Source organism: Pleurodeles waltl, chromosome 4_1 (genome assembly GCF_031143425.1).
Source record: "Pleurodeles waltl isolate 20211129_DDA chromosome 4_1, aPleWal1.hap1.20221129, whole genome shotgun sequence".
NCBI classification, from domain to species: domain Eukaryota; kingdom Metazoa; phylum Chordata; class Amphibia; order Caudata; family Salamandridae; genus Pleurodeles; species Pleurodeles waltl.
In genome coordinates, this window is record NC_090442.1 from 122,689,281 (window position 1) to 122,761,369 (window position 72,089).

Consider the following 72,089-nt stretch of genomic DNA (forward strand, 5'->3'; position numbering starts at 1 on the left):
CATTTTTAATATATTCAAAGTAGGTGGTCCCACTCAAAACCGCTGCAATACCAACACATTCCTATTTTCAAATAACATGAACTCTTGAGCAGTATAATACAAAGGTCAATGTCCTCACAAAAACATTTTCAGCCATTGATTTTTTTTCAAGTGATTGAAAGTCTGCAACAATGCAATCTACAAAGAAGGAAGGAGAGGCTCTATAGACAGCGGATCTGCATCACTGATCTAAGGGAGGAGGATGTCATTGCAATTTACATACTGAAGAAACATAGACAACTCGATTACAAGTGAAGTGAATTTCTGAATTGCATTTGATGGCATCTTGATCATTCTAAAACACTTGAGCCAGGATAGCTGGTATTACCCAGGGTACACATTCATCCTTTTCACCAGTTGCCCTAAATGCCATCATCAAACTAACACCTCTATATCTTAATTATCCAAATACTTTTGAACACATTCATCTAACACAACATTTTCATCAGATTGCCTATTTTACATGTCCTGGGAGCAATGGTCTCATATCAAATTAGCGCCACCATCTGCAACTGCACACATGTATAAGAACTAGAAGCACAATTACTTTATCCATTTTGAAGCAATTGTGAATTTTAAATACATGTTCACAAGTACTCTATCAAAGTATCCGGGAGATGCTCATGGTTCTTACATCTTTAGGCACTTTGCAGGTCAAGTCAAGTTGATAATCTTTCCTAGATCAACATTTTCTATGTTCAAAAGGATAACACTTTTTACACAGGTTATAGCATTTCTTAACTGTATTTCTCACTTCTGTCACATAAGTGTGAAAGAGAAATAACACAGATATTTTCATTGCTCCATCTAACACTGCTAGTTATTGTAAGGGTAGCATACAACTGTTTACCTCTACTCCCTAGATACCAAAGGGTTATTGGGAAACAAAATTAATCCATGATCAAAACAATTTTAAGAAACTGCTAAAACACTTAAATATTTCATTACTAGTGTTATAGAAAAGTGAATGTATTTTATTAGCTTGCCAATATGCATACATAGTATAAATACGTATATGTACGTATAAATAGTGGCTTTCAAAATCTTTAACAGGGAATACATAGTACTTGGCAAATAAACAAGGCATGATCAAAGTCCTTAATTCGCTTGGAGCATACATTACATGACCATTCATTTTTGCTAATTTTCCCCTGGGCTCTTATAATGCATGTTAAAGGTATACAATGTCAGCCATGTATTTATATAAAAAATTATTAATAGTGAGGAACAGCACACACAAATAGCATGCATGATATAATATAGAAGCATCACAAATTGTCCTACTAACAATAAACAGTATCAAGTACAAAAAATCAGCACAGCTTTCAATTTTTATAAGGTTCATGGTTCACTAGTTATGAAAGGCCAAAATAATTTAATCCCAGAAATGTGTTTGTGATGCAATTTTATCCATTAGTGTACTGAAAACTACAAGTCACAGATTTGTCAGCTAAAATGTTACTATTGATGCCTAGGCCTTCTAAAGTTTGCATCCATGACTCAGATTAAGTTAAAGGTCACAGATACCACATGCTGGGACCACTCTCTAAACACTCACATCAAGCTTTATGACAAAGTATACAGTACATGTACTTACCATCTCTCTGATGGTCATGCTCCTCCACCATGGCGGGTCGACCTAGCTGTCTATAGGACCCCCGGCACACTGGGGGCATATGCAAACCCTGTAAATGGCAATGAAAGAACACACCCAAGGACTCCTTGGCCTTTACCCTGTCCAGCTTTGTAGGTCCTCCCTGCGTTCTCTGCACATTTGTCCCCATCGGTTGTACTCATCCACTGCACTATAGCAAGTGGCAATGTCCCACCAGAATTGAGCACATTTTGTATTTCTAAACTGGGTGTCAGGGCTCTCATCAAGCTGAGGATACTTCCAATCACCCCCTCAATAATTATGTGTAAGTTGATATTGGGGGGTGCCTTCTCATCTAAACCCTAAGAAATCTCTGGGCAAGGTAAACATACTGGACAGCATTATGGAGGATGAATCTACTCTGAGGAGAGGATGACACAGAATGACTTCGTAATGACTAGCTTCTTTTTAATGTTTAAAATGTCATGTATGTGTAGCTAACTGGTTGAATTTTAAATGGAAGGGAAAGGGCTGCCAGGTAGTCAAGCATACCTTACTTAATCTTGCTTTACGTTTGAGTTTGGAGCCTAGATGTTTGAGCCTGTGGTCTCCCCACATTAATATGAACACATATAGGTGAAAGTGTAACAACAAATAATGGAATTTATCACTATATGTTGTCATCAATTTGGACAAAGAAAAGGTCATACCAAGTGTATGTTTAGGACGGAGTATGTCTGCATATGCTGTTTATGCGTTTGACACATTGAAATACATTTTGTAAGGATTCCCTATGCACTGATAATGTAAACTAGTAGTCACTTTTATACACACATACATGTATGCATTAAAGTGTGTCTTTGAAACTCCTCTCACCTCATTTATACAATATGAATATGAGCTTAGCAGCTGTAATAATGTTACAAAAAATTAAATTGCTGAGCTATCTAATTTGCCTTATTTACAACTCTGTGTACTTTACCCCAGCAATCCATTGTAAACTTGCTTGTGTTCTCCTTTTAAACATTTTGCATTGCCACCCTCACAAAGTAAATATTTATTTTGCCTATAAGTACCTAACATATGGTTCAAAATGTATGTGGTGGCTTGATTCTATATGGCGCTAGTAGACTGCAGCACCTTTTGTTCCATCTACTACTCTGTTAGTGCTAATTTGGCTTCATGTCTTCCATTGTAGCCCGACTCAAGTTGAGTTAAAACTGATATTTTAGGGCACAACATTTCCATTCTTTAAGGGACAAAGTTTTACTTTAAACTGATAAAAACTCACTACTATGTAGGTGCCTACCACCTCATAAACACCTTTATTTGATTTTAATTTATTTTATAAAGCACAACCAATGGAAAGCATCCAGGTTGGGTTTAAAATGAACTAGTTGTGTTGTATAGTAACTCAAACAATGCTATGTTGTGCAATGCACTGCATGCTAAACTATGTGTCGGGGCAGAGGTTCCATGGGTGGGGCGTAGGTTTCCAATGGAAACACCAATGTATTTTGCGAATCCCTAAGTCCAATAGATTGTACAGATGGATTTGGCTTAAAATTCTATGGCTACTTGAGGCAGGTGCAATGAGGAGAAATGTCTTCATTGTTCATCTTTGTCCCTCTTTGCTTGTCTGCTGCCATATACAACACAAATATAAAGTGGTAAGAAGCTTAAAGCATCATTGTTTTACTGGAAGGGACACCTGGCAATGCAAAAGCTATACTAAGGCCAATTTAGAAAAAAGAGCAGCAGTTAATAAATAAAATGACACCACAACAAATGAACTCCAATCAGTAAAAAAAGCCTCTATATACTTTTAAGAGAAAAATATTGCCTATAAATCAAAGCACCAAGGGGGCATCTAGACAAGGACAACACCAAAAGTTATGACTGACCGCCATGGAGAGCAGTTCAGATACATAAGGGGGGTTGGGTTCAGTGTCGGCTTTCCTTTAGTCTCATTAGAAATTTCAAATAAAAGTTCAGCTGGACAAGGCAGTTGGTTGGGCCTGAGGAGGAAGTATTGCTGTCAGGGAGCCACTGGATGAAGTAGCGGTGCAGATTTATATGTCTGGCCTTTGTCACTTTTTTTAACTCACAAATTTCCATCAGAATGAAGCTAAAGGATATTAAAGATGAGGGCTCAATGAGGCCTGATACCCTTTCTGAGCGGGGCCGCTGAACAGGAGAAGAACATAGTGGGAGCTACCAGAATGTTTGGTTAACCGGCGATGCAAGTAGGTACCGGTCTCCTGTCAGTTCTCAGGCCACATTTTGGTGGAAAAATCTCCAAAGCCTAAAATGTTGGGTTAGATAGGGATAGACTGGCAATGCACCTTTAACACTTCTTCCAATGATACAGGACAGGTGTCTCGCTCAGGAGGCGTAGAGTTATCCCAGAATTATCCTCATAACATTGACTGTCCACTTTGCTGCAATTGCTGCAGAAAACATGGGCGGATGTATGGGAATTTCCATGTACCAGCCACGAGTTGACCCCATTGATACAAAGTAAGGGAAGGCGGTGCATTGAGCACATTTGCTTCACCTTGGGTTCCTTCTGGTTGGATATTAGGACCAATTTGAACACTTAGCATTGGCGTACAAAGGTAATACAAACATAGTGCTATGCCTTAGTAAATGTAGGCCTGAAGCCAAAAGCACAAACAAAATTCATGCCCTGTATCAATAAACATATTTATAAAAATGAACAGTCCCAAAAAAAGTTAGCCTACCATATAAAAAATATATTAAAAAACTTACCAACTTGTCCATCAACTTCAAATCATATATGGTACACCAGGTCTACCTCTCAGGACACCAGGCCTTCAGGTGGCACTGTTCTGTCTATGTTGCACACATCCATTAAGTGAACCCACCCCCAATTTTGAAGTCTCATCTGTAGCGGATACCCCTATCCCACATGACCTCCAGCAACCACCACATTGCTTTACCAACTTGCTATGCTGTGCACTACATGAAAGGAAAAGGGTGAGAATTCCCTGCATTTAACACAATACAGTGCATTCTGGTCCTTTTCTTGCACTGGCACCCTTTTGGATTCTTAGCGCCAACACATGCACCCTTGCACTGTGGTGCAAGGGTGCTTGCGTTGCAGACAGAATTGTTTTTGTGATGGAAGGGTAACCTTCCTGCACAAATACCATCCACGCAGGCATTTTCCTCTTTCTAAGTCTTCTGCAAAATTTAGCACACCTCGAAAGAGGAAACAACGAGGAGAAATACAAATGTTTTTCTTAGTTTTACCTTTCCTGTGTAAGTGTAGCATTTTGATGTATTCCCAGATTTACCAGTATTGGTAAATCTGGGAATGTGCTGAAATCCATGTGTTGATGCATAGGAACACCCACACTCCACCCATGGATGCCTCCTGAGGGCAGAGTAATGCATCACAGTTATTTGCTCTGCATTGTGTTACTCCAGTTTATCAAGCCACATAGGGCCACAAAAGGTGGCCTTATGTGACTTGATAAATCTTACTTTAATTTTGTGTTGCCTTTGCACACCGCTTGCATGATTCAAGGGTGACACAACACATTGATAAATATGCCCCTAACTTGTTTACTTTTACCATTATATCAAACCCTAAAACTAACTTGAATGATAAAAACGTCTCTTCAAACTATCTAAACAAAAACTAAACAAAGAGAAACAGATAACACACAAAAACACTCACAATGCTAAAATGGCTAAAAGATAATCATTAACACTATTAACACGCTAACAGGCATAATTACAAGAAACAAGTACTCAAAATTCCTCCCAAACTGTCAAACACTTTCCTCACCACCAAAACACATCCTCACACTAAAACTGAAACCTCCAAAGAAAAATATGATTGAGCCCTTTGCATCTTTTCCGAGTAGCGGTATGACATTTTGCTAAGTATTGCATGACTTTTCCTATGAAAACCTACGCAAAACGTAGGTGCATGACAAATCATGCAATTTTGGTCACAGATCATCATGCAAATGTAAACTCACACAATCCAAGAATCTTTTATTTACCAAGCTATTTCAACATGTTTATATATATTACCCATGTTAGCCTATATGTATAAAAACTGGACTATTTTAATATATTTTAGCAAATAAATTATAAAACTATAATTTGAACATTATGTGTTATGGTAAAAAAGATTTAACAAATTGATTTAAACAACACAACTACATAATGGAATTTCCAGTTATATTTGAAAATAAATGATCTATTGATTCCAGAAACACAATTTCAACACAATTTCAACATTAAACAAAAATAATTTCAAATGAGGTCAGCCAAAGGTTCCCTTGTAGTTTAATTATTTGTCCTGGGTTCAAATGGGATCATATTGAAACGTTCAAGTCTAGTAACACGTCTGAAACAGCAGGTATAGTTGTTTTTTTTCTTGATCCTCAGGTCACAATAGTTCTGAAAAAAAGTACGTTGGTGTGCCACTTTTATAACTTTTGAGGGGTGACTCACAGCCTGTACACAATGCACTAAACTAAACGAAACTAAAGTTACATTTTTGTCTGACTCTCCTATCTGCTTTTGATAGAAGAGTCTGCCTTATGGAGAAATGAGTTCTTGGTCACAGACAAACTGGACTTCTGTCACGGGAACCTAAAACAACATGCACTTAGTGAACTTTTCCACACATAATCCAGAGTAATCACCAGCCTGGAAGTACTGGAAGACTAAAGTGGGTACACTTGCCAGGTGGAATTGGCAGATTAAAACTGCATTCACAGACACTGCAGTGGCAGGTCTGAGACATGTTTACAGGGCTACTCATGTGGGTGGCACAATCAGTGCTGCAGGCCCACTAGTAGCATTTGATTTACAGGCCCTGGGCACCTCTAGTACACTATACTAGGGACTTACTAGTAAATCAAATATGCCAATCATGGAAAAGCTAATTACACATACATGTTACACAGGAGCACTTGCACTTTAGCACTGGTCAGCAGTGGTAAAGTGCCCAGAGTACCAAAAACAGCAAAAACAAAGTCCAGCACACAGTCAAAACATGGGAAGCAGAGGCAAAAAAAGAAAAGGGAGACCACTCCAAGGATGCCAGGTCTAACAGGAACACTCATTATTTCCTACATGTACATACAGTATTTGTCATGGTGAAGAGTTTAAATGACTTTCATGCCTAATGCTATATTTGGAATTTGTTTCAGTCAATATTGTAGAGGTGTAGCCAGAAAAAAGCAAAGTACAGTATATATTAAAATAGACACCTTTATTACCCTGTACAACATTAAATATTTTGTGAATAATTTAGACAGGTGTTAATATAAGTTTAAATAAAGTACTTTTCATCTCAAGGATGAGCACAGGGTGAGAATCCCTTTTACTCTACATGTGTTTCAAACTGGTTGTGTTGGAATTCAAACTGAATATGGATATACAGTGGCTTATACAAAGCCAAGTAAAAGAAAAAAAATACTAAACATGATGAGGGACACATATATACTTTGAGCCAGGAGCCAAACCTTTTTAACACTTATTTTATTCTTCTCTTTGATAATGTAACTTAGATGTACTTTTGTTAAATAAAAGGAATGTAGTGTTTAGACAACATGATACAAGAAACAAATCTGATGTGGACAACAAATGAAGTGACACATGACAATATTCAAGAAGGAGGTGTCATGTAAGCAATACATTTGCAACATAAACATAGTAACATCAAAACAGGACTGCTGATGGAATGCAAAAAGATGGCATGAATATCATTTCAGGAGTGAGGTAACAACTGTCCAAGAAAACCTCAGTGATGACTCACTATGTGTATACCTACATTTACTAGCAGTGGGCAGAACTTGCAGAGTTTCACGCCGCAGAATTCTGTGGAGTTACATGAAAACTCAGTGAGATTCCATGGAGTTCTGTGAGTGGGCGGAATTCAGGCATGTCACACTGATCGTGCTGATTTTTGGGAGCTTCTTCTGCACTGTACAATCAGCATAAATGGCACCATGTGGTGTGCCAGATGGTGCTGCTTCTTTCTGCTGCTCAAGTTGATTTTCCACTCTAATGGCAGCTTTCTCAACACAAGTGGTTATAACGTGCTGTGACAGCCCATTTTGGGTAATCTCCAACTGGCTTTCTAGCACCTGAAAATCATGCTAAGGGATGCAGATTCTCACTTGCAGCCACTAACATAAGATTTGCAAGTTGCACACAAGATAAAAACTCTACTACGTGGTGGTTGGTGGAGTTTTGCTGGAACTTCGCACTCCAAAGCGGAACACAGACTGGGCAAAACTCTGCTAGCAGAGCAGAAGTTTTTGCCCATCCTTAACATTTACTTCCTCTGATTAATGCTCATATTCCTTCCGGCTGCCTTAAAGGACAGACAAAATAGACATTGTGCATTAATGATGGAGATGAGGGAGAAGATGTAGACCTTGTGGTACTGTGAAGGCTACATTGAACTCCTTGCAATGGTATGCTGATATTTTAAAAACAAACACAATGTAGTTCATCTTGTACTCTAGGCCATGGTGTAAAAAATAGCTGGGTAAATTGTTGTTCTCTAGCTGTTCTCTAGTTATTCTTCTTAGCATTTTCACTAATATATTCAGGTTGTGCCTCCTAAAACTTTTTCTTCATAACTTGTGTGTCATCAAGAGAATCATCAATTTCCTGGAGCTATGTACATCAATCAATCAATCAATCAAACATATGTCTTAAGTGCACTACTCACCCGGTAGGGTCTCCAGGTGCTGGGGGTGGGGGGGTTGCTGCTTGAAAAGCCATGTTTTGAGGTGCTTTCTGAAGGTTAGGAGGTCCTGGGTCTTGCATAAGTTGGTAGGGAGGGAGTTCAGGTTTTGGTGGCGAGGTGGGAGAACGATTTGCCACCGGAGTTTTTGCATTAGATGCGGGGGACTGTAGCAAGGGCGAGGTCTGCGGAGCTGAGCTGTTGAGTTGGTTTGTGGAAGTTGATTCGTTCGTTGAGGTAGGCCCGCCCGGTATCGTGGAGGGCTTTGTGAGTGTGGACAACGATTTTGAAATGATCCTTTTGTTGATGGGCAGCCAGTGTAGGGATTTGAGTTGGGCAGAGATGTGTTTGTGGCAAGGGAGTTTGAGGATGAGGCGTGCAGCTGTGTTCTGGATTCGCTGGAGTTTTCTCTGAAGCTTGGGTGTAGTCCTTGCGTAGAGGGCGTTGCCGTAGTCCAGTCTGCTGCTTATGAGGGCGTGGGTGACTGTTCTTCTTGTTTCTAAAGGAATCCATTTGAAAGTCTTATGTAGCATGCAAAGGGTGTTGAATCAGGAGGATGATATGGAGTTGATTTGCTGAGTCATGGAGAGGGATGAGTCCAGTATGATGCCAAGATTGCATGCGTGGGTGGTGGGTGTTGGGGGTGGTCCAAGGGTGGTGGGACACCAAGAGTCGTTCCATGCTGTCTTTTTGGGACCAAAGATGGCGATCTCAGTTTTTTCTAAGTTCAATTTGAGGTGGCTTGCAGTCATCCAGTTAGTGATGGCGAGGAGTCCGGTGTGTAGGTTATTCTTGGCCATAGCTGGGTTCCTCGTAAGGGAGATGATGAGCTGGGTGTCGTCAGCGTATGAAATGATGGTGAGGCCGTGGGGGCAGATGATGTTGGCGAGAGGAGCCATGTAGATATTAAAAAGGGTGGGGCTGAAGGAGGATCCTTGGGGGACCCCACAGATGGTCTTGGTGGCTGTAGACCGGAAAAGAGGGAGGTAAACTCTTTGGGTTCTCTCGGAGAGGAAGGAGGTGAGCAATCCAGGGCTTTGTGGTGAATTCCGGCGTCAAAGAGGCGTGTGAGTAGGGTTTGGTGGCATACAGTGTCAAAAGCTGCAGAGAGGCTCTAGGAGGATGATGGCGACGGTTTTGGCATTGTCCAATCTGGTCCTGATGTCGTCTATACAGGCGATGAGGGCGGTCTCGGTGCTGTGGTTTTTGTGGAATCCAGACTTGGAGACGTCGAGTATGTTGTTGTCTTCTAGGAAGCGAGACAGTTGTATGTTTACTATCTTCTCCATGACCTTTGCGGGGAAGAGGTCTTCAGGGTCTGCTTTGGTTTTTTTGAGAAGAGCGTTGACTTGTGCATGTTTCCAAATATCTGGGAAGGTTGCGGTCTCGAAGGAACTGTTGATGATGGCCCGGAGCTGGGGAGCGATGATTTGGCTGGCCTTGTTGAAGATGTGGTGGGGGCAAGGGTCAGTTGGGGAGTCTGAGTGGATGGAGCTCATGGTTTTGCCGATTTCTTTGTCGTTGGTGGGGGTCTAAGTGTTCAGTAGGTTGGTATGGCAGGGTGTTGTGGTGTTGGTTGTGTCGGTGGTGGTGATGGTGGGTGCTGACGATGTGAAGCTGTCGTGTATGGCTGCGATCTTGCGGTGGAAGTAGTTGGAGAGGGAGTTGCAGAGGTCTTGGGAGTGTGGAGGATTGGGGTTTGGTGAGTTCTTTGATGATGGCAAAAAGTTCCTTGCTGTTGTGTGTGTTGTTGTCTATACGTTCTTTGTAGAAGGATGGTTTGGTAGTCCGGATGAGTTGGTGGGGTTTGCGCATGGCTGATTTGAGGGCGGAGAAGTTGATCCATAGTTGTATGCCTATCCAGGCGATATACTTGATTTACATGGAACGCCTCTGTGGTCTGCAGGTCTGCTAGTGGGTGGTACACTGGGGGTTGTCTTGCTGTCCTCCGGCCAGGGTAACTATGTGGGACAATACTAGAATATATGTGAATGACTCAATCTATACATCGAGTGCGATCACAACAATGTCACACATATATCTAAATCTTGTCACATGAAACAGTGAATATGTGGTATTCGCACATAGCGAGGCAAAATATGAAAGTGTACCAGCTCCGAATCCCCTAAACCTTTGCATGTTCTCTAAATAGAGATACATGTCACTGACCTTTGAAAGTTACATCAACCTAGTTGACATGTAACACATATTTGTTGCACTTTAGCATCTTCTGATTGTCATTTATGTGGTGACAACACTGTTTCATGTACATAATCCAAAATACCTAATTTCACTTCCTCTACTAATGACATGCACATTGATAATTGTAAACAGTAAGCCACCACGTATCATATTGTCATAGATATAAGTTTACAGTAAATGACGCAACTTTCATAACTCCATCATACACATGTGAGCCCTGAAATGGCAACTGCCTGACCTACTGTATAGGACATCAGGAAGTGACCTGACTTCGCCAGCAGATTTCATCATGGCGGTAGGTGGTTACAACCAGGGTGGACATTGCCATTAGAACACACTGCTGCCTTTGACGGACTTGGGCCAATGGTGACATCCACCGGTGGTGGCAGTCCTGTACATGGTGGAAGCAACTGCCATATTCTGCACAATCCCTCACTTAACACCTGACACTGCTGCCAGACAGATCTCCCTGACCTGAGCTGCTGTGTACTGCCTATGGGAGCAATCATGCCACATCCACGTCCTGCAGGTGATAGGGCCCCTGCCTTCCCTCTGTGTGAACAGCTATATGGTGCACCAGAGCAGCGGGTGAGTCCAATACAATACCAATTTTGGTGGGTTGTGTGTCGGAACAACGCAGGTCTTTAGCACGTCTGCCTTAAGAATGCTGCCCAAACCACAAATGTGTCTCTGCAACGCATTCTTTTACCACGCAAGTCAGTACAATGAGTTGCCTTGGGGAAAGCACTGGACTTTGGAATAGTATAGTTTACTATTCCAACTCCAGTCAGCGCCATAGTGGGGAAAGTGTTGGGCTTAAAGTCCATCAGTCCAACAACACTTTCCCTAAAGCAAGTCATTGTAATGACTTAAGTGGTAAAGGAATGCATTGTAAAGACGCATTTGAGGTTCAGGCCGCGTAGTAAAGGCACAGCGTGACTCGAGCCGCATTGTTAAGGCTGTTTCCCCAATGGGTGAACGTGTGTATGATGGTGTAGATGAATTGTGCAGGAAGGAAGGATTGAGCTATCATGTGTGGGTAGATGGCTATGTGCACATGTGAATAGAACGTCTGTTACCCCTGATACAGAGCAGGCAGTGTGTGATGCCTGTTCCCCCATCCATATATGTACATTACAGCATTTACATCAATGGGGGTACAACAAATAGTTGTAGGGATGTACCATTTTAAGAACAAACTTGTGGTCTGGTCATATGTTTCTAGGCAAAATCTGGTACTTGGTATGCATGTTGTATGACTGACTCCACTTTACACATGGCCTGACTGGAGAGGGTGACTTGAAAAAGAGTTTGAAGTGTGAGGAAGAAAATGTTTGGCTACTTGCACTCACTTCATTGTTCACCATACTAGATTTAGGATGAAGCATGTATACATGACTTTCTCCTCCTGTCTGTGTCATCCATGCAGGTCAACATCCATCAGAAAAAGGGGATCTAATGTGCCATCGCCAAAAAAGTGTGGACCCTGGAGGTCCACAGCTGGTAGAGCACCCACTGTAGAAAAGGGTGGGAGGACCTGAGACTCTGGGCCATTAATACTGATGAGACCCAGCTGGGGATATCATCCCAAGGAAAAAGTGATGCCTGTCTGACCTTGACCCCCTAATGGCCCACATATTGGCAGTGGCCTACACTGAGTTGGATTTTATTTAAGGGCAGCGCAGCAGCCACAAGAGGTGAGTACTGACTGCACTCATTTATATTCCTCTGCAAGTTCAGTGTATGTTGTGAAAGACTCTAAGCTGTGACAATGTGGTAAGTCCAAAAGGTTAAATGTCTCCTAGGAACACCTAAATGTAGAGTCCTCAACATTGGTACATAGATGTGCACACTGTATTGTGTATAGGGACATATTACTCACCAATGTTATCCCTTCTGTAAAGTAGCATATCATGATGCATGTGTGACTGTGTCATATGTGTACCACTATACTGCTCTTAATGGCCTGCTGGTTGTTCCTTGCCACCTAAAGATCCATACTCCCAATATCATGATGGTAAGTTGTCCTAGTATTTGCCTCTTGTCTATTCAAATGCCCCTTGATTCATCTCTATGTGCAACATAGATTCTGACAAGTTGAGAACATGCCTTCCATTCCTGAAGTTTCCAATGAGTGCCAGTTTATTGTGAGGCTGTGATATCAATCTTGGTATACTTACACAGACCTGTGAGGAGGTGTCCACATTGGTAAGTGAGGACTAAACATTGGCACCTCAGAATGGACATCTTGCATGTACTAAACCAAGGTACTATAACTAGAATCCTAGTGCAACCCATATTATTGTTATGAGAGCTGAGAATAATAGTGCCATGTGCATGTTCCCTAGATGATGAGTGGCAACACAGCAATCTTCTATTCCAATGTGCTGTGGGCATGCTAAATAGGCCATGACATCTTAGTAATAGGTAGAATCTGCACTGGTGTTTGCCAACATAATTTGAAGATTGTTTAGTTCAGTCATATCTCACCACTGTGATGAAACTTAACCCCTTTGCTGCCAGGCCTTTTCCTCCTCCTGTGCCGAGCCTATTTTTGGCTATTTGGGGCAATTCGCGCTTAGGCCCTCATAACTTTTTGTTCACATAAGCTACCCATGCCAAACTTATGTCCTTTTTTTCCAACATCCGAGGGATTCTAGAGGTACCCATACTTTGTGGGTTCCCTTGAAGGAGGCCAAGAAATTAACCAAAATACAGTGAACATTTCATTTTTTTACAAAAAATGGGAAAAAGTGGCTGCAGAAGAAGGCTGGTGTTTTTTTCCCTGAAAATGGCATCAACAAAGGGTTTGTGGTGCTAAAATCACCAGCTTCCCAGCTTTCAGGAACAGGCAGACATGAATCCGAAAACCCAATTTTTCAACACAAATTTGGCATTTTACTGGGACATACCCCATTTTTACAATTTTTTGTGCTTTCAGCCTCCTTCCAGTCAGTGACAAAAATGGGCATGAAATCAATGCTGGATACCAGAAACCTAAACATTTCTGAAAAGTAGACAAAAGTCTGAAATTTAGCAAGGGGTCATTTGTGTAGATCCTACAAGGGTTTCCTACAGAAAATAACAACTGAAAAAAAAACATATTGAAATTGAGGTAAAAAAAACATACATTTTTCTCTACGTTTTACTTTGTAACTTTTTACTGCAATGTCAGATTTTCAAAAGCAATATATTGTTGCGTCTGCTAGACTCCTCTGGTTGCAGGGATATATAGGGCTTGTAGGTTCATCAGGAACCGTAGGTACCCAGAGCCAATAAATAAGCTGCACCCTGCAGTGAGTTTTCATTCTATACCGGGTATACAGCAATTCATTTGCTGAAATATAAAGAGTGAAAAATAGCTATCAAGAAAACCTTTGTATTTCCAAAAAGGACACAAGATAAGGTGTTGAGGAGCAGTGGTTATTTGCATATCTCTGAATTCCGGGGTGACCATACTAGCATGTGAATTACAGGGCATTTTTCAAATAGATGTATTTTTTACACACTCTCTTATATTTGGAAGGGAAAAATGTAGAGAAAGACAAGGGGCAATAACACTAGTTTTGCTAATCTTTGTTCCCCCATATCTCCCAATAAAAATGATACCTCACTTGTGTGGGTAGGCCTAGCGCCCGCGACAGGAAACACCCCAAAATGCAACGTGGACACATCACATTTTTGGAAAGAAAACAGAGGTGTATTTTGCAAAGTGCCTACCTGTAGATTTTGGCCTGTAGCTCAGCCGGCACCTAGGGTAACCTACCAAACCTGTGCATTTTTTAAAACTAGAGACCTAGGGGAATCCAAGATGGGATGACTTGTGGGGCTCTGACCAGGTTCTCTTACCCAGAATCCTTTGCAAACCTCAAAATTTGGCTAAAAAAACACATTTTTCTCAAATTTCGGTGACAGAAAGTTCTGGAATCTGAGAGGAGTCACAAATGTCCTTCCTCCCAGCGTTCCCCCAAGTCTCCCGATAAAAATGATACCTCACTTGTGTGGGTAGGCCTAGCGCCCGCGACAGGAAATGCCCCAAAACGCAACGTGGACAGATCAAATTTTTTAAAAGAAAACAGAGGTGTTTTTTGCAAAGTGCCTACCTGTAGATTTTGGCCTTTAGCTCAGCTGGCACCTAGGGAAACCTACCAAACCTGTGCATTTTTAAAAACTAGAGACCTAGGGAAATCCAAGATGGGGTGACTGTGGGGCTCTGACCAGGTTCTGTTACCCAGAATCCTTTGCAAAATTCAAAATTTGGATAAAAGAAACACATTTTCCTCACATTTTGGTGACCGAAAGTTCTGGAATCAGAGAGGAGCCACGAATTTCCTTCCACCCAGCGTTCCCCTAAGTCTCCTGATAAAAATGATACCTCACTTGTGTGGGTAGGCCTAGCGCCCTCGACAGGAAATGCCCCAAAACGCAACGTGGACACATCACATTTTTTTAAAGAAAACAGAGGTGTTTTTTGCAAAGTGCCTACCTGTAGATTGTGGCTTCTAGCTCAGCCGGCAGCTAGGGAAACCTACCAAACCTGTGCATTTCTGAAAACTAGAGACCTAGGGGAATCCAAGATGGGGTGACTTGTGGGGCTCTGACCAGGTTCTGTTAAACAGAATCCTTTGCAAACCTCAAAATTTTGCTAAAAGAACAAGTTTTCATCACATTTCGTTGACAGAAAGTTCTGGAATCGGAGAGGAGCCACATATTTCCTTCCACCCAGCGTTCCCCCAAGTCTCCCGATAAAAATGATACCTCACTTGTGTGGGTAGGCCTAGCGCCCGTGACAGGAAAGGCCCCAAAACACAACGTGGACACATCACATTTTTTTAAAGAAAACAGAGGTGTTTTTTGCAAAGTGACTACCTGTAGATTTTGGCCTCTAGCTCAGCCGGCACCTAGGGAAACCTACCAAACCTGTGCATTTTTGAAAACTAGAGACCTAGGGGAATGCAAGATGGGGTGACTTGTGGGGCTCTGACCAGGTTCTGTTATCCAGAATCCTTTGCAAACCTCAAAATTTGGCTAAAAAAACAAGTTTTCCTCACATTTTGGTGACAGAAAGTTCTGGAATCAGAGAGGAGCCACAAATTTCCTTCCACCCAGCGTTCCGCCAAGTCTCCTGATAAAAATGATACCTCACTTGTGTGGGTAGGCTTAGCGCCCTCGACACGAAATGCCCCAAAACGCAACGTGGACACATCACATTTTTTTAAAGAAAACAGAGGCGTTTTTTGCAAAGTGCCTACCTGTAGATTTTGGCCTCTAGCTCAGCCGGCACCTAGGGACTCCTATCAAACCTGTGCATTTTTGAAAACTAGACACCTAGGGGAATCCAAGATGGGGTGACTTGTGGGACTCTGACCAGGTTCTGTTACCCAGAATCCTTTGCAAAATTCAGCTAAAAAAACACATTTTCCTCACATTTTGGTGACAGAAAGTTCTGGAATCAGAGAGGAGCAACAAATTTCCTTCCACCCAGCGTTCCCCCAAGTCTCCCGATAAAAATGATACCTCACTTGTGTGGGTAGGCCTAGCGCCCGCGACAGGAAATGCCCCAAAACGCAACGTGGACACATCACATTTTTTGAAAGAAAACAGAGGTGTTTTTTGCAAAGTGCCTACCTGTAGATTTTGGCCTCTAGCTCAGCCGGCACCTAAGAAAACCTACCAAACCTGTGTATTTTTTAAAACTAGAGACCTAGGGGAATCCAAGATGGGGTGGCTTGTGGGGCTCTGACCAGGTTCTGTTACCCAGAATCCTTTGCAAACCTCAAAATGTGGCTACAAAAACACGTTTTCATCACATTTTGGTGACAGAAAGTTCTGGAATCTGAGAGGAGCCACAAATTTCATTCCACCCAGCGTTCCCCCAAGTCTCCTGATAAAAATGATACCTCACTTGTGTGGGTACGCCTAGCGCCCGTGACAGGAAACGCCCCAAAACACAACGTGGAAACATCACATTTTTTTAAAGAAAACAGAGGTGTTTTTTGCAAAGTGTCTACCTGTAGATTTTGGCCTCTAGCTCAGCCGGCACCTAGGGAAACCTACCAAACCTGTGCATTTTTGAAAACTAGAGACCTAGGGGAATCCAGGGTGGGATGACTTGTGGGGCTCTGACCAGGTTCTGTTACCCAGAATCCTTTGCAAACCTCAAAATTTGGCTAAAAAAACACATTTTCCTAACATTTCGGTGACAGAAATTCTGGAATCTGAGAGGAGCCACAAATTTTCTTCCACCTAGAGTTCCCCGAAGTCTCCCGATAAAAATGATACCTCACTTGTGTGGGTAGGCCTAGCGCCCGCGACAGGAAATTCCCCAAAACGCGACGTGGACACATTACATTTTTTGAAAGAAAACAGAGGTGTTTTTTGCAAAGTGCCTACCTGTAGATTTTGGCCTCTATCTCAGCCGGCACCTAAGGAAACCTACCAAACCTGTGCATTTTTGAAAACTAGAGACCTAGGGGAATTCAAGATGGGGTGACTTGTGGGGCTCTGACCAGGTTCTGTTACCCAAAATCCTTTGCAAACCTCAAAATTTGGCTAAAAAAACACTTTTTCCTCACATTTCGGTGACAGAAAGTTCTGGAATCTGAGAGGAGCCACAAATTTCCTTCTACCTAGCTTTCCCCCAAGCCTCCCAATAAAAATGACACCTCACTTGTGTGGGTAGGCCTAGCACCCGCGACAGGAAGTGGCCCAAAACACAACTTGGACACATCACATTTTTTCATAGAAAACAGTGCCTACCTGTGGATTTTGGCCTCTGGTTCAGCCGGCCCCAGGGGGGGCAGAAATGGCCTAAAATAAATTTGACCCCTCACCCACCCAACCTCCCCCCAGGAGCGACCCTTGCCTACGGGGTCTCTCCCCATGCGTGACATTGGCGCAAAAAAAAAAAGCCCCAGTGCCTAGTGGTTTCTGCCCCCCTTGGGGGCAGATCGGCCTAATCAAGATAGGCTGATCTACCCCCTAGTGGGACAGAAATGGCCTAAAATAAATTTGCCTTCCATCCCTGTCTTCGGGGAGGGTGAGGGGGAACCCCACAGAGGGAGCGCTCCCTCTGGGCTCTGTGACCAGGACGTAATGGTTACATCCTGGGCACAGCAGCACTGTGCCTCAGGACGTAACCATTACGTCCTGGGCACAGAACCGGTTAAACATACTTATTTTTGCTATTGTGTATATGTTTTGAAGGCTTTGGGTATGGAATTCTACTGTTCGTACTGACTTAATTGTGTTGCAGGTTTGGTAGTTTACCTTCACATTTTGTTGGAATGGTATGTGTATTCAGTCATTTGCTTGCTTCAAGGTGTATGTCTCTATCGTGCTAAGCTCAGAAGTGTGTTGTGGCTTTGTAATGTTCATATACAGATGCAAGCTTTCTCATGTCTGAAGGCTATTGATGTTGCCACTCATCATGACCAGTTGTACTCTGTGTGGCTTTCATTCACATGGCAGGTGTACATTGTATTTAAGGTGTTGGTATGGTACTTGGGGTTTTCTGTGGGGAAATCCTGTGGGCTACGTTGCCCCCTATAGTGTATATGGCTTTGTTTACATGCGGAGAATAACTAAGATGAGTAGCTTCACAAAGTATACCTCATCCTTCCCTACAAGACTATTGGGGCATATGTTTAGATTCTATCATACTCCAGTTTATGAACAGGCATATATAAGTTTGGCATGTTTGCAAATGTCAATTGTGAAGGTTGTGGACTCTGTGACATGAAATGGTTTTGGCTTGTATCAAATATGCTGCCTTGTTTTTGGCATATGATGGGGGTCCTTTCCTGGTACATTACATATGCTCGACATGTAGGTAGCTGTGGATTTTGTGTATCTGAAATGTTGAAATGAATGTTACCACTACATCCTATTGCCTTTGCTTTGTTGTTGGTTGATTATGTCGCTGTTGTTAGGGACTCAGATCCAGGGTAGCAAATCAGGTTGTCATGGAATGGTTATTGTGATGGCTCTATTGATATGATGGTATAGTAGGTGTGCGATAGGTGGCTTGGCTGGTGTGTGACATTGTTGTAATGTAGGGGTGTAGATGGTATCTAGTTGTGACATAATGTTGGCAATAACCTGATTCCACCTGGGGGTGTAGTACAAGTGGTTGTAATGTGATTGATGTGAACCGTATGAAGTTAGTCTTTGAAAATAATATAATGACTATGAGACAGGGCCTCTTTTTGACATAGTTATCCCTCTACTTTTTGCCTGATGATGTGTACTAAAAATTGTAGTGCCCAGGGACTCTTCTAACCAGGTTCCTTGGGCCAGAGCCCTTTGTGATGCCTTGGCACAATTGGATACACCCTTGGTTACCCCTATAACTACCTAGTAAGTGGACACCTATGTGCCCAGGGCATACGGTACTACAGGTAGGCCCCTGAGGGCAGCAGCACTGATTGTGCCACCCTCTAGGGCCATGCATCCAGATGCATCCAGCAGTGCCTTTGCAGGCTGAGTGCCCTGGTGCAAACCTAAAACACAACTAGCTGTGTGCTCCATACTACATGTGAGGGGATAGCTGCATGACCAATATGCCACTACTGTGTCCCTGCCAAACCTTGGACATAGCGAGTAAACAGAGCAGCCATTTTAATACATGTGCTGGACACTGGTCAACACATGTTTCCCAGCTACATAATGGCTACTCTGAACCTTGGGTTGTTTGGTATTAGAATGATACATCAAAAATGGTACCAGTATTGAATTTATCCCTAAATATACCCAGGGGTCACCTTAGAGGTGCCCCCTACAAAAGCTAACTATCCTGGCACAATTGCTGACTGGTCCTATCCAGCTGCCACCTCCAGAAGGCCAGTATACAAGCCTTGGGGAAGAGCTCTGCCTCTCTGATTTGTAAGACACTGTCCTTCTTGGGTAGAGGAGCTAACACCCCTTCCCTCATGAATGTGCACTGTCCTGGCAGTGAGCTACAAAGGGCTCACCGCCCTTGCAATTTGACCCCCCAGACTGCTGCTAGCAGCAGCTGGCCTTCCCCCTTGCAAACCCCCACTTTTGGTGGGAGCAAAGGCAGGAAACCTCACAAAGGGACAAAGCGTAGGAGGAGTGGCCTCACCTGGCATGCACTAACCCTAAGGTGTTGACTGCGAGGTGAACCCTCTATTTCATTTGACTCCATCTTGGATGGAAGAAAAATAGCCAATTAGGTTTTAGGAAGTGACCCTTCCCAAAGGAAGTGGTCACTGTAAAGGATGTAGCCACCCAAAGATAAGTGTCCCATTGGATACTACCAGGTTCCCCCTAAACACCCACTAAATTCAGTATTTAGTGGGCATCCCTGGGCCAAGATTTTAGATTCCAAAGGTCAAAGAGAAGACAGCACCAAGAAGGATCAAAGCCTGAGAACTGAGGACCTGCTGCACAAGAAAAGGCAACAAACCCTGCCTGCTGCACCTGGGACACGAAAATCGCCTCTGCGGAGGAGCTGACCACTGGACTGACCTCAAGAAACCCTGAGTACCTCCAGGCTTCACAAATCACCCAAAATCTCCCTCCAGAGTGGAGATACCACTCTGCAGCACAGCAAAAACTAACAAGCCAGTGAGGGTCACTTCACTGACTGGTCGATATCTCCAGAACCGGATATCACAGCTGGACCAGACGACACACCGATGGCTGCCAGGACAAACCCCTCCAGTGGCCAAGTACTGCCAATACCCCAGGTACTAGTCAATGGATGTCAGACACCAAGAAAACTAGCTCCCCCAGATCTGAAACCAGACCAGAAGGAAGCCCCAGTCAAGGGACTTCAGGAAAACCCTGGACCTCCTGCCAGACTGCCACTGTTGTCCTGTAAGATGCCCTCCGCGACACTTACCTCGCAGCTCCAAAGGGCCCCATTGCGCACAGCTCCTGGATCACTAACTCACTCTGCACCCAGCCACCCTGTGCCCTGCAACAAGGAACCAGCTGTGCTCCAAGGGTCCCTTACCCCTTGTGACCTTAACACTACAAGGCACCACCTTTAAAGCTGCAAGAACCACCCTTTCCAAGTGGTTCCCTGGAGTGGCTGTGAATGCAAGAGATATTCCAATTCTGCTCCTGCTGGAACCGGGAGTCACCAGAGCCTCTGCAAAAGCGGAACGTGGTAACACAATTGTGATCTAATATGTATTTTTAAAAGTGCCTGCCTATTGATCCCTATGGTGCGTGTTAGAAATGGGGTCTTTGGTTCACAGTCAGGTTACCCCCTGTTCAAGCGTGGACCCTCACTCTAGTCAGGGTAAAAGAGAATCACCCTCAGCTAACCACTGCTTACCCCCTTGGTAGCTTGGCAGAGCAGTAGGCTTAACTTCAGAGCGTTAGGTGTAAAGTATTTGTACCAACACACACAGTAACTTCATGAAAACACTACAAAATGACACAACACCAGTTTAGATGAATAGGAAATATTTATCTAAACAAAACAAGACCAAAACGACAAAAATCTGACATACACAAGTCAAGTTATGAATTTTTAAAGATTAAACTCAAAAATACCGTTTATAAACAAAAATGCTTCGATGAGATGTTAACACAGTGTCGTGACGGAGTCGTTCCCAACAAGCCAACACCAGCGGCGCCGGACACGGAGTCGTGTAGACCCCCAAGTACAGTACCTTTGGTGAAGAGTGAAAACAAGCCGATGCGCGAAGTCGGGAATCACAGCGTCTGTGCGAAACGTTGAATCTGTGCACTTCGAGCGGCGTCGGTCACGACGTGGAGCGGCGACTTCCACGGAGTCGCGCACTTCAGTGGGCTGCAGCGGCGTCGGGCCTGCGAAGAGCATCGTGTTCCAGCGAAGGTCACAGCGTCGGGTGCAGGCGGCGTCACCGGATTCAGCAGCGGCGTCGGTCCAGAGTAGTCCGAAGTCGATTTCCTTGGATTTTCACCAGCTTTCTTTTCAAGGGCCCAGGGACTGGATAGGGCACCACTTGTCAGAGCAAGAGTCTCTCCAGAGACTCCAGGTGCTGGCAGATAGAAGTCTTTGCTGTCCCTGAGACTTCAAACAACAGGAGGCAAGTTCTACATCAAGCCCTTGGAGATTTCTTCACAAGATGGAAGGCACACAAAGTCCAGTCTTTGCCCTCTTACTCTGGCAGAAGCAGCACTGCAGGAAAGCTCCACAAAGCACAGTCACAGGCAGGGCAGCACTTCTTCCTCAGCTATCAGCTCTTCTCCAGGCAGAGGTTCATCTTGGTTCCAGAAGTGTTTCTAAAGTCTGTAGATTTGGGTTCCCTTCTTATACCCATTTTAGTCTTTGAAGTCACCTTTCTTCAAAGGGGACTCACACCTACTTGTGAAATCCTGCCTTGCACAGGCAAGGCTTCAGACACACACCAGGGGGTTGGAGCCGGCATTGTCAGAGGCAGGCACAGTCCTTTCAGATGAGAGTGACCACTCAACCCCTCCCTCCTAGCAGAGATGGCTAATCAGGAAATGCAGGTTACACCCCAGCTCCCTTTGTGTTACTGTCTGGTGTGAGGTGAAAAACAACCCAACTGTCAAACTGACCCAGACAGGGAATCCACAAACACGGCAGAGTCACAGAAAGCTTTAAGCAAGAAAATGCTCACTTTCTAAAAGTGCCATTCTCAAAATCAACTTTACTAAAAGATGTATTTTTAAATTGTGAGTTCAGGGACCCCAAACTCCACATGTCCATCTACTCTCTAGGGGAATCTACACTTTAATCATATTTAAAGGTAGCCCCCATGTTATCCTATGAGAGAGACAGGCCTTGCAACAGTAAAAAACGAGATTGGCAGTATTTCACTGTCAGGACATATAAACCACATTACTATATGTCCTACCTTATCCATACACTGCACCCTGCCCTTGGGGCTACCTAGGGCCTACCTTAGGGGTGCCTTACATGTAAGAAAAGGGAAGGTTTAGGCCTGGCAAGTGGGTACACTTGCCAAGTCGAATTTACAGTGTAAAAATACACTTACAGACACTGCAGTGGCAGGTCTGAGACATGATTACAGGGTTACTTGTGTGGGTGGCACAACCAGTGCTGCAGGCCCACTAGTAGCATTTGATTTACAGGCCCTGGCACCTCTAGTGCACCTTACTAGGGACTTACTAGTAAATCAAATAGGCCAATCATAGATAAACCAATTACATACAATTTACACGGAGAGCATATGCACTTTAGCACTGGTTAGCAGTGGGAACGTGCTCAGAGTTCAAAAGCCAACAGCGACAGGTCAGAAAAAAATAGGAGGCAGGAGGCAAAAAGATTCAGGATGACCCTGCATAAGCAAAAGTCCAACACGACCACCTACCAGCCTAAAGCCAGAGGAGAACAATCAATACCTTGATGTACTTCCCTGTTTGGGGTGATAGAACAAGGACCCAGGCCCACAACAGCAGGGGCATGTTACAGTTCTACGCCTTCCTGACTCCAGTTGGATCCCTCTGTCCATACTCTCAGGGCCCACTAAGCTAACCCATGGGGAACCCTTCTCCACATCTGCAGATACCATCTGTACAGCACCTAACTTTACTTTGCTCACAGATGTATTGCAACGGGCAGATAGTACCACCAGGGCCAACACAGTGGTGTTGCCCACTCCACCCCTGGGGTGTGACTCTCGTCCCCCCCCCCCCAGGGGCAGCTCTGTCCACCAGGACAGAAAGCCACAGTGACCCCTGACAACTGTCAGGGATGAGAGCCTGACCTCAGGCCTCTCCAACCACTGTGACTGTGGAGAGTAGGGGGCGGTAGCCCCAGGTGCCTGACACCCTTTGACCACTCTACCTTCCACCAGGTCAGAGAAGATAACCTGACCCTGGTCCTCCCCTCTGGGGCTCTGTACCCTCCCTCCAGGAGCGGCACCCCAGAGTAAAAAATTGTCAGGGTGCTTGTAGAAGCAGTCCTGCACAATTCTTCCACCAGTGCAGGGATGTTAACCTGCACCTGATCCTCCAGTCCATGGTCTGTACCCACAGACTGGACCACTGCCTGGCAACCCAAGAATTCCTGGGGGGCATACCTACCCCCCACCAGGTCAGAGTTTACCCTCTGAACCTGGTCATCCAACCCAGGGTCACCACCCTGCGGTTGAACCACTGCCTCGCGCACCAGGCCTTCCTTGGGAGCACACTTACCCCCCATCAGGTCAGAGTTTACCCCCTGAACCTGATCATTCAACCCAGAGTCACCACCCTGCGGTTGAACCATTGCCTCGCACACCAGGACTTCCAGGGGGGCACACTTACCCCCCTCAAGGGACACACTGTCCCGAAGGGCCACACAAGAGTCTGGCTGGCGCAGGTCTCCTGACCTCTGCCCATCTGACAGAGTCTGGATTCCCCCCAACCCAGAAATGGTCTCACCAAGGTCATTCATGGGTTGCTCTGCTCTCAGAGCTGACCCCTGACCCTCCAGGTTCTCCACTGGTGTCTGCAACCCCCTCTCAACCCTCTGTCTGGACTTCTGCACCCCCTCACTAGGAGTGGTACTGCCAGACACCAGAACTGGTGGGACGCTGGCTACAGCCGCCCCCCAAGTTCTCCTGACACTGTGGGATCTCCTTCAACAGATGGCCCCATGGTACAGGCTAGGCTCCCCTCCTGGTGTTCCCTCATGGAACCCTCCAGGACCTGGGATACGATCTCGGGCACCTTGGACCTCAGCCCATCCCCATTCCCTCTCCTCAGAGACTAGACATGGGGTCCCTCACCCATCCCACTACACTGGGACCTACCTGGGACACTACAATCCTTCCCTACCTCACCTGGTTGGGAAATACCTAGACCACTCCTCTCAGGATCCCACCAAATGCCTCTTTAGACTCTCTGGTACTCACCAAGAGGTCTGCCTCCATTGTAAGCTCTCTGAGGTCAGAGAACTCACACTCCACCTGGTGTTGGCGGAGCTCTGGAAAATAAGGACTAGACATATGCTCTCCAGCAAGTACATCACTCAGCCCCTTACATGAATTAACCAAAGTACCCTTCACCCAACCATCCAGTGACTCTGCTTTGAAAAAGCACCCCACATCACCCTCCTGAGACTGGTGAGACAGTACCTGACTGCCCCTGACACTCAACCCACAGTCTTCTGGGAAGTCTTCACACTCCATAACCAGGACTTCTACCTGGGGGGAACCCCTCTCCCTGTCACTCTCACCTAGAGTCAGTAGAGTGTCCCTCCCACCAGTAGGAATATGACTCCCCATGCCAGTTCCCCAATCCACCTCAAGGACCCTGTGCATCACTGGAGCTACCTCATACCCCTGAACCTCCTGGCATGTGTTAACTCCCTCCTTCAAGTAGGGCACCACATCTCTGGGCATGTGCACTTCTTCAGCAGCACTGGATATAAAATTGTTGCTGCCACCATTCCAGCTGGACTCAGCCCTCATGACTTCCAGCTCTTTCAGTTTAAGCTTGTAAGCATAAATCATCCTCCTTTCCTCAAGGACTGCTCTTCTCTCATCTCTTCCTTTCTCCAGATTGAGCTTCTGTAGCTCCAATTGGTATGCCCTCTAAGCCTGTCTGTCCTGCAATTCTTCAGGCGTCAGACCTTTGGAGTATACACTGCTACCTGCCCTAGAGACTCTTTCCCTGGGAATAACAGGTCCCCCCACTATACCAATATGTACTGATTGCCCTCCCTCCTCATCCTCATCCTTCTCCTCATCCTCAGTGTGCCCTCCAGTGCTTCTGGTTGTCACCCAGGCTCTTAGCGCCTTTTTCAGATCATCCTTCTTGGAAGAGCTCTTAATGAGACAACCAAAATTTTTACAAAACTGCTTTAGCTGAGCCTTGTTATAACTATCTAATTGCTTCCGGTCAAAAACAGCTCCAACTGATGCATCTCCAAGTTCCAAATGCAGAAACAAGTTCCCAAATGAAGTTCAAAGTCAATCAAAGATCAGCTAAGAAAAACAAAGTGGACGTAGGGAAAATCCACAAAAAGAGAAAAAGCAAAAAATATCCAGACAAGCAGTATGTGGTCACGTAGTGGTCTGCACTCAAAATAATAGTGTACACTTAATCACTGTATGTCAAGTACAAATACAAGTCCAAATCCCACCACTGCCACCAATGTTAGAAATGGGGTCTTTGGTTGACAGTCAGGTTACCCCCTGTTCAAGGAAGGACCCTCACTCTAGTCAGGGTAAAAGAGAATCACCCTCAGCTAACCCCTGCTTACCCCCTTGGTAGCTTGGCAGAGCAGTAGGCTTAACTTCAGAGCGCTAGGTGTAAAGTATTTGTACCAACACACACAGTAACTTCATGAAAACACTACAAAATGACACAACACCGTTTTAGAAATATAGGAAATATTTATCTAAACAAAACAAGACCAAAACGACAAAAATCCGACATACACAAGTCAAGTTATGAATTTTTAAAGATTAAACTCAACAACAGCGTTTACAAACAAAAATGCTTTGATAAGATGTTAACACGGTGTCGTGACGGAGTCGTTCCCAACAAGCCGGCACCAGTGGCGCCGGACACGGAGTTGTGTAGACCCCCAAGTACAGTACCTTTGGTGAAGAGTGAAAACAAGCCGATGCGCGAAGTCGGGAATCGCGACGTCTGTGCGAAACGTTGAATCTGTGCACCTCGAGCGGCGTCGGTCACGATGTGGTGCGGGGACTTCCACGGAGTCGCGGACTTCAGCGGGCTGCAGCGGCGTCGGGCATGCGAAGAGCGTCGTGTTCCAGCGAAGGTCACAGCGTCGGGTGCAGGCGGCGTCACCGGATTCAGCAGTGGCGTCGGTCCAGAGCTGTCCGAAGTCGATTTCCTTGGATTTCCACCAGCTTTCTTTTCAAGGGCCCAGGGACTGGATAGGGCACCACTTGTCAGAGCAGGAGTCTCTCCAGAGACTCCAGGTGCTGGCAGAGAGAAGTCTTTGCTGTCCCTGAGACTTCAAACAACAGGAGGCAAGTTCTACATCAAGCCCTTGGAGATTTCTTCACAAGATGGAAGGCACACAAAGTCCAGTCTTTGCCCTCTTACTCTGGCAGAAGCAGCACTGCAGGAAAGCTCCACAAAGCACAGTCACAGGCAGGGCAGCACTTCGTCCTCAGCTATCAGCTCTTCTCCAGGCAGAGGTTCCTCTTGGTTCCAGAAGTGTTTCTAAAGTCTGTAGATTTGGGTGCCCTTCCTATACCCATTTTAGTCTTTGAAGTCACCTTTCTTCAAAGGGGACTCACACCTACTTGTGAAATCCTGCCTTGCCCAGGCAAGGCTTCAGACACACACCAGGGGGTTGGAGCCGGCATTGTCAGAGGCAGGCACAGTCCTTTCAGATGAGAGTGACCACTCAACCCCGCCCTCCTAGCAGAGATGGCTAATCAGGAAATGCAGGTTACACCCCAGCTCCCTTTGTGTTACTGTCTGGTGTGAGGTGAAAAACAACCCAACTGTCAAACTGACCCAGACAGGGAATCCACAAACACGGAAGAGTCACTGAATGCTTTAAGCAAGAAAATGCTCACTTTCTAAAAGTGCCATTTTCAAACGCACAATCTCAAAATCAACTTTACTAAAAGATGTATTTTTAAATTGTGAGTTCAGGGACCCCAAACTCCACATGTCCATCTACTCTCTTGGGGAAGCTACACTTTAATCATATTTAAAGGTAGCCCCCATATTATCCTATGAGAGAGACAGGCCTTGCAACAGTGAAAAACGAAATTGGCAGTATTTCACTGTCAGGACATATAAACCACATTACTATATGTCCTACCTTATCCATACACTGCACCCTGCCCTTGGGGCTACCTAGGGCCTACCTTAGGGGTGCCTTACATGTAAGAAAAGGGAAGGTTTAGGCCTGGCAAGTGGGTACACTTGCCAATTCGAATTTACAGTGTGAAAATACACTTACAGACACTGCAGTGGCAGGTCTGAGACATGATTACAGGGTTACTTGTGTGGGTGGCACAACCAGTGCTGCAGGCCCACTAGTAGCATTTGATTTACAGGCCCTGGCACCTCTAGTGCACCTTACTAGGGACTTACTAGTAAATCAAATAGGCCAATCATAGATAAACCAATTACATACAATTTACACGGAGAGCATATGCACTTTAGCACTAGTTAGCAGTGGGAAAGTGCTCAGAGTTCAAAAGCCAACAGCGACAGGTCAGAAAAAAATAGGAGGCAGGAGGCAAAAAGATTCAGGATGACCCTGCATAAGCAAAAGTCCAACAGTGCGTGATTAGGCACAGAAAAAGACTACAATTATTAAAACTTCAAAAATACATAACTTTAAAAGTACTTAATTTTAAAAATCTTAGTGTTAAAATCTATATCAAAATCTGAAATATTTTTGTAATTTGGTATCTAGTTATTCCTGTGTGTATGTGCATGATTGATACTGTGAGTACAACAAATGCTTTGCACTTCTCCAAGATTGGCCTAACTGCTCTACCAAGCTACCTTAAAAATTAGAGCATCAGGTGATCTAGTTGTACCTCTGAAAACCAACGTGTGGTTGCCTGTACCCTCTGCACAGTATGACTAGTTTTGCACACACTATAGAGGTCCAGCCTCCTACAATGACCCTACCTCTCTTTCTGTTTTCCAGCATCTGCATCAGTAGGCAAAGGAGACAGGGCACAGCCGAGTGGGGAAGCCTCAAGTCATGATACCACCAACACTGAGGGTTCCAGTGACCAGGAGACCATGGGGGAGACAGGATCCAGTACATCATCTTCAGATTTCTCTGCCAGTGGACACTTCATGGTGATGGTGGACCCATCTGGGACCACCCCAGCACCATCTCTTTCCACCACCCCCTTTCTACTACTGCCCTCCCTGTAGCTCCCCACCCAGTTAGTCATGCCTGCTCACCAAATAGTGTGGGTGTCTCCTTTTCGGAAAGCCTCAGTGAAGAGGCTATTGATCTCCTGAGGTCCCTTCAGTGGGTCAGTCGACCATTGTGAATGCCATCCAGGGACTGTCAACTCAAATCCAACACAGTCATGTGGTCCTGGAGGTCATTCACGGTGCACTGGCTTGCCTACAGAGATCCTTTCAGGTTCTGGCCTTCACACTGTCGGCAGCCAGTCACCCTTTGTCTACCGTCCCCCTCCCTTCCTCTTCCCAATCCCAAACCCTTCTACCCAGACCCAACCAAAGCACACAAACAGACAGGCATGCATCTACCTCAAGATCCAAGTGTAGCACAAAGTGTAGCACAAACAAACATAAGCAACAGAAGACACACCACCGGCACGCACACAAATAACATCCATCTGCAGGCACAGCAACCCTCAGACATCCAACCCAGTCACTACACCTGCAGCTACTACAACCACTGACACTCCTCCATGCTGCACATCCACCATACCAGCAGTCACCACCCCAACAGCCACCCACCCACCACGACATCCCCCAGCACCTCTACCCCCTTAGCCTAAGAAACATAAACACCCACCCACACTCACCCACCCAACAGACAACCACCACCCACAAACACACCTCCCTTAAACACGCACCCAAAACATCCACACGACACATCATACAATCACTTCCTCACCCTCCACACCCAAACCCCCATCAGATGACTGTCTCTGTGTGTCCAGAAAATCTTTCCTTTTTGTGTTTGACCTTTTCCCTACTCCTCCTCCCCTGTGACATCCCTAAAAAGTATTTTTCCCTCCCCAATTCTATCCCTTCCACCTCTAAGGCCTCCGCTACCCTCCTGCCAGCACCCATGCCTCTTCTCCTGCCAAGAAGAAGTTGACTCCTCCCAAACAGATCTGCTCCCTTCCAAGCCCAAGCTTAAACCCCCTCAAGCTCAAGCCTAAACCCCCCATCCCAAGCCTAAGCCCACACCCCTTCTTCCCCACTACCCCAAGGATCCCTGAGGTGCCTCCCTGCTCCCTTGATGCCCCTACCTGTGGAGGTTCGATGGCAGCCAGGAGTCAAGTGGGACATGTAGTGCCTTTGGTGTTGTTTGCAGTAGCTGTGGACTGGCCTATGACCCTGGATGTTGTTTTTAATTAATGTATTGCACATAAAGGTTAAACCGACTAGTTGTTGGTTTTCTTTCCTAGGTTTGAGTTGTTCAGGGCTGACATTGGTTGTGTGTCAGTATTTGTGTGTTGGTGTGCTGCCTAATGATTCTTGTATTGTCTGAGCAGTCTGTGAGGTTGTGTGCAGTGCTTTCATCACCCAGAGATTGTGTGTGTGTTGTGTGATGGGTATATGTATGTATCTGATTTGTTGTTGTCATACTGGTGTGTTGTGTTAGTGTTGATATGTATTTGTTGTTGTGCTGTGTGGCTTTGGGAGTTTGCCCTGTTTGAGCCTGTGTGTATTGTGCATGGCATAATAGGGTCGGTGTACTCTGTGTGTGTGTGATGTGTATGTCAATTGCTAGGCTGTATGATGGTGTATTTATGTGTGTTTGATCAAAGAAGCTGTATATAGAGTGTGGAGTTCCTGGCCAGTGTTGGTTGTGAGTGTTTGACATCTGTACATATTTGTGTGCTTATGGTGTTGTTGTTATGAGTTTGTTTGTTGAATGTGAATTGGTGGGGCTGGCCCTATGCTGTGTTGCCGTGCATAAGTGCGTGCCCTTGACGTGTATTGTGTGTGTGTGTGTGCTGGCTGAAGTGTGCATGCTGTGTATGTGTGGGTGTGTTTTTTGCCATATGTGTGTGTGTGTGCCACTGTACTGTTATGTGTCAGAATGGCCCTCACACCCCGCTACCTAATGGTATGTTATGTAACAGTTGTAATTCATACATTTTACAAATGTAACAGGTGAGTGTGTGTACTTACGGTTGTTGTATTCCTTGTTGGTGATGATTCTGTTGTCTTTCAGTGAGTGAGATGATGTCTACTAGTGGTTTCATGGCAGATTCAGATGAGTACGGCTTCCTGGAGGTGAGTGTCTCCTTTCATACAGTTTGTTTCCACCTGTTATTCTGTGGTGGTCTGACCGCGGCGGTTATGTTGGCAATGTGCAACCTCATAATGAGTCCAGCAGAAACATGGTCTCCGCTGGACTGAGGGTGGCTCTACTCGACTGCGGTGGTCTGGCTGCACTGGGGGTGCCCACAGTGCTTTGGCGGGATCCTGTGTGGATCACCATCCATGTCCTAATTTGACTATCTTCTACGTCAACCTGCTGGCGGTCGGACCACCAAACTCGTAATGAGGCCCTATATCTCAAATTACATAATTGATATCAATGATGACATCATCCAAATAACTTGACAGTTTATTATCATTAGAAGGTATTCAGTAAGCTACACCTGGACCCAAGGTTCTATCACCTCTGCATTACTAATGTGCATAACCTTTCGCAACATGCAGGACACAAAGGCCCTCATTCTGACCTTGGCGGTCGGCGGAGAGACGGCGGTCGGACCGCGAACAGACCGGCGGTATTAAAAATGGCATTCTGACCGCGGCGGTCACCGCCGCGACCGACCGCCACTTCCCCACTCCGACAGCCACGGCGGTCATGACCGACGGGCTGGAGTCTGCGCACTCCGGTCCGGCGGTCGACCCAAGACCGCCAACGGTATCATGACCCTGCTTACCGCCGCGGTTTCTGGCGGTCGGGAACCGCCATGCGAACCATGGCGGTAGGCACTATCGGGGCCAGGGAATTCCTTCCCTGGCACTGATAGGGGTCTCCCCCACCCCCCACTGCCCCCCCGAGTCCTCCCCCCACACCCTCCACCCCCCTGCCACCCCCCAGAGGTGGTACGAACCCCCTCCCCACCCCCACCCCGACATGCACATACACGCACCCCGACATGCACACACCCCCTACATGCACATATACACACCCCCTACACACACACATACACAACGGGGACACATACCCGCACACATACATGCCGACATGCGCACCCGCCGAACTACACACATTGCCCATAGGCACAGCAGCACTCCCCGCCCGCATGCACGCACTCACACACCCCCTCTACACACTCCCACGCACACCCCCATGCACGCACACATCACACAACACCCCCCCACCCCCTCCCCTCACGGACGATCAACTTACCTTGTGCGTTGGTCCTCCGGGAGGTGACAGGAGCCATGGGGAGGTGACCGCCAACAGAAGACCGCCAACAGAAGACCGCCACACAGAAATGTGGGTCGTAATTCTGTGGGCGGTGTTCTGCTGGCGTGGCGGTGGAGGTTGACCAGTCTCCACTTTCCCGCCGACCGCCAGTGTGGCTGCTGGCGGTTTTCCGGCGGAACGCTCCCAGCGGTCAGAATGCGCACAGCGGCATACCGCCGCGGTCGGCGGTCTTCACCGCGGCGGTAACTCGGCGGTCTTGCGAAAAGACCGCCAAGGTCAGAATGAGGGCCAAAGCCTAACTGTAAAATTACCCAAATTTAGAAAGTATTATCACCTGCCTTAGTTTTACTTAGGTGCATAAATAATATAATGCCTCTGCAGACAATGATGTGATTAGCAACTTAGTTAACCTTAAATGCCATTCAAAAAGAGTTTGTTCATTATTTATCTTAATGTGTTGTGCCTGTTAAATATAACTTACCTGACATAGAATTTTCAGTCGAACAACTTCACATTTACACATTAGCCTATGATAGGTTAAACCCCAACAGGCCCTGTGGACAACCTTTCATAGTTTGAAATATCCTATACATGTTCCTGAAATGAGAAATTAAATTAGCAACAATGCTTAAAATCATGTAGCCCTTGATGTGAGGGTCATCAGTGGATGGGATTCGATTTGCAGCCTTGAATCAATGGGAAAATTTGTGAGTCCAAGACTTGAGTGCCCTGTCTGACAAAAGTAGGGGAGACCCCTTCTGGTAGCCATGATGCCGCACACAATGGAACGTCTAATCAGATAGTGCCCCCAGAATGAGCCCCAATAGGAAAAAACGCTGTTGGTAACCAGAGACTCCTGGGAGGCTGATAGCAGGATGGAACTTCCTCCAAATAAAGCAATAACTTGATTTAAAGCAATCAGATGTCTTTTCAGTGTGTCATAGGTCCCTCTGTACTGAATTCACATACTCCAGTACTCCAACAGCCAAAAAAGAGGACATTCCACAAAGAAATATAAAATATCCTCATTAGTTGTGCCTATGATAGGCCCAAATATAACTTTTACATTTTTTTTCAGGAAGTAAAGCCCATATGGAAGTTCATCAGAACCCACCCATTGGTTCCAGTTGTACTGCTAGACCTCTGGAATGTCAAACAACAGTCCTTCAGTTAAAAAATTGACGAACACCATTGAAATTCCCTAGAAAAACTGAAGACATCATAGACATTATGGGCCAAATTATAAGTTTGGTGGGAAATACCTCCTGATAAGGTGGCTGCCATGAAGGTGACCTGATCCTGATTGGGAGCGTAAATACTACCTAGGACAATCGAGGTACCATGCAGCTTCCCACTGACTATCACAAATCGGTCCTCACGGTCTATATTGAGACTACCTCAAATGGCACCCCGGCCCGAACCCAAATCAGCACACCACGTGCGTACGCAGAATATTCTGTGGCGAACACCTGCCCTCTCCACCTGCGTCTCAGTTTCTCTGCTTCCCCTGTCGCCAAGTGGGTCTCCTGTAGCATTGCCACCTGGATACCCCTTCTTTTTAAGTAGGACAATATTCTATGTCTTTTGGCTCGAGACCCCATCCCCTGTATGTTCCACATTATGAAGTTATACTCTGCCATGTAGATGTGTCGTAAGCATTGCCATTTCCCCATCCCACCCCGGTGGCCCAATCCCCCCCAGATCTTATTGCATGCCCTACACCATCACAACCCCGCACCACAGGTACCATCTGAACTTGTAAGAATAAAACCCAACTCCCCCTCCCCAGGGTGCCCCTCAAACAGTAGGTTGCCCAAAAAACTGTGCAACAGTGCAACATATTCAACAGTGTAGTGCTAGTTCTCGCCAGACTAGTGGATGGTTGAGAATCCGGTGGGGGGTGGCGTGCTCAGGGGGGCCCTAAGCTCATGTAACTCTCCTCACCTAGAGGCCAACTGTACCGTTCAGTTATCCAAGTTCATCTGCCGTCTGTGGAGTCACTTTCAGGGCACGCGCCGAGCTCCCCGAGTCCACCATGGAGGGCCCGCTGTGTCATCTGATTCACCTCCTGATCCCTCAGGAGGGGACGCCTCTCCGCTCATGAAAGCCACCGCCTCCAGGGCCGCTTTCTTTCCCAACTCCCTCTGTGCCTGTGTTGGTGCCATGCGGTTGCGGTTTCTGCTCCGCCGTCTCCTCGGGCCCCTGAGGGGACTGCCCTCAACTCGTTCCTTCCTCATGCGCTGCCCAGGCCGGCATCCGCGTGCTTCCAACCAGTCCCACGCCTCATTGGGATGATTGGAAGAATGTAGTCTTGTCCTCAAGAGCTACCGTCAGCCTCGCCGGGAAGAAGAGTGAGTACTGTATTCCCTCATCTCTAAGGACCCTTTTAACCGCCAAGAACGAGGCACGTTTGGACTGGACTTCAAGTGTGAAATCCGGGAACAGAGTCACTTCCCCATTTGCCACTTTAAAAGGGCCTTCTTCTCTGGCCCGCTGCAGCAAGGTATCCCTAGCCCTGTAGTGAAGCAGTCTAGCAATCACCAATCGGGGTGGTCTACCCGGCGCCAGGAGCCTCGAGGGCACCCGGTGCACCCGGTGTACCCGTTCCAATGCAAAGAAGGGGGTCAGCCTGTCTGGTGCCACGGCTGTGCGCAGCCACTCCTCAAGGAAATCCACCATATTCGAGCCCTCCACTCCCTCCGGAAGTCCTACGAACCGTACATTGTTCTGACGGTTTCTCCCCTCAGCGACTTCTGCTCTATGTTCTAGCCGTGTTACTCTGTCTTTGAGGTTCATCACTGTGGCTGTTAGATCTTTTTGTGTCGGTGCTATTACAGTCAGGACGGATTCCGTTTCCTTGACTCTGTCGGCTAGCTTCTGGTGATCCGCCCTCAAGAGGCCCACTTCGACTGCGACTTGATTAATGTCATGCTGCAACACTGTTTTTGTGTCCTCAATTGCACTCAGGATTTTGTCCAGGGTATCCTGCACTTTAGATTGCAGTGGGTCCTGGGGCTCCCCTCCACCGCATTCCACGGACGGGGTTCGATCCATGGTTTTACCCTTGTGCCTGTTCTTGGAAGACATCAGGGATATTGTGGGTCACGTCCACAGGCTTACAGCGGGGGGCTGCCAGCTGTTTCAACACCTCTCCAGCGCTTTTGGTAACCTCACCGTTCCCTCTCCCCTTCTGCGTTTATGGGTTGTTCTCCCAAAGAGCGACTATACCGTGCTAACCAGATCCCATCTCAAGTAGGATGCGTGCCCAGCAGGGCCATGAAGCTCACATGAGGCTTATCTCTCCCGTCCTCCCAGGTCTTAGTCTTATGGTGGTTAGGGAGGGACTCTTCTTCCTTTGTATGGGCAGCGTTATTGCCTCCTTATATTCATTATTCACCTTTTGTTCACCTTTGTTTAATTTATTATTTACCTTATTTTTATTTTACCTCCTTTCTTTTCCATACATTCTACTTCATGCCATGAATAGGGTTATTCCGTCTGCTCCAGTGTGGAGCTACTTCGAGCCTGTGTGCATTGTCCGAGTCATCGCTGTTTGCACCTTCGTCCGTATTGCAGTATGGCACAACGCCTTCAGTTTTCGCTTCTCCCAGGCTCCAGGGCTTGGCCTTCCTTTACCGGGCCTCAACAGCGTAGCACGCGTGGGTTCTTCTCCCCCGTGGTGTGCTGCACATGCAGCGCTACTGTCGCGCTGGGACTCTGACCTCACACTGGGACCCCTGCTGTCTGTCTTAGTGCGACCGGAGCAGCTTTCCCCTGCGGTAGCCACACCCGGTGGTCAGTCGCACCGCGCCTGGGCACGCACGCCAACTTTGATCCACGGTCATGGGTGAGACACTAGGCCACTGTTGCCTCGTTACTGTTTCACCTCAAGTGAGCACCCCCGGGCGCTCAAGGCAGCAGGCCCGGCTCCTCATCAGGCCCGCCGTTTTGCACGACAGCAGTGGCATCCGCGTTAGGGCGTGCCTTCAGTTTTCGCTTCTCCCGATCTCTTGGGCTCAGTCTTTCTTTACCGGTCCTCAGCTGCGCCGTGTGCGGGAATTCTTCTTAGTTTCCTCACCTCGTGGTGAGTTGCACTGGACCTCCGACCACACTCTGAGTTCCCCACTGTTTATCTTAGCGGGGATGGAGCAACTTCTTCCCGTGGATGGCACGCTCGGCGGTCAGTCGCACCTCGCCCGGGCGCGCACAGTAACTTTGGTCGCCGGTTTCAAGGTGGGGCGCCAGGCCGCCGGCTCCTCGCACCTGTTCCACTTCCAGCGAGCACCCTCGGGAGTTCAGGGCAGCGGTGACGTCCGTGTCAAGGTGCAGCACCGTGCCTTCAGTTTTTACATTTCCCGATCTCCTGGGCTCAGTCTTTATTTATCGGGCCTCGACTGCACCGTGTGTGGAATTCTTCTTAGTTTCCTCACCTCCTGCTGAATTGCACTTGCAGCATTCAGATCACGCCGGACCTCCGATTACAGTCTGGGTTCACCACTGTTTATCTTAGCGGGGATGGAGCAGTTTCCCCCCCCTTGGTTAGTATGTTCGGCGGTCATTCGCACCCCACCCGGGCACGCTCAGTAACTTTGGTCCCCGGTGTCATGGTGGGGCGACAGGCAGCCGGCTCCTCGCACCTGTTCCACTTCCAGCGAGCCCCCTCGGCCGCTCAAGGCAGCGAGTCTGGTTCCCCGACTGGTCAGCTGCTCCCCAACAGCAGCGGCAGCGTGGGTGGCCCCTAGGTCGGGGTTATTTTTATCAGATAACTTGTGGGCCTCTTCACAGTAAAAGGTTTATGCAGCTGCCATCTTCGGGTGCTCGGCCACACCCCTCATGTCAGTCACACCATAATGCTTTAAACCCAAAAAAACGGAAACATTTGCCAGTCATAGTTCTGAAAACTATAATTTGCATCTCTTCCATGCACTGCTTATGACCACACATATTACATCACTCATGATATGTTCAATAACATAATCGAGAACATCAACAGGATCTTGCATCAACATCATACATCTTATTGAGGGAAAATAAATATTTTTATTTCTCCTTTTTGGTCCCTCTGTACATGTGTAGTGCATTATAACGCAAAGATACAAAGTGGAAGTAGACTTAAATCATACATTTTGGAACTGGAAGGGGCCCCTTCAGGCAATGCAGAACAACCTACACTCGAGCAAGAATGTCTGCTTTGGGGCATGGCTGCACCACCACAGAGAGGAGAACAGTGTTACATCATAGTAACTATTGGGCTGTTCTGCTCTCTTCCTTTCCTGCAATGAAACACAGCAATTTTACTTGCTCCCCTGCATTGATTGACTTCTTTATAAATCTAGGTCACAATGTGCAAGAAAAAAACCATTTTGCAAAAAGACCTCTGAATCATAGTATAGTATGTGTAACACCATTTCCAGATTTGTACAGATATCCACTTTCTCTACATTTTTGGCACATTATGTGTCCTTCATACTCCGTTTTCATTCATTATATATTACCATATGAATTTCTGCGTGGATGGTACTTAATTAAATACCATGATAAGCTGCAGCTCAGGTATTGGCTCAGAATATTGTATATATTGGGAAGCCCTATATGAAACTGTCTATTGCTGCGAGCAGATGAGTTTGGCAGATATAACAATATGTTATTTTTGTAAATAATCCATTCGGGCAACAAATTATGATGAAAACATATACACCTATTTCTATTTTTTATTATTTGTTTTCAAAAACTAGTTTCAAACTACACAAATGACTACTTACTAAATTTGGAATTCTGTCTATTGTTTAGAAAAATATAGCTTTCTGTGTTCACCTATTTGTTTGATACTTGTTCCCACTACAAACTGCAAGTAGGTAGAATACAAAAAATCTACTATGACTTCAAAAAAAGTCAGTAACTGTGGTAAACAAAATTTATATTTTTTTCTTTACTTGTTCCCGAAACTGGGAAGATGGTGATAAAGAGCATGTGAAATTTGTTTACGTGCAAATCTATCATTTCATGCAATATTTTAGAACACAATATGCATTTGCCCTTGTGGTGCAAGGATGCATTTAAGAAAAAGACATTGAATAACAGCCATTCACATTCTGTTATCCCTGTCGTTCTTCTTACCATAGTAAATGGCATGCTTCGCTGTTAATTTTTCACACAAATGCCGCATAGTTACGCAAAGTGTCATAATGGCATAATTTCAGGAATTTCACTTAACTAGCATAATTTACCATTTCTGAAATTATACTGTAGAAAAATGCCCCTTTTCGAATGGTGACCCTCATGTTTTGCCACATTTCATTGATGTTTTTCTGACTCTGCACACTGGGAAACTGCTGCCCAGTGCTCTTACCCCTGAAACATGTGGCATTTGGCTATAGTCCTGGATGGCATGTTTACCCTAATGATAGTTCCCTAAATATGGTGCAAAATATATCAACAGTCTGTAATTTGATTGTCAGACTACAGCACCTATTGTGCCACCAATGAAGTGACCATGCAAAGGCTATCTCCAAGCCTGCCTTGCAGCTTGGTATACAGTTTTAAAACTGCCAACTTCACTTGGGCAAATACAACTTTTTGCCAGGTCTAAAGCTTACTTCATAATACTTATACATCATCCCTAAAGTTGGACCTAAGTATCATAGAGCAGGTTGCATGACATGTAAAAGTAGGACATGAACATTCTCTTTTACATGTCCTAGCAGACAAAAAAATGTGTCAAGACTGGCCTTCACGTAGGAAAGCATAGGGTTACATTATAAGACCTTATTATGAAACAGTGGTCCCTAGGTACAAACAGTAACACAAAATGCTAAACAATATATGCAAATCAAAACAATGTTTTCAATATATAATAATCCACCCATAAATAAAATTCCAAAACCAAGTACTACAGTGTACTGTAAACAAAGTGACAAGAAGAGTGAGGCAAGTGCTCAGGAAAATGTGTAAAAGATGTGACAAGAAAGTATACTGTTTGTGTCACAATTGCCTTTGCAAAGATACAGACCTTAACGTATACAATTAATGCAAGCTGGGTCTGTTTATGCATGTCGTCAATGGCATTTCAGTCCTTTCCTAATTGCGATTCAGAGATAATCACAATTAGGAAATCAATATTCCTAATGTTAGTACATCTAGCCCTTCGTGACTTGATGCCTCTGGGTATTTATGCGCCTTATACATTAAATTTTATTTGGTTTCCTTCCATTACAAAGGAGGCCTCAAGCAGCAGGGCAGTCCTCTGAGTCTAAAGCAGTCCTTCTGTGGATCCTCCACAGGTTCATGAGTGTAATGAAATCTTCTCTGAGGGTCTAATATTTATACCTGGTGCTAGCGTTTGAAGCAGGGGAAATGTCTATGCTACCTTCACCTCTGGTTCTAGAAATGTATTTGTATTTGTTTTGGTATTTATCAAGGACATTCTGGCCGAAGCATCGAACGGCTCAGAAGGGAGGAGTAAGTGACACAAGACACGAAAAATACAGACTGGATTAACGCGGGAAGATTCAAGTTTTAACTAACCTCCTGAATGTTATGAGATTTTGTTCCTCCCTTATAAACAGAGGGAGTGAGTTCCAGCATTTGGTTGCAGCCACTGTAAATGCCTTGTCACCCCATCTAGCTTTGTAGGTACAAAGGACCTGAATCAGGGAGGCTCCCATGGATCTGAGTTGCCGGTTGGCTCTATACCAGCATAGCCTAGGGGATAAATATTCAGATCCACTTCACTGTATGGCCTTGTAGGTCAAGCATAAAGTTTCAAACCTAATGCGTTTTGCCACTGGTAGCCAGTGCAATTGTTTCAGGCTGCCACTGGCTGAAGCCGAGCAAGGAAGATTTAGTATGAAACGGCAGCTGTGTTCTGAATTAACTAAAACTTCTTGAGTGATGCCTTATCCAGATTAAGCATTGAGGCATTACAATAATCCAATTTTGACATTACCAATGCTAGAATAACTGTGATTCTCCACTCCCACTGTAAGTAAGGGAGAATCTTTTTGAGCATTTTCAGGGTCAATAAACTAGTTTTATCGACATGATTAACATGCAACTTGAAAGAGAGACAATTGTCAAAAATGAAACCCAGATTTCTAGCGGCGAAAATAGGAGCCAGGAGTACTCCACACTCTATTGGCCACCAGCATGAGTTCCACAGTTCCTTGGCAGATCCAAAGCACAGGACTTCGGTCTTGTTGCTATTTAATTTAAGCCAGTTTAAGCCCGTCCACCTGTTGACTTCTCGCATACAGTTATTAAAGCAGTCTGCCACTTCCTCCCAGCTCTTAGAAACTGGGATAATCAATTGTGTATCATCAGCATAGGAAGTAGGCATAAAGACAAAGGTATGAATTAGTCTGGCTAAGGGTGCGACATACAGATTAAATAGCGTAGGGCTGAGTGAGGAGCCCTGGGGGACACCACAAGGTAAGTAATATGGTGGGGACTCAAAATCCCCACAGCTCATCATAATTGATCTATCTTTCAAAAAAGATTCCAAAGTCCTCAAAGCACGTCCCTGATCCCTGCTTGAAGTAGGCAGGATATCATAATCTGAGGAGAGATAGTGTCAAATGCAACAGATAGGTCCAACAGGGCGAATATGGCTCCTTGTCCCTCATCAACCGTTTTGCGAATCCTATCAGAAGTGGTAATGAGCGCAGATTCAGTGCTATGTGCCTGCCTAAAACCATTTTGGAAGGGATCTAATCCTCCTGAGTCAATTAGGAAATTGGCTAGTTCCTTGTTAATATGTTTCTCGAAGATCTTGGCCTGAAAAGGGAGTAAAGAAATGGGCTGTAAATTGCTCAGATATTGTCTTGCTCCATCCGGTTTCTTTTTCACAGGAATCACAGTTGCGTCCCTTCAAGCTGGAGGGTAGGCTACGGAGGCAAGAATGTCCTTCCTTCCTTCCTTCTGCTGGTCAGGCATTGAGTGGTATAGCATAACAATAGGTTGATGTCAAGTTCCTTTATCAGTGTGCTGGAGCTAGTTCTTTGACTCTTTCTCTCATACACATATTACACATATGCAATTGAGATTCCACCCAGGTCTAATGGTGATCATAGCACAGTAAAAAGGTTGTTGATGCCATTTACAAAAAACAAAAATAAATTTGGCAGCACAGCACTTTTTCCCAATGTTGCGATATTTTGGTTCTTTTCTGTACTCCCTCAAAGGAATTCACAAACTCTGGGAATCCTTAGATCCTCAACATGTGGTGGAAAAGGATGCAAATTCGGCCTAGTTATCTCCTGTGGAAAATTGAATAAATAATTATTAAAACTTAAGTGCAAAGTTCCCTAAACATAAAAAGAGGGCTCAGCACAGTGGGGGAGCAGTGGTGGAGCCTCAGAAGGTAATGGATCAATGAGCATAGCCAGTTGTCAGATTTTGCACAACATTTATTGTCTATAATAAAAACAGAATAATTTCAAACTTTACATGATATAGGGGCTTATTACGAATTTGGTGGTCCCAACAAAGGACTGCCAAACTCGTGGGGAGGATGCCACCACCATGGTGGTGGCATCCCCCCTCCCAATTACAAGGTTTCTGCCAGACTGACCAGGCTGACCTACAGAAACCTTGAAATAGAGCATTCCAGCTGGCCTAACTGTTGTGAACAGTGCAACAACATCACATTTGGCTCCCTTAAAGGAGCCAAGTGCTATCTCGTAGCACAGAGGGGTCCAACCAGAACCCTCAGAATGTACACTGTCTGCAAAGCAGAGTGCGCATTCCGATTGTGCTGGAAAAGGGGTCCCTGCACTTGTTCCCTGCCAGCCTTTTCATGGTGGAGAAACTGCCATAAAAAGGCTGGTGGAGAACAAGGTTGTAATCAGCAGGGCGGTGCTGATTACAACCAGGACTGCTGTCCACCCAACAGGATCTTTGATCCTGGTGAGGACGGCGGTCTTTAGGCGGGTCTGCCTGCCAAATTCTAATGTGGCAGTCAGACCGCCACAGCCCCGGTGGTCCAACTGCCTCTGCGAGGCCGGTGGTCTTATGACAGTCAGCCTTGTAATGAGGCCTGTAGTCTAATTATATAAAATACTAACAGAAAACAACAAAGTGTTGCACATCTTATTCTTACCACTACATGAGTTGGCCCTGTTACCATTCCCCAACACAAAAATACAAAGGTTATGAACATGGAAAGCATGAAAGACCATATTAGCTCAAATAGGACACCCGCCTTTGACATTTAATTTATGCATATAGCAACAACAGGTGCTAAATGAATTTATGTACTGCACTGTCCTACAAATCACATATTGCAGTAGATAAAAAACATTGTGGAGTCCTATTCACTGCTTTTTCTTCCACTGTCATTGGTGAGTCTGATACACATAAACCAAATGGTTACAGTCACACACATACATACATGCATGCTGTTGTGTGTTCCTCCGTTAAATGACGATCCCCCTTCCTGTGACTCATAGGTCATAGGATAAACTCTAGATAAGTTCTGTTACATATCATTCTTTTTGATAATACAAATTACACTAGCTTCCAACTCAGTGACAACCACCGTCTGCCACACAATGTTGGATCCCTCCAGAAAAACACCTGGTGAGGTACCAATATCACATAGGGTGTTTACAATGAACTAAAAACCATAGTCAATTGTTTGCAGGCACTGTGCAGTCTATGTCCAATAGGGGGTGTGAAACCTTCCCAGGACATTGGTGGCACTCTCAGAAGCTTTTATTTTTAGTGCTGGAGGATGAAGGGAATTAATTTAGAGTGTTTCTGGCTTTTCTCTGCAATAAACTGTGTCCCCTCCATGGACACATCTCTTTCTCACATGGTAAAAATCTTTTACAAAGTTGGCAGGCCTGGCAATGACATCTTATTTGAGTGTTGCAAGTCCCCAGTCTATGGTAGGCAGTAGTAAAGCAAAACAGTATCACTTATATTTTTGCTCTATAGGTATCTATTAGGGACTTATCACCAAAGATGTGATGGGAAGCTAATCCCAATTTAATGACCCCCTTTGCAAAATAATGCAACATAAACACTAACAAGTATTGACACTTATATTTTCTTCTATTTTTAGATTTATAAAAAATGCCTTTTTTAATATGTGAAACTTGCTTTATGTGTTCTTCTATTTTTCCCTGTGTGTTTTCTATCTCCATTTATTTCCTTTACTTTTCCCATTTTCTAATATGTATTCCCTACTTTCCAACAACTGCCATTGTCCCTCCTAGACTTGCACAAAAATATAGACTTCTGAGTGCAGAGAACTCCACACTCCGGGCAGAGAATTCTAGGGTAGTCAGACAGAAATCTCCTCCTTCTAGAGACAGTCTTTGTGAGCATGTAAACAAGATCTACTGAAGAATTATTACATACTCCATTGAAAATGCTTAAGTGAATAGACCCATCAACGTCTAAAAATGTTTGTTGTTCTTTATTGTTTTTTTTATGTATTTTCAGTGACACTAGTGATCAGGCATCAGCCTAGCTTTGAATTTGACAATGTGCTTAAAACAGGTTCAATATTTTCTTTATAACATAGATGTACGACTGCCAGATTCAGCTTGTGCTAAGGATAATGGATTTTGTGAATATTGTATATATGCTTCTCTGTATACTATGAATATCACAAGCTCTGGATTGCCATATGTTAGACTTGTCATCATTGGCATGGTCTCCCCTAACTTTTTGCCTCTACTAGCCAGATTGCTTCTGTGTGCTGGACTCTGTTTTGCTGTTTTTGTTTGCTCTAGACACTTTGGGCCAGATGAATGAAAGGGTTTTACCCATTTTGTGTCTATGGAAAAAAGCTTTAGTACATGTGGACCTTTACCACTGCTGACCAGTGCTAAAGTGTAAGTGTTCGTTATATAAAGTATATGTATACATTGGTTTATCCAAGAATGGGATATGCGATTTACTAGTAAGTCCCTAGTAAAGTGCACTAGAGGTGCCCAGGGCCTGTAAATCAAAAGCTACTAGTGGGCCTGCAGCACTGGTTGTGCCACCCACATTAGTAGCCCTGTAAACATGGCTCAGACCTGCCACTGCATTGTCTGTATGTCCAGTTTTAAACTGCATATTCGACTTGGCAAGTGTACTCACTTGCCAGGCCTAAACCTTCCATTTTTATACATGTAAGGCACCCATAAGGTAGGCCCTAGGTAACCTGACTGCCAAACAAAGACCCCATTTCTAACACCATAATTACAAAATATTTAATTGACAGTTCTGATCGGAAAATTGGTTTATTGGAAGAGAAATCAAATCTATTGTTCGCAACCAATTCTATGTTTTGATCCATATTATGGTGTATTGATGTAATATGTTTGTGGTGTGAATAAATATTCATTTATTTGAAGAAATGTATTGTTATTTTGTATTTGTAATTAGGTGAACACTTGGCCCTCTAATAAATGTGGCTGCCATTGTTGCATGTTACTATGTTACTTTGTAAATGAGGGAAAAATCTTTGAAGAGATCTTCAGCGAGGCTTGAATGACATCCTGGTTTCTCAGACTGTAGATCATTGGGTTGAACACTGGACATACAGCAGCATACAGAGCAGATACCACCTTGTTATTGTTACCCTTAAAGCCGATAGCAGGAAGAATATAGGTGTAGATAGTAGTGCCATACAGCAAATTGACCACAAGTAAGTGAGAAGCACAGGTGCAAAAGGCCTTCCTCTTTGATGTGGCAGAGTGGATATTCACAATTGATGACATAATGTAGGCATAAGTTATAAATATCAAGACAAAGCATATCATGCCAAGGAAGATGTCTGCCACCATGGTCGCGCGATCAATTGCATTAGTATCAGAAACAGCAGCCTTGCTAACTGCTGGTATTTCACAGAAAATATGCTCCAGGATAGTTTTTTCAAGGAATGATAATTTCAAAACCAATCCAACATCAAGCAAGGAATTTAGAATGCCAAGCCACCACACTGCAGCTGCCAAGGAAAGATAGACTGGTCTGCTCATGATGACAGGATAATGTAGTGGTTTACAGATGGCCACATACCTATCAAATGCCATGACAGTGACAAGCAGGAGTTCAGAGCCCAGAGCAGCAGACAGCAGGAACATTTGTGTCATGCAGTTCCAATATGACATGGACTTTGTCTCTGAGAGCAGGATAACCAGAATGTTGGGTATGATGCTGGTTGTAAAGCAGATGTCCAAGAGAGCCAGATTAACCACAAAGAAGTACATGGGTGTGTGAAGATGAGTGTCTGAATATATGACTGTTATAATCAGGAGGTTTCCAGAAATGGCAAGCAGATAGATCAAAAGGAAAGCAGTAAAGAACATAGACTGCAGTTGTGGGTAATTAGAGAAACCCATAATGAAGAATTCCACAGTGGGAGTTTGATTTGAATGTTCCATTCGACTGACACGCGTTTTCTATGGGATGAAAAGCAATGCACTTAGAATTCATTCTCAGCCATGTGTAGCAATCATATATGAAAGTGATAAACTATCATGGACCATGCTTGTCTCAACAATTACAATAACGCACCATGCAACCTTGGTGAGCCATGGCCAACCATCAGTAAATAGGATCCGCTCTCTGAAATATGATCAAATTCACATACACTATGATCTTGGTCTTTACACCATGCCATATTATGTCATCTAGCTCAGTTGAATCCTAACTCCAACAATATTTTTTTGGACTTTAAGCTCATGGTGTTATATTTGAGGTCACATGAATGGGCTCTTCACCTCCATCTGCTCTCAGTATTAATTAAAACTTCTTAATTAACACAAATTCCAACTCCTGAATACTGCTTACAGGACGTACTTTTCATCATTCTAAATGACATACAGTCTCATCATCCTTACCAAGGCAATGCCTGAAATGTGATGCTAAAGACTAGCAACCAACAAGATGCTTTAGTCTTAGCTTGAAAGATGTAAAATATCATACTCTAGTGCATACGTTTGTTGTCATATTTAAACAGTGTTTTGCAATTACTAATGTTGAACATTTACACAAATTCATATATATGAAATTGGGAACATAGATCTGACCACAGCTTCAATAAATCACAGTAAAAAAGTTTTACTCAGCGTGTAGCATAAAATCTTATTATGTGAATTGTTCTTCTTTTCCAGATATGTCTATGTAACATATATCATGAACTTCTCCACCTGTCTTTTATTTCTGGAGAAATCAGAATTCAAAACCAGCTTCATTGATTATTGCAGGTTAGTAGCTGGAAAAGATGGGTATTACTCAGTAAAAATATACGTAGTCAGGCCTATTCTCAGAGGTTGTTTGGAGAAGCAAATTAAAGATACAGCAAAAAATAGGAGCAATGTGTGTCTGTGTACCCGGAGGACGACAATAGGATCTATATTGTCTCTTGAGGAGTAAACACACATGCCGCAACATTTAATCCTATTATCTGGCCATAGCCTTAAACAAGCAGTTTGCTTTTAATTAGATTGGAGTGAAATTTTGTTCATGTCAGAGTAATTTATGCAATTCACATTACGGCTGTTATGTGAAATATTCAAGATTTCATCATTACACCACATTGAGTAATTCAGATTTTGGGGCATATTTACAAGCCCCTAGTGGCACCAGAGTGTCATTTTTTGTGATGCTCAGGTGGTGCTGCGCCCTGCTCCATATTTACAATGCAGCTGGAAGCCACTTTTAACGGCACCTTTTTAATATGGGCCCGACACAGTTTTCTGCGGCAAATGGACGTGCAATGGGGGTTGCTGTGGGCGTGCCCATGTAACATCCATTGTTTTCTGATACTGCCACGGATTAACAAGGAAATGTTAATCTGAAGCAGATCTAAAAACTAGGGCCACCCCAGGGGTGGCATCATCATGGCGCAAGGAGGAGAAACACTTTTATTTCTCCTTGTTTTTGCTTTTTCTATGTGTGCTACATTCTGCAGAACACATAGAAAGAGCAAAACACCATTACTGATTGTTTATGTGCAGGAAGCGACCCCCCCCACATAGACAATCACTCCCTGCAATGCATGCCCCTTTGCACTATGATACAAGTGTGCCTGCATTGGCATTAGGCTGCTACATCTAGTGCCAGAGCTAGGGGAAACACTGGGGTGTGCAGTATTCTTGTAAAGACTGTGCATCCCTGCATTTCTGAAGTGCTGCGATGCTGCCAATTGTGGCGCAGCGCTGCACCACTTCCTTGTAAATATGCCCCTTAGTTTGAGTAGGAATTCCATTGCAGAAACATAGAAACAATGCGAATGAACCGTTATTCACATCATGCATGATTTTGAGTTGTTGTTTAGCTCTCACAACAAACATTCAAATACACTTAAATCATACATCGAATGGATTTTCAGAATTTTTTTTGCATATTCCTTAACATAAGTACACATCCAAAGTGCCCTCAAAGCACAGATTGATTTGCACACATATATTCTAACCTACATACATTGTGACAACGTCAACAAAAGTGTAAATCAATTAACATGTCTCCTTACATCAATGAATATATTCAGGAGCCATGCACACCAACAAAACCAATAAATGCATGCCTAAGCACAAAAACACACACACACACACACACACATACACATATCCTCAAATAATGTCAACTCGATTCACAAAGATTTTGCTATCAGTGGGTGTGAGATTCCTTTGTACCACTCTTGGCTTACTCATGCTTTCAGGAATGAAGCCAGGAGTGCGCCACAGTTTCTCTAATTGTTAGTAAAAGATTGATGGATAGGTTACTCAGGCTTACATTGTTACCGATTGTATATATTTTTTAAAATAAAGAAAGAAATTAGATCTTCCTTTGGGTATTTAATTCTGCAGTCATTCTTTACCGACAAGCATCGAGCATCGAGCTGCAAAGGAAATGGATAAGTTCTTCAAAAGATATTTAAATACCAGAAATAACTGCAGCTGTACTAGTATTACATGTCAAATGTTTTTCAGCAAGTGCATTGTTTTGTTGTATGACTATTTAGTGCACTAAAACCCTACTGGAATTTTATTGGAAGCCTACAGGTATGTGTTAAGTTAATATGGAAATAGACTGGTACTCACCTCAAAGAAGATAAAAACAGCCTCCTACTCGACAATACTAAGCAACAACCAGATTGTAGCTTAACTATCAAAATGAGCCTTCACCAACCCGCTGACACCCTATACAAAAACATTGGGACACATATCTCTACTTCAAAGAACATACCACCAAGATAACCAACATAGCATGCAATACCTGTAATAATTGAAACCCATACTATTGGCAACTGTCTTCAGATTAACAGCTAAAGTCTTAAGGCCTGATTACGAGTTTGGTGGTCTCACTGCAATTGTGCCCCAGCAGTGGTCCAAGGTACATCGTGGACTTGACGGTCTTTTTCCCGCTATATTTAGATGTCATCGCTGGCCCAGCGGCGGTGTTGCTGACGGCGGGGAACCAGCGTAGGATGCGGTCAGCAATTCAAAAAATGTTTTCATGTGTTGATGCAGGTGTGTACATTTTGACTAAATAAGTGTAAAATGTACACATACACATGACATGTGAATACAATACTGTGTACTAGTACTCTTCAATTGCTGGAGTCCGATCATATATGCCGAGTCCAGTCAATGGGAGAAAAGTGCCAAACGTACCTAGCTGGATTTCAGACTCAACCGGGATGTTTTCTTCAGGTTCAAGTTGCTGCTATGAAGGGGGACTGTGGATGAAGGTTTAAACTTTGGACACTGAAGGGAAAAGAAGGAAATGGGGGAGTTTGCACCCCATTTGCTTCAATTCTGTCATCTCGAAGCAGGTGGTCTCCTTGCCATAGTCAGCTTGACGAAAAGGCACTTTGTAATACTGCCCTGTAACAGCTGCTTTTCCCCATGACGCCATTGAGGTGGTCTTCAAATGGCTGGTGGTCTCCTGTTCAGCAACCCACCAACATTGTAATTCAGCTGGCAGACCACCAAGTTGGCAGCTGGAAAATCCGAAGCTGTTTCGATGGCGATACCCTTTCCACCAAACTCGTAATCAGGCCCTAAGTCCTTTCCCACTTGATGGAGGCAATGCTCGTATAAATGGACTCCCTAATACCATAATGAGCCCATAAAGGTCATTTGATAGGCTGCACCATGTCTCAATAAAGAACTGAACAATTTCAACATCTCCCCAACACTTAAACACCTACATTCACTGTTCTCCAAACATGTAACATCTTTAATACCAGAGGTATCACATGCACAACCACTAGAAAGAGCATTGCTCAACAAAACATACCAGTATCCTACCAGATTGGAAAGAAAAAACAGAAAAGAAAAAAGAACTGAAGGCCGTACCTATGTGTCCAGGATGTGTAACTTAAAAGAACTAACACACCTCTTCAGAGAACATCGCTTTCCCATGCAAATAATGTACAACTTCAGTGGAGTGTTGTCGTTCATCTTTATAATAAGCATTAGGTCAAAAGTTCTTTACATCTCCTCAAATACCATAATTAAATGCAACATTCCAACTCCATTCACCAAATTTACACCTACATCAGGACTGTATATATATCTTAGCATCAGCATGTGAACTTTAGAACACATACTTTATCATACAGCACCATTAACATTGAAAAAAACAAAGGTTAAAGTGAAGGCATAGGTAGGTCTTCTAATAATGAAAAAAGGTTAAAAAAACGCACTGGAATTCATAGTTATATGCACCTCCATAGCTTTGAGATGTCATCAGTAACATTTCTCATCAGACTGTGCCACAGAGCGCACGTGCACACACACACCCCCACACACGTCATATCACAAGTAGGGCTGGGCATAGCTTCCATAAATGGTTGTTTAATTATGCAAAATTAGGAGAAAATTATGCAAGATTATGCAGAATTATGTAAGGAACATAATAACTGAACATTTAGCACTATTTTCTTAATATAAAATGTAGCCTTGTGTCTAAAACGGACCTGCAAATGCATTTTGCACTAGAAAGATAAATGCAACAGAACATGAAAAGTAACAACCAGCAGCCACTTTTGCTTGCTAAGTTTGGTGTTCCTGTTCTCCTAAGGTACGATTTTTGTTCATAATTACTCATAACTATTGGAATCAGCATAATTGTGAATTTTCAGTAACTTCACATCAAAACAAAATTGCAAAAGGTACTTTGATTACTCTGGTGTAATTAATATTTCACCCAGGCCAAGCCATAAGCAGTGCATCATAGTTGTGCAAGTTACATATGTACAACTGGTGAATTACATTTTTGTTTTAAAACATTTATCATTAAAATTAGTATTATTATTAGAGGCTTGAAAAATGTTTTTGTTACATATTTATTATTATTAGAAGACCTAAGTATAACTCCACTTTAACAACCTTACTTACATATAAGTGCACTTTAAACTTTGGTTATTCAGTGAATTTCAATGTTTTTTAACATAATGTAAATTTCTAATATTTGATATGTCTGCAAGCAACCCTTACCTTTCTCTGTTTTTGGCTGTGCCTGGCAGGGTTTTTGCAGCATGGTCCGGCCTGCACCAGGCCTGTACCCAAACCCCCATGAGTGTCCTACCCCTTGCTGTGGCAGAGGTTGGTTGGAGGGCCTAGCCTATGGCCAGCTACTGCACCCAAATGCAGAGGGTCCCAGTTACTGAAGCCAACCCCTGCATCTAGCCAACTGCCCCATGACTGGTCAAACCGCGACAGAGTCCTAATCCAGGTTTTTTTTTTTTTTCAGTCTGCCAGGAGTCCTACAGTAGTCCCACACACACATAGGGGCCACACTGGCTACCACAGGAGTCCCAGAGGACCACAAAGGCCCCAAAAATATAAACTCCTTTTTACTTTTTGATACCAGGGGTGCTTCTTCTATAAGGGCTTGAGTTCAGGGTATTCCTACCCATCTCCCTTGCATGATTTCTCCTTATGTGATAGCCAGGCAATTTGAGATCTTGGTCCCATGGAAATTACCATTGCAGAAGCCAATGTTACATGGATAGTTTTGTAGCACATCTGCACCATGTATTCTTGATACAGATCAACACAGAAAAGAGTATTAGTCCTTTGCTACAGTTCATTTCTTGATTGTTATCTTCTTCCTATGCCACTGTTTCTATTCTTTTCTGTAGTCTACAGTGGCATTCAGCTACATCAACTGGATGCCTGGAGGCTCTTCGGTCTCAAACCTTTCTTAAGTAATGTCCCACAAGGTTCTAATGTCTTTTGTCTCCTCAATTACTGTCTCTGGTCTCAAGAAGGCTCATCAACATCAGCCTGTGTCAGTGTCTCTCCTCAAGAAATAAGTCCAGTCAGAATCTGAGTAATATTGGTTTGATTTCCTCAGTCTCTGGGATGTATTTGTTTCAGGTTGTTACTAAGTCACTGTACCTAAGTTCTCCTTGATCTTTTTCTTATTGTTCCTCTAGTTCCCTCTCCTCTCTAATAGTCTCCGACCTTTTTTTTACCTTGTCACTATTCTCTCCTTCTTTTGCTTTCAGTCCTTGGCCACTTGTCTTCGGGATGCACATTTTTAGAGGTATTGGTCACTTCAGATTCTTGAAACACAGTTTAGTTCCCAAATTGAGAGCTTTTTCCTATTTCTTCTCCTGCATCGTTGTCCATCAGCTCTGCACATGCACCTGCTTGTTTTGCACCTGTTCTCTAGGTGTCACTGAAGTCTTCACAGATATGGAGCCTCGGTCTTGATCCTGGAGTTTCATCTTGAGGTGTGGGGACTCTGTGGTTTAGAGGAAATTAATCTCCTACAAGAAATTATATTATACATACTAGCATTGAAGATTGTTCTCTGACAAATCACAATTCATAATTATAACTTGTTGCTGATCATCGGTGAAAATTACATCACCCATATGTGCATGTTTGCAGTATCAGTACCAGTTATGTTCTGTAAAAACAACTAATAATCCGAGTAATACAGCTTGCTTGGATCCTGATAATAAAACACATTCAAGAACACATTGTAGGAACATGTATAAGACAAAGGAAAATGGAAGTATGTGCAGCCCTTCCCTGAAAAAAAAAGAAGATGAGACAAACAAACAGCATCTCTAAATACATTAATTTTGCATGTTCAGCCAACATTTGAAAGTAATTATTGTGGCCAAAAATGCCTTCAAAAATTAAACTATGCAAATTTCCACCAACTGACTTTTCTGATTTCATCACTATCATTTGATTCAAACTACTTTGATTAGGTGTGCCACCCACCACCCACGCATGCAATCTCAGCATCATACTGGACTCATCTCTCTCCATGACAGCAAATCAACGCCATATCATGCTCTTGCTTTAACACCCTCCGCATGCTACGCAAGACTTTCAAATGGATTCTTTTAGAAACAAGAAGAACGGTCGTCCACGCCCTCATAAGCAGCAGACTGGACTACGGCAATGCCCTCTACCCTGGGACCACAGCCAAGCTTCGGAGAAAACTCCAGCGCATCCAGAACGCAGCTGCACATCTCATCCTCAACCTCCCTCACCATGAACACATCTCCGCCCACCTCAGATCCCTACACTGGCTGCCCATCAACAAAAGGATCATTTTCAAAATCCTTGTCCACGCACACAAAGCCCTCCACGATACCGGACCGGCCTACCTCAACGAACGAATCAGCTTCCACAAACCAACTCGAAAGCTCCGCTTCGCCGACCTCGCCCTCACTACAGTCCCCCGCATCCAATGCACCACCTCCAACGGCAGATCCTTCTCCCACCCCGTTGCCAAAACCTGGAACTCCCCCCAACCAACCTATGCAAGACCCAGGACCTCCTAACCTTCAGAAAGCACCTCAAAACATGACTCTTTGAGCAGTAATACCCCTCTCCCCAGGGCCTTGAGACCCTACCAGATGAGCAGTGCGCTTAAGAAATGTATTTGATTGATTGATTGATTCTCTAACAGACACAAATCTTGCTGCAAACCAACTCCCAGAATTACCATGCTAACAGCCAAGGTTACAAGGACAGTTTTGCAGCATGTCTTCACCATCTTAATATTGTTACAGATCAAAGATGAAAGGAGCATTAGTCCTTTCCTATGGTTCAGTTCTCGTTAGTTATCTGCTTCCTGTGCTATTGTCTCTACCCTATCAGAAAATCTACAGTTGCAGTATACTACTGGATGCCTATAGGCTCTCCAACCTCAAATCTTTCTGCAGCAAAGTTCTACAAGTTTCTCATATCTTTTGTCTCCTCGGCTACATTGTTTGGTTTCAAGAATGCTCATCAATGTCAGCCTGGAAATCACTCAAGTCAGTGTCTCTCCTCAAGAAGTAAGTCCAGTTAAGACCTGAGTTTTTTTTTTTTTATTAGGTTTCCTCAGTGTCTTTGATCTATTTGTTTCACATTGTTTGCGAGTCACTGTCACTAAGTTCTTCTTGCTCCTCTATTTCCCTCTTCTCTTTAATAGCCTCTGGCCTCCTTGACCTTGTCAGTATTCTTCTCCTCTTGCTTTCAGTTCTTTGCCAATTGTTGTTGGGATTTAATTTTTCTTTTCAGGTACTGGTCACTTCAAGTTCATGAGACACAGTTTAGTTCTTGATTCTCTTGCTTCTCCTGCATCAATGTTGATTAGCTGTGCACTGCTTGCCTTGCCCCTGTTCTCCATGTGTCACTGAAATCTAGACAGATAAGTAGCCTTAGTCTTGTTCCTGGAGTTTCCTTTCCAGACAGGGACTCTGTGATTTCACTGGGGTTGTATTCTGTCTGTGGTTTGGATAAGTGATGCTGCAAATCCTCAGATTGTGTCTTGTCCTCTTCTTCTGATGCTTCAGAAACTTCGACTACAGCTAGCTAAAATTAGTGGGTAATGTCTTCACCTCTTCCTCTCTTCGTCTTACTCTTTTTGTGTGTTAAGGATGCAACCAGTTTGGTAGGCCCACATACTTCACAGCAATGTTGGTCACACGTATGACCTGGTACCGGCCCTTCCAATGCTCCTACATAACACAACTTGTGAATGTGTTTTTTCAGGAGAACTGAGTATCCAGGGTTCAGGTTGTGGCATGGAACAGTTTTCACAGATGATGTCACCAAGTCACCCTGGCGAGAGATAGAATGCACCACGTCAGCCAGTCCTTTACAATAGTTGAGAGCTATGTCATCTGTAATATTTACAAGTGTACCTGCAGGAACAAAAGGAATTCTCAAGGCTCTCCCCATAAGTAATTCTTGAGGTGAGAGTCCAATTCCCTTGCATGGAGTGCTTCGAATACTCAGGAGAACAAGTGGGAATTCACCATTTGAGAGATGTGGCTCAGCTAACTTTGCTTTTATTGTCTCATGAACCCTTTCTACTTGTGATGCTTCCAGTCTGTAATGATATGCCTCCTCATTACCTAAGACTGTAAACAGTATTTGCATCAACTCATCTTTGAAGGGACTCCCTTAATTTGATTCAAGATAAACTGGCATCCTAAACCTGGGAATTAACTTCCACAAAAGCAGTTTGGCTTCAGTTAATCTGTCACATCTCCTAGAGGGAGAGGACTTAACCCACATGGCAAATAAACATACAATGACTTATGGTTACAAGAAATGTTCTTCCTGCATTCATTTTTGGGCACACAATACAGCACTAGAACATATTTTCAGCCATGATGCAAAAATAGGGGTTGTGCCAATAGTGTTTTAAGGTCTGCTCCATTTCATCTCAACCAACATTGGTCAGACCATGCATCCGTTGGACCATAGCTGGTAGCATGAAATTGGCCTTAACTGGTTTTCCATCGTCAAAACCCAAATGCCACCTGAATCCTTCTGTTCTCTCATTTTGTGTTTTCACTTTGAGGTCCCTCATGTTGTAATTGTCTTAGCTTGGTAAAGTATTTTGTAGCATATTCAAAATTGTCTTATTTCCCTCACTGCATTGTTCAATCAAGTGAAATGTGCTGGACTCAAAAATATCTGGTGATTTGTTCAGCGTACCTATTACCTGTGGTAACAAAATCATCACCACTCCTGAGGGCAATAGACTTCACAACCATTATTTCCTTCTGTTAGAAATGGGGTCTCTGGTTGGCACTCAGTTTGCACTCTGTCCAGGCAGAGATACTCACTCTAGTCAGGGCAATGGAGATACACACCTAAGGTAAACCCTGCTCACCCCCTTGGTAGCTTGGCACAAACATTCAGGCTTATCTCAAAGGCAAGGTTTAAAATATGGGCACCAACACAAACAGTAATATATGGAAACTCTTCAAAATGGACACCACACCAGCTTAGAAAAATAGACAATATTATCTATATAATCTAAATCAAACAAGACCAAAACAACTAAATTCCAATATACACAAGTAAAGTTATGAATTTTCAAAATAATAGATTCTCACTCCATAAAAACCTATGGAAAAGTTGTTGTTACACAAAGTACCTCGTTTGCGTAAAAAATAAAGCTGCGCGGGCGAGCGTGTATCGAAAAAGTCAGCAAAGCGTTGTTTTTCTCACCTACAAGGGAGCAATGCATCAATTTCCAGATGGGGCACCTCGTATCCGGGCAGGTTCATGTTGATTTCGATGCCCAGCGATGATGCATGTGAAATCTGGTCGCATGGTGATAAAAAATGTGCTGCGTGGGGTTTGCGTTCTTTTCAGCAGCTACAAGTGGGTGTTTGTATTGTGTCTCCAGCCGCAATGCAGGTGATGCATCAATTTCCCAGCCGCAACGCAGGTGGTGCATTGATTTCAGCTGTGTTGCAGGTGGTGCGTCAACATTTTCCCCACACGGTGTCCTGTGCATGGATTACAGTCCTTGCACCACCAGCTTCACCTTTCAAGGGCTTAGGGCCTGGCTAGGGCATCACTTGGCTGGGCAGGAGTCTCAGTAGACAGTTCAGGTGCTGGCAAAGGAGGAGGTCTTTGATGGCCCTAAGACTTCAAAACAGGAAGCAAGCTCAGTCCAAGCCCTTGTAGATTTTGCGCAAGCAGGAATATGCCACAAAGTCCAGTCTTTGTCCTCTTTCAAGCGGAAGCAGTAACTGCAGACCAACCCAGCAAAGCACAGTCATAGGAAAAGGGCCAATACTCCTGCTCCGGCTCTTCAGTTCTTCTTCTTGGCAGAGGTCCCTCTTGAATCTAGAAATAATCTGAAAATATGGGGTTTTGGGTCCACTACTTATACCCCTTACTGCCTTTTAAGTAGGCAAACTTCAAAGGAAAATCTCTATTGTTCACAACATCCTGCCTTGCCCAGGCATGGCTCCAAACTCAAACCAGGGGGTTGGAGACTGCATTGTTTGAGGGCAGGCACAGCCCATTCAGGTGTAAGTGACTACTTCTCCCTCTACTGTAGCCCAGGTGGCCCATCAGGATATGTAGGCTACACCCTAGCTCCCTTTGTGTCACTGTCTAGTGGAGATTCAGAAACAACCCACCTGTCAGTCTGACCCATACAGGGAATACACAAGTAGGCAGAGTCACAGAATGGTTTAAACAAGACAGTGCCCACTTTCTAAAAGTGGCATTTTTAACCTGACAATTTAAAAACTAACTTTACCAAAAGATGTGTTTTTAAAATGTGGGTCCAGAGACCTCAAACTCCACATCTCCATGTGCTCCCAAAGGGAAACTACACTTAAAAGATGTTTAAAGGAGTCCCACATGTTAATCTCTGAGAAAGTCAGGCCTTGATAGTGTGGAAGCCAAATGCAGCGTGATGTTGACTTGTGCAGTCATGCCTAGGTTGCTATTGATGATTATTCTGAGGATTCTGGCATGGGACTGGATGTGGGTCCGAGTTCATCTAGTCACCAGTTCGAGTCCCATGGTGAGGTGTTCAACTCGTAGATTACTACTTCTGTCTTATATATGTTGAGCTTCTGACAGTTAGCTTTCATTCATTTATCGACTTTGATCATGCAAGCAGTGAACTTGTTTTTGTGTTGGGTGGTCTTGTCCGAGAGGGAGAGTATATGTTGTGTGTCATCTGCAAAAGAGAGGGTGTTGAGTTTGTGTGCGTGGATGACATTGGTCAGAGGCATCACATATGCGATGACGAGGGTGGGGCTGAGTGATGAGCATTGAGGGACTCCACAAATTAGTTTATGGACTTCCGAGAAGTAAGGTGCAAAGCTGACAGCTGGTATTCTATCCCTTCAGAAGGAGAGGATCCAATGGGTAACAGGTCCCTGGATGGCAGTCTCATCCAGGTGCCCAATGAGGATGCGGTGTAAGACTGTGTCAAATGCTGCAAGGAGATCCAGGTGAACGATGACTGCCATAGCTCCTCTGTCAAGGAAAATGCAGGTGTCATTTGTGGAGGCAATGGCTGCTGTTTCTGTACCTTGGTTGGGCCTGAATCTGGACTGTGTGGCAGATTTTGCAGTGAAGTTATCAATCAGGTCATAAAACATGTCATGAGTTATGTAATACGCAAATATTGTGAGGTCATTAGCAGTGCATGTCTTTGTGAAAAAGATGGACATATGAAGTACAATACATGCTGTAAGGACAACAAGCCTAAAGCATTTATGAGCCATTAGAAAATATTACATCCAGTTTCTAGTAGCAAGACATTTTTTTCAATGTACATAGAAAACAAAGTGCTTGTAAGATTATTTGCCTTCAATAGAGCTCTGAAGAACATCAGAGGGGGCAGCAGGATTTCATTGAATGTAATTAAGGTAAAGTATCAACTTTGACATCCTGTAGCAGAATTCCTCCAAAAGCTGCACTAGTGTAACTATGGTACGAAGACTGTAAGTTATTAAAGGATGTCTGGGAATGAGTTAAGATGCCATGTTGACATACTCAGCCAATAGGGACCTTACCCAGCTACATTAACCCACACTACGCAATGGTTTCATGACAATCTACAGATCTACGTATTTAGCTCAACTTGATCAGACAATAGCAAGACACATCACATACTAGAGGGAGAACACCAACATATTTGTCAGTGTGACAGACATTTAGATTAGCCCTTGGAAAGTAAAATATTTTAAGTATAGTGATGCTGAAGAACAGAGGCCTAGTATAACCATCAAGGAGATATTACAGATATTATTACAGTGATCACCGGCCCTACTCATGGGGGCATAAGGTCCAAATTACAAAACAACCATGAAGGTATACTTGTCTTAATAGGTATCACATTGCCAGAACACTTCAGTTACTTGACTGTTGTGATGTAGTTAAAAAGTGCTCACATTAGACTGTTCATTAGTTTACACTTTGTGCAAGCTCTTTGAGGACAGACATTTCTATCTTGTGCAATATCAATCATGTAAAACATTAATACATACCACTATAATTCAGTATTTGGATGGGACAGCCGAAACACGCCTCTTCCAAATACTAAATCACACGTCCAAATCGTGAATCTGTAGAATTGCAGTTTGGTGTTTGTATAAAAAAAACATTTTTGTGATCTAAAATGGTCTGATTACGAAAATTAGGCCACTTGTAGGCTTAAAAATGTTTGTACATCTGGCCCCATTAATTTCTTCCAGATTTGGAAATCCTTACATCTGCTAACTACTACGCTTAAAATATCCTGCAAGATAAATACTTTATGGCTCCTACAATAGAACACCTTGTTTTACTTGGCTGCTGATAATACTATCAATATGTCAGTATAGTGCAAAAAATACAGAACTATAGCCCTAGGTTTCACACAAATTAAATTCATACTAGGTAACAGAAATACTTTCTGGACATTTTATAGTTGAAAGTTCCCATATCTCTCTGAGGTACAACTTGTGGTAAGATAATATACCATATCCATCTGATCCTACTTTTCAGAGTCATTTCCTTCCAAAATTATTTGAATTTACCTATTTAATCTTAATTTCTACTTATACTTTGCTCCGTTTCAGTCATTCTGACATCCAGGCCAGATTTTTTTTCTCTACCCTATGTAAAGTATTGTTCATGTCCACAATGGATGGCCCTAGGGCTTACATTTCCTCCAAACAATCCACTGTTTTTAAAATTTTCACGCTAATCCTGAAAAGCACCCAGAGGACCATTGAAACCAATTGAAGCCTCTTTTTAATGCCTGCTTAGAGCAGGCATTAAAAGTGCTGAAACAAAATGGTGCAAGGAAATCTCCTGGATTTCCTTGCACCATTTTTTTGGGCCCCTCTAACAGGGGAACACCCCCTTTGCATACATTATGCCTGGCTCAGGCATAATGTGGCACAGAGGGTTACAACGTGGCACAATGCATGCATTGTGCCACTTTGTAAATATGGCACAGTGTTTTTGGCCTTCTAACGCCATATTAGCATAAAAAGAAAATGACACTAATGTAGCGTTAGAATGGTGCAAGGCCATTTTAAATCTGGACCCAGGATTTTAAAATCAAAAAGGAAAGCTTTCATTATTAATGTTAACCTTTCCGGTGATGTGATCCACTTTATAGTAGAGGCTTCAACAGAGGGTTACTGTGCCCTAAAATGACCATAAAGACTTGTAACCAGGTGAATTGAAAAAAGCAATGAAGAAACCTCTAAATGTAGCCAAAACACTAGCATTAAAAAGTCAATGCAAGTACCAAATTGCCACTTTGTATAAATAATCTGAGTTCAAATATATATCACTTCTTTAGAAGAAATGTGCATTATACATCATAAAAGAGTCATGGGCCTCTTACACTGTAGGAGTTCTGTCACACCATCTGCATTCCTGAATGTGGTGCACCTCTGTTGCTGCAGCCGTTCTCTCCGTAAGAAAGTGACAACGTTGAGCGGCAGCCATTCCGCACTGAGGAAAGCAAGGAGATTGTAAATAAATATGTAAATCTGTCTTGGTAAGCGGTGGAAAGCATGCAGCTCCTCTGAAATTCCACCACCCATCATTTAACCACAAAATGCCACTCAGCTCCTTGCAATTAATGTTGCTAGAATCCCGAACTGATATAGCTGAAAAATGTGATTGTCAGCTTGTGCTGTCCCATAGAACCCTTCTCCCATCACACTTTTATATACATTCTGGGTGGCAAAGTAGTGCACCCACCCTATGTGTAAGCAGGGGGCTATCTTCATGACGGGTGACTGGGGGTCTTTCCCCCCAAATATGTATTCTAGGGTTGGCAGCTGGGTTTGGGAACTCCTACTGAGATTTAACAGTGTGCTCTCTGGTAAAGCATCAGCACCACTCGAGTAGGCGGTGGAGAATGGGAGCTGGAGACCAATCTTGATCATTTGTCTATTATAACCTGAAAAGCAGTGGGTGGATAGAGTAGCTCCAGAGCTTGGCATACCCTTACCCCTCTATCTTTAGAAATATTTAGGGGCATATTTAAGAGCCCCATGCACCGCCTTAGCATCATTTTTTTGACGCTAAGTCTCCTGACTCTCAGTTAGAGGCCCTCCTCCACCCGCAGGCTCACCCCTGTGCCTCATCCCTGGTGGTCTAGTGGCCATCACAAGTAAGTATTTCTTTCTCTCTGTCGCTCTTTCACTCTTGCTTTTTCTGCCTTTTTCTCTTTTTTTCTCTAGTTTTTCATTTTTTTTTTCTTTCTCCCCTTTTTCCTCTGCCCACTCCCCTCGCAAAGCACCTTTCCCTCCCTTTTGCCTCCCAGCTGACCATTCCCCCAACCCCCTCCCCTTCTTAATGGCAGCCGCACGCAGTGGGCGCACCGAAGGCAAGCCCATCAAATCAAATCAAATCATTAGCATTTATAAAGCGCGCTACTCACCCGTGCGGGTCTCAAGGCGCTAGGGACAAAGGGGGTGGTTATCGCTGCTCGAACAGCCAGGTCTTTAGGAGTCTCCGGAAAGCGGAGTGGTCCTGGGTGGTCCTGAGGCTGGTGGGGAGGGAGTTCCAGGTCTTGGCCGCCAGGAAGGAGAAAGATCTCCCACCCGCCGTAGAGCGTCGGATGCGAGGGACGGCGGCGAGTGCGAGGCCAGAGGAGCGGAGGGGGCGGGTGGGGACGTAGAAGTTGAGCCGTCTGTTGAGGTATTCCGGTCCCTTGTCGTGGAGGGCTTTGTGTGCGTGGGTGAGAAGTCGGAAGGTGATCCTTTTGCTGACTGGGAGCCAATGCAGGTGTCTCAGGTGTGCGGAGATGTGGCTGTTGCGGGGTACGTCGAGGATGAGGCGGGCTGAGGTGTTTTGAATGCGTTGCAGGCGATTTTGGAGTTTGGCGGTGGTCCCAGCGTAGAGGGTGTTGCCGTAGTCCAGGCGGCTCGTGACGAGGGCGTGGGTCACGGTTTTTCTGGTGTCGGCGGGGATCCAGCGGAAGATCTTGCGGAGCATGCGGAGGGTGAGGAAGCAGGCGGAGGACACGGCGTTGACTTGCTTGGTCATGGTGAGAAGGGGGTCCAAGATGAAGCCGAGGTTGCGGGCGTGGTCTGCGGGGGTCGGTGCGGTGCCGAGGGCCGTGGGCCACCAGGAGTCGTCCCAGGCGGACGGGGTGTTGCCGAGGATGAGGACTTCAGTTTTTTCAGAGTTCAGCTTTAGGCGGCTGAGCCTCATCCAATCTGCGACGTCCTTCATACCCTCTTGTAGGTTGGTCTTGGCGCTGGCGGGGTCCTTGGTGAGGGAGAGTATAAGTTGGGTCCATCCGCGCCTGGACTGCAACCAGCGTCAGGAACCCTGGATTTCCATTAAACCACCCCCTAGACTGGCTCCATTACGACTTTGAGACCCTCCTCCGCCTCAACAACAGACGTCTCAGCAACTACTCCACCATCTTCCCCAAGGACACTCACGGACCTCTCACCTGCAGGAACTGCAACTTCAGCGCCAGCCTTAACAAGCCGAAGGTACTTTCCACACACAAAGACACCAACAATCTCCACAATCACCTCAACTGCCTGCTCCTGAACATCCGCTTCCTCCACAAACACGCCACTGAACTCCGGGACTTGATCGACACTGCCCGACCAGACATCGACTTCCTTACAGAGATCTGGAACAACCCCACAGACATCACCATCACCATTCCCGACAGTTACAGCATCCTAAGGATGGACCGGCCCTCCCCCTGGGTGGAGGACTCACCATCCTACACAAGTCCTCACTACGTGTCAAGGCCAGTCCCAGAAGAACACTGCACCACCATAGAACACCTTCACTTCCTGGTCCACTCCAACCTTAACTCCTCCATCTGTGGCACCCTGGTGTATAGGCCAGCCGGCCCCCGCCCAGCTTTCATAGACATCGCTAATCCCAGCCCCTGGTCTCAGTCAACTACCTCCTCCTCGGTGACCTGAATTTCCACCTCGAGAACCTCACTGACCCAAACACCACTGCTCTACTCGACAACCTCGCCATCCTCAGCCTCAGACAGCTGATCCCTACACCCACACACATCTCAGGACCCCATCTTCACCTCAAGCAACAGGATAACCATTGAGACCATCTCCACCCCACACTGGACCGATCCGCTGCATACACTTCACAATCACCGCACCCAGCAGCTGCACTCGCACCTCAAGGATCCCCCACAGAAAACGGAATGAAATCACCAATGAGCAACTCACCTCATCACTCGCCAAATTCCTCCATCCTCCCTCCGACGATGCCAACACAGCAACACGCAATCTCAACGCATGGATCACCAAATGCGCTGACACTCTAGCCTCTCTCCGGCTGAAATTGGCCAAAGTCGTACCTAAGAAAGCCAACTGGTTCACCACCGAACTCCAAGAATCAAAGCGTACCAGCAGGCTTTTAGAGAAAAAACTGAGGAATAGCCAAACCAGCAAAGGCCTTGCCTCATTCAGAGCCGCAACCTCCACCCACCAAGGAAAAATCAAGAACGCAAGGAAGGATGCACCACATATACATCAGAGCCAGTGCATCCATCGCCCCCTGAGCTCTGGAACCCAATCAACTGCTTCATCAACATAGGCACCTTCCCCCAGGACTGAAAACACGCCGAAATATGCCCTCTCCTGAAGAAACCTTCAGCTGACCCATCAGAACAAAAAAAATACCAGCACATCTCGCTACTACCTTACCCACCAAAGTGCTGGACAAAGCAATCAAAGCACAACTACAGAATTTCTTCGAGGCCAACAACTCCTTGGACAGCTTCTAGTCCAGCTTCAGCAACAGCCACAGCATGGAGACAGCCCTCCTGGCAGCCACGGATGACTTCCAATTACTCCTAGACTTGGCCTCACGGCAGCACTCATGCTCCTCGACCTCTCAGCAGCATTCGACACGGTCAAGGAGTGAGATTGGGAGATATGACTTGGGATCATTTTGATCGCCCTTTTTATTCACAGGAATAATACATGCCGATCTCCAGGTGGCAGGGATTCCCACGCTAACTGCTGCATTGAGGACATTGAGCAGGATAGGCGCCCACAACTGAGGACAATATTTATAGAGATCCATCGGTATAGTATCCGGGCCTGGGTCTTTATTACTGGCACTGCCATGCAGGGCCTCCCTTACCTCTAAGAGTGTAAACCTAATAACTAAATTGGGGGGATCATCATATTGTTTACCCATTTTCTCTCCTGGGGGCTCCCCTGAAAAATCCTACAGAAATGGCTCACCCAAACCTCAGGAGAAATATTGCAGCCCAGGCCCTCATATGTTTCTGTCTCAGTGAATCCCCTATTTACAACCTTCCAAAACAGGCCTGGGTTCTTATGATATACTGCATGTTCCAATTTCTCCCAGGCTAGCTCCTTGAGCTTTAGCTTCCTTGCCCTCAGAGCAATTTTGTACTGAGCCCTCACCTCGCTTACGTGGGCCTTATCTCTTGGATGTTCATTTAAAGGCTTCCTCAGGGATTTCTTTGCCTCATAACAGGGCATGCTAAACCATCCACCATTATACTCACAGGAGGACTTAGCAGCTACAATCAAACAATCTTTGAAAGCTACATTTACTCTAAACATAGCATCCATGTCTTCCCCCGATCTGGGTGATTTTGCCAGAAGTATGCCTGTAATCAGATTTAGGTTTTCACCCACCACCCTCTCTACTACTTGTTGGATATTTACTTGTCTCCAACTAAGTCTCCTACCCTAATTTTTAGTCCTTGTTGAACCTGGCCCTCCCCACCCTGATTTGCGTAAAATCTCAGGAAAATTAAAGAAAATCGTGAGGGGGTTATGATCACTAAAGTGCCTCACTACCACCTCAGCATGCATGACCAAGTTTTTTAAAGATGAGGACACAAAGATGTAATCAATTGTCGTTCCAGCCCCTCTGACTACAAAACTTGGGGCCAGATGTGAGCCCGCAACTTCCATGTTGCAAGTATTCAAAAGACCCAAACTCCATAGGCCCTTAACCAGATCCCTGCCCCTTGGGTCCTGTAATCCCTCAGCTATATCTACCTTGTGATCCAACTCAAAAGGTTTCACCACTGTACTATGCCACCATATATTGGCATTGAAATCCCCTGACACAACAGCACAGAACTCCAAACCAAACCCTCCAATCTACACTTCAAAATCTGAAGAACTGAAAAAAGCACCCTAATTTGACATCCAGAGTCCCAGACAGCATTGTAAAAGTTTACCAACAGGACACTAAATTTATTTGGAAAAACTACCCATACAATCAATATACCCTGATGGTTGCAGGTAATTTGATATGCTTTCGCTATTTTAGGGAATCGGATTCGAGTAACTAGACCCCCTTTAGACGCCCTTCTTGAGGCTGAGCGGCCGGGACTGCAAACCTTTGAAATCCATCCCAGGCTGCCAGCCCATCCGACCAGTTTTCTTGAAGTAGAATTAAATCTTACTGAACCAGAAACCTTATATATTCACGATCTGATAGCTTAGTGTCAAACCCTGCTACATTCCATGAAATAAGACAGCACTTTGTGGTCTTTCCACTCTGATCTTCCATGTTCGTAATAGCATTAGGGGGTTCTACCATGCCCACTAAAGATCTCCATGCAGAGCGTCAATACACCCCCTCCAGGTAAGGAAATAAAAATGCGGTAATTCCCCATACTAGTTGGCTGTAAAACACCCTCCCCTAGATTTGGGTTCCTAGGATTTATTGGAAAATCAACAGCGGCTGCTCGTACTGCTGTCCATATTCTGGTGCATTTAGCACTATTTTCTTAGACCAAAATGCATCCTTGCAGGGGTGCATTCTGCAACAAGAAAGGAGCACTAAAGCAGTGGGAAAATCCTACAGCAAGGGCTGCTCCAGCTCGTTATTGATTTTGCATTTGCACTATTTGTTGGTGCAAAATGTATCCTCATGTTCATTTTAGACATGAGGGGGCATTTTTGTTTTAAGAAAATAATGTTACATACAGAAACACTCTTCTTGCATAATTCCACCTAATCTAGCAGAGTATTTGGATATTTCTGCTTGGATTACTCTACATTGAATTACACAAGTTTTCCCACCCCTACACTTAATCCAATTATCAGCCAAAGCTAACTCACTACCCATACCAACCATCCATCCAGTAGGCCTTACCTCCCTTCACATAACACAATGAAACCAAGTATGACGTTCCCAGCAGATTTCCTTATTGGGCAGTCAAGTGGAGTCAACACATGTAGTCGGCCTTAATTGTGTGGAAAAGCCAGTAGTAACAGGGAGTATTCCTATTAGGATAACTCCTTTCATCATTCATTTTATCCCTATCTCCACCCAGTGTCCCCATCCACTCATGAGAAGTTGCACCTACTTTACCCACTCCACCACTTTTAACATACCCAAACAGATAAACAGTCCTTTACTTACCTATTGGTTTGCTCCATTAATCGCTAACAAGCCTTATTGCACGTCTCAAACAGTGGGGGTGATTCTAACTTCGGCGGGTGGCGGAGGCCGCCCGCCGAAGTTCCCCCACCAAAATACCGCTCCGCGGTCGAAAGACCGCTGAGGGTATTTTGGGATTTGCCCTGGGCTGGCGGGCGGCCGCCAAAAGGCCGCCCGCCAGCCCAGGGCAAATCAACCTTCCCACTAAGATGCCGGCTCAGAATTGAGCCGGCGGAGTGGGAAGGTGCGACGGGTGCAGTTGCACCCGTCGCGTATTTCAGTGTCTGCTATGCAGACACTGAAATACTTTGTGGGGCCCTCTTACGGGGGCCCCTGCCGTGCCCATGCCATTGGCATGGGCACGGCAGGGGCCCCCAGGGGCCCCGCGGCACCCCCTACCGCCATCCTGTTCCTGGCGGGCGAACCGCCAGGAACAGGATGGCGGTAGGGGGTGTCAGAATCCCCCATGGCGGCGCAGCAAGCTGCGCCGCCATGGGGGATTCTAAGGGCAGCGGTAAACCGGCGGGAGACCGCCGGTTTACCCTTCCTGACCGCAGCCAAACCGCCGCGGTCAGAATGCCCTGCGGGGCACCGCCGGTCTGTCGGCGGTGCTCCCGCCGACCCTGGCCCCGGCGGTCTGAGACCGCCGGGGTTAGAATGAGGGCCAGTGTGTTGTGTAAGAATAAAAGATTCACAGGCTCTAAATATGCCATATTAAGTGTCACCTGAAGGATGTAAAATCAAAGTGGGAAAGGGGTTTGCCATTATTTCTCTGCTAGAAGGAAATGCATTCTTGTATGATTGTGAGGAAGGAAATCTGACAGTCAAAGTTACTCCTTTTGTAATTAAAAATGCATGCAATGCAAAATTGGCTTAAAGTTCATGCACAAACGTTTAAAATGGTTATAGAGACTTTTACAATAGCGTTTTATGTTAAGCACCACATTCAGGGACTCATTTACAAGGCCCGTTGTGCAGGGTGGTGCAGCAAGTGCCTTGCTGCACCGCTCTGCACCACCGGGAAAGGCCAGAATGCACTGTATCTGTCCTATCTCCCTGCGCTGGAGCACAAACTGTTGCCATGTGCCAATGCAGGCAACCTTGTATGTTGAAGGGATGAATGTTTTTGTGCAGGAAGGAACAACTTCCTGCACAAAAATAATCTCAAGAGGTGTTTACTCTTTCTATGTGTTCTGTAGAATGACTTGGAAATCAGGGAATGCATCAGATTCCATCAGATTCCATGATTGTTGTGTGGGAATACCCACAGCAACACCCATGGAGCTCCCCTTTCATGCAGTGTCATGCATGAAAGGGGTCCATATTTACAAGGCCATGAAATGCCATGCTAGGTGACTTTGTGTGGCCTTGTAAATATGGGCTGGCACAATGCATCACCGGAGTATCAAAAAAAAATGACGCTCCAGTGACGCAGTGTGCCGCTAGGGCCCCGAAAATTGTAATTGTATTTCTATAGCGCTTAATACCCCTGACAAGGATTTTAAGGACTTTTCATCGAGCAGCACATTACTCCAGAACTCAAAAGGATTAATGGTGGATTAATATAGGGACATATGAGTACAGTATTAGTATTAGTATTAGTATGAGTTGATTTAAGCAGAGGATATTTGAGTTTGTAGTAGGTTTGAAAAGAATAATGGAAGGATAGAGGAGGGAAGAATCCAGAAGTGTTAATTGAGAGTTTATAGTAATAGAATGAGGCTTGGGATGAGTAAAGGAGAGATGGAGGAGGGAAGAGTCTGTAGAAAGGGGTTAGGGAGATCACAGTAGTAGAAGGGCTTTTGGATGAGTCAAGGGTGAGATAAGTAAGGGAGAATATAGTAGTAAACTGAGATTAGGGAAAATCAGGATCAGTAGAGTAAGGAAGAGCTAAGACAGGGTTATTTTAGAGATCATAGTAGTAGAATGGGCTTGGGATGAGTCAGAGAGTGGAGATGGAAGATAGCTTGATAGATGTAGCGGGTGATGAGGGGCAGCGTAAAGCTTACAAGAGAGATTTTTTTAAATATGTATATATATGTTTTTCCTCTTGCGGATGCACAGTAGGACTAAAGTAATAAATAAATACATAAATACACAGTAAGGTAATATATGTGTAAGGAATATAATAATGGATACAGTTTGATATTCAAAGTTGTGTTATATAAACAGAGACTTTAAAGATTAGCAATATTTGAGGTAAATTTATTTGTGTATTTTTCTAACATTATTTTAACCTTTCTCAATTTTTAATAGTGAAATGTTTGCTAATACAATAGTTAGGATAACATTTGCTCATTGTGAGAGCTACAATGGAAGCAGGACTTCATAAGTATCTAACGTGACAACGTATCTAGGAACTATGCAATGACTAGGAACACGTTAAGCATAGAATAGTGTATATGTAGGAGGCTGGCCTGGCTTATAGTGGGTACCTTGTGGTACTTACACTTTGTGCCAGGTTCAGGTATCCTTTATTAGTAGATTAGAAGTGTTCGAGCAGCTTAGGCTGATAGAGGTAGCTATAGCAGAGCAGCTTAGGCTGAACTAGGAGACATACAAAGCTCCAACTATACCAATTATATATCTTAGCACTATATCATAAGAAAACACAATACTCAGAGTTACTAAAAATAAATGTACTTTATTTTAGTGACAATATGCCAAAAGTATCTCAGAGGATATACTCCCTTAGGAGATAAGTAAGATACCCAAATATACACACAAACCAAAATCAGGTAAGTAAACAGGTAGAAAAGTAGTGCAAACACTAGAACACAATAGAATGCAATAGGAGACAATGGGCCTAGGGGCAACACAAACCATACACTCCAAAAGTGGAATGCGAACCACGAATGGACCCCAGGCCTAGTGTAGTGTGTAGAGGGGGGCTGGGAGTGTAAGAAAACACTAAGGGTGTCCAAGATACCCCACCCCAAGACCCTGAAAAGTAGGAGTAAATGTACCCTACTACTCCAGAAGGACAGTAAAGTCGAGATGGGGGATTCTGCAAAGACAACAACTCACTGCAATACACTGAAGACAGATTCCTGGACCTGAGGACCTGTAAAGGAAGGGGACCCATTCAAGAGTCACGCAATTGTCCAGGGGGGGCAGGAGCCCACTAAACCCCGGATAAAGGTACAAAAGGACTGCCTCCGGGTGGAAGAAGCCAAAGATTCTTCAACAATGGAAGGGGCCATGAACTTCTCCTTTGGTCAGAAGATGTCCCACTGTGTAATGGAGGATGGAGAGTTGTTTCCAGGCAGAAAGACCGCAAACAAGCCTTGCTAGCTGCAAGAGTCGCAGCTGAAGGTTTTGGGTGCTGCCAGGGCCCAGGAATGACTAGGAGGTCGTCCCTTGGAAGAGGAGACAGAGGGGGCGCACAGCATCACAGAGAGCCCATGCAGCAGCAGGCAGCACCTGTTTGGTACTCACTTTATTGTACATTTTCTGAATTTCATGTTTAATAGAGTCTCTGACATGGTCAGGCTGCCTGTAAATCTTACTTTTGACAGGTAAGCTGTCACCAGTGTTGATTGTATGCTCACACCAAGTAGTGGTACCTGGTATCAGTGAGAAGAGTTCGGAAAACTGACTTTAAAGATTTATACAGTTTTCTTTCTGCTCAGCAGTAAGACAATCTGCCAGTACTACTCCCTCCACTAAGCCATCAGCTTCAGTGGTGGAGAAGAGATCAGGGAGAAGGTCACTTTCTTCTTCCTGTCCCTCATCAGTTGCCATGAGCAGGGTGAGATCAGCCCTGTCATAGTAGGGTTTTAGGCAGTTGACATGGAGCACCCTAAGGGGGCTCCTGGAAGTGCCCAGGTCTACCAAATAGGTAACCTCACCCTTTTCCTCAACAATTAGATGGGGTCCACTCCATTTGTCCTGGAACGCTCTTGGGGCCACAGGCTCCAATACCCACACCTTCTGTCCTGGGTGGTACTGAGTCAGGACAGCCTTCTGGTCATGCCACTGCTTTTGCAGCTCCTAGCTGGCCTGAAGGTTTTTACTGGCCTTTTTCATGTACTCAGCCATTCTTGATCTTAGGCCAAGTACATAGTCCATAATGTCTTGTTTAGGAGCTTTCAAAGGTTGTTCCCAACCCTCCTTAACAAGTGCAAGGGGACCTCTCACAGGGTGCCCAAAGAGGAGTTCAAAGGGGCTAAAGCCCACTCCATTTTGGGGTAGCTCCCTGTAAGCAAAAAGGAGGCAAGGTAACAGGACATCCCATCTCAGTTTTTCAGGGCGTCCCATTATCATACCTTCGAGACGTTTATTAAACCTCTCAACCAGACCATTTGTTTGTGGATGATACGGAGTAGTGAACTTGTATGTTACACCACACTCCTTCCACATTGCTTTGAGGTATGCAGACATGAAGTTACTACCTCTGTCTGACACCACTTCCTTAGGGAAACCCACCCTGAAAAAGATTCCTAGGAGGGCCTTTGCCCCTGCAGGAACTGTAGTGGTCCTTAAGGGGATGGCTTCAGGATACCTGGTGGCATGGTCCACTACCACAAGGATAAGCCTAATGCCTAGGGTCTAGGGTACCAACTATGTCAACCCCTACCCTCTCAAAGGGCACCCCAACCACTGGGAGTGGAATTAAGGGGGCCTTTGGAGTGCCACCAGTCTTGCCACTGGCTTGGCAGGTCACACAAGAGCGACAAAACTCTTTAGTTTCCTTTGACAAATGAGGCAAGTGAAACAGGGGACCATGCCTGTCCCAAGTTTTAATCTGGCCCAAATGCCCAGCCAAGGGAATGTCATGTGCCAAGGTAAGAAGAAACTCTCTGTATTGTCAAGGGATGACCAATCTCCTGGCAGCTCCAGGTTTAGGGTCCTTTGATTCAGTATACAGGAAGTTATCTTCCCAATACACCTTATGGCTATCAGTGGCATCCTCATTCTGCTGCTTGACAGCTTTCTGTCTCAAACCCTCTAGTGTGGGACAGGTCTGCTGTGCCACACTCAGCTCTTCCATAGCAGGCCCCCCTGCACCCAAAAGCTCAGCAGTGTCTGCTGCCAGTTCATCTGGTGTAGGTTCTGCACAGGGAGGGGAGCCCTCTTCTTCAAAAGAGGGATCTTCTGGTGAGGGAGGGATAGTGGGCAAGGATTTACCCTTGCTACCCCTAGCTTTTGGGAGCATTTGGTCCATTGTTCCAGGATCCTAGTTTCCCTGTCCTTTTTGCTTTTTGGCCTAAGCCCTGGTTAAAGCACAAATATTCCCAGGAATGCCCAGCATTGCTGCATGATCCTCCAACTCCACTTCAGCCCAAGCTGATGTCTCCAAATCATTGCCTAGTAAGCAATCTACAGGTAATTCAGTGGCTACCACATCTTTCTTTGGACCAGTACCCACCCCCCAGTTGAGATTCACAACAGCCATGCGGTGGCTAAGCGTGTTATTGTGAGCATCGGTCACTTGGTACTGCTGATCAAGTAGGTGTTGATCAGGGTGAACCAGTTTCTCTATAACCATAGTTACACTGGCTCCTGTGTCCCTATAGGCTTTATCCTTAACACCGTTGATTAGGGGTAGTTGCTTGTACTTATTACCCATATTAAGGGGACAAGCAACCAATGTGGCAAAGTCGATGCCACCATCCGAGACTAAAACAGCCTCTGTGGTCTCCCTAACAAGACCAACCCCAACTACACTGCCAATAGTGAGCCCAGCTACACCCTTGGATTGGCTTTTTGTAGTAGATTTCCCACCACCACTCCTATTACTAGGGGTACTAGAATTTGCAGTTAGGGTTGTGGTGGTGGGAGTTTTGGTGTTTTTCTTTGGACATTTGGCATCACTTGCACAATGGCCTTTTACTTTACATAAATAACACCAAGGCTTTTCTGATTGTGAGAAGAGGATTTGGACCCACCACCCCCAGAGGATTTTTGTGGGCCTGATGAAGACTCAGAATGTGTTTTTATCTTTGTCCCCACCTTTGTCAGAAGACTTACCATCCTTCTTCTTGCCATCCTTGTCACCCCCTGTATGAACTTTTCTGTTCACTCTTGTTCTGACCCATTTGTCTGCTCTCTTTCCCAATTCTTGGGGAGAGGTCAGATTTGAGTCTACCACGTACTGGTGCAACAAATCGGACACACAATTGTTCAAAATATGCTCTCTCAGGATTCGATTATACAGGCTTTCATAGTCAGTCACCTTACTGCCATGTAACCAACCCTCCAAGGCCTTCACTGAACAGTCTACAAAGTCTGTCCAGTCTTGAGAGGACTCTTTTCTGGTGTCACTGAACCTAATCCTGTATTGTTCAGTGGTTAAGCCAAATCCATCCAAGAGTGCATCCTTCAAAACGTTGCAGTTATTAGCATCAGTTTCTCTGACAGTAAGGAGCCTATTCTTACCCTTACCAGTGAAAGATAGCCACAAGATAGCAGCCCACTGCCTTTGAGGGACCAACTGTACTATACAGGCCCTCTCAAGTGCAGCAAACCACTTGTTGATGTCATCTTATGCAGGTTTCTGGAATCTTGCTCTCTAACAGGATTACTATCAAAAACACTGCTGCTGCCACCATGGGGAAAAAACCCAACCTCTGCCTCTCCCTTTCCACATCCAGAGATTCCCTGTCTAAGGCCAGCTGCTGCTATTTAAGCTTCAGCCTGGCCTCTTCCAACCTCAGCTTTCTGAGTTCCCTTTCCAGTAAGTTATTCTCAGGGTGGGAGGCTTGGGGATTGTGAGACACAGAAGAGATGTGGGAATTGGCAGAGAGAGACCTGTCCATAGCTGGCTGGACCCTAGTAACCTGGCCTTTAGGAGTGAAAGGTGCCCTACTAGAGCGTGACCCCCTCCAACTA

The 72,089-nt window shown here is 44.8% G+C and overlaps 1 protein-coding gene across 1 annotated transcript; it reads right to left on the reverse strand.

Annotated features, from left to right (window-relative positions):
* Positions 1-37,356: 37,356 nt before the first annotated feature.
* On the reverse strand, positions 37,357-45,008 carry LOC138287109 (olfactory receptor 5V1-like). The gene is made up of 2 exons (XM_069227471.1): positions 44,121-45,008; positions 37,357-37,374 (listed from the first exon to the last, which is right to left on the reverse strand). Exons 1-2 carry the CDS (start codon positions 45,006-45,008, stop codon positions 37,357-37,359), a joined length of 906 nt encoding a protein of 301 aa, XP_069083572.1.
* Between the last annotated feature and the right edge of the window lie 27,081 nt (positions 45,009-72,089).

Excerpts from the sequence above, each read along its gene's own strand:
- LOC138287109 (XM_069227471.1), bottom strand. The coding sequence starts at position 45,008 with ATGGAACATTCAAATCAAACTCCCACTGTGGAATTCTTCATTATGGGT.